This window comes from Schistocerca cancellata, chromosome 3, assembly GCF_023864275.1.
Source record: "Schistocerca cancellata isolate TAMUIC-IGC-003103 chromosome 3, iqSchCanc2.1, whole genome shotgun sequence".
Lineage (NCBI taxonomy): Eukaryota > Metazoa > Arthropoda > Insecta > Orthoptera > Acrididae > Schistocerca > Schistocerca cancellata.
This window is the reverse complement of record NC_064628.1, coordinates 944,920,941-944,993,029: the sequence shown is the minus strand read 5'-3', so window position 1 is coordinate 944,993,029 and position 72,089 is coordinate 944,920,941.

The following is a 72,089-nucleotide window of genomic DNA, read 5'->3' as shown; positions in this document are numbered from 1 at the left end:
GGGAAGACAGATTAGAGACCATAGGAGGAGGAGAGCTCTCTGCAGTTTGCAAAAATATTGTCTATACTGAAGTTGAAGTTGAGTGTGAAATTGGTCACATGTAACAGGTGTGTGGGTGAAACCAAGTTAATTGTTGGATGTTTTTACCGGCCACCCGATTCGTCTGTGGCAGTTCTAGAGTGTTTCAAAGAAAGCCTACTGTCAGTAGCGCAGAAATACCCAGTTAACGCAATACGAGTTGGAGGCAACTTTAATCTAATAAGTATAGTCTGGGATGTCTATGGATTCATTGCAGGGAGTACAGACAGACAATTATGCGACTTCTCATACCGGAACGTACCCGACCACTTGTGTTTTACTCTAGTCGTAACTCTGCAGTGCAGACGATGCGCCCGTAAGCTACGACCGTTAGCCGTAAATCAAATGTTTCATTGGAACGCTGCAGGGCGACGAGAGACTTCCGGTGCAGTACTAGTTTCATCTAACGAGAACTTGCTGCAGTCACTGATATCACCCTGGCACCTGTGTGGCCAATGGTATACGGTCACGGATGTCACCAGTACCGCCTGTTCTAGAGTGTTTCGAAGAAAGCCGACGGTCAGTAGCGCGGAAATACTCAGATCATGCAATACCAGTTGGGGGGCTACTTTTATGTAACAAGTATAGACTGGGATGCCTCTCGACGAGGCTGCATGGACATAATTTCTATCAGACAGTTACTTTCTGCGAATGGGCCGTGAATAATTTCAAACGGAACACCTTGCAAAGTGTGGAATCCTCACTACTTACAAGGTATCCTGGCAGTTGATATGTTTGGAGTTCCCGTCATCGATAAGTTAGGTGCTCCCCTTGACGTCAGAGACAGTACAAGATCTGAATTAGGAAAAACAATCATGTCCCTAACTACACAGAGAGAGAAGTTTCGTACTTTTTACCCTGAGAAGGAGACCTCACTGAACGTGAGGCCATTTTCTAGGATAGCCTACGGCTGTGTGTCTGAGAAGGACTGTGTGGAAAACTATTGAGGCTCTAATACGTGTACCATAGAGGCCTATAACGTCATTGCCTAAAGTCGTAATAACGATGAGCACACCTTATACCATTAGGCATGAAAACAAAGTCTCTGTATGCATCCCTAAATTGTGCGATAAGTTGTTGCAAATTAGGCTTGTAGTACCACAATTCTTCTAAAACAATTACCGCAGCTGAATAATTAATTTTGTTTCCATAAAATGTTAAAGCTAAATCGTCGATTCTTTGCTGTGAAGTAGGAACCAGGAAGGCCAGGCGCAGGTCGTCAGGATAGTTTCTGATATGGTCCTAGTTTCCATAAAAAAATTCCAACGCAGACATTAGCTGTAAACAATAATCTTTATTTAAAATGTAACCGTACCTTTTCGTTTACAAAACGTCATATACACTCTGTTCCTCACTACAAATGTTACATATTTTACTTCACTCTGAATAACATAATTCTTAGCAGGCTCATCTCCAGCTATCTCCAATCCCAAATAAAATGGATTGACACCTTGAAACAATTTGTTCTTACATTTACATTGATTCTCCAAATCAGTCCATGACTTTACTTTAGTTACATCAGCACTCGTCTCAGGCTTAGAATACGTAACAAATTTAGAACGAGTACGTCTACTGTATTTCCGCCAAAAAACGCCTGAAGAACGTTCAGGCCTTAAACTAAACGGACCTAACTTGTTACTACATGCAAGCCTTAGTTTCTCCAATGCACCTTGATCCTCAAATATTTTCTTATTTGCCCTGTCATCAAATGTTAGTCTCTCTACTCTTACATTAATCCTATACACATATGTTACTATTTTATTAATAATTACAGAAGCATATTTATTCGCAAAGAAATTAAACTCATCCGTAATGTCATAATGCTTAGGTGTGGTAAAGTTCAAAGCATTTTCATCATATTTCTCTGTAGCACCCATTTTCCCATATTCAAATCGAAGACCGTCCGACTGAGTATACTCCGTACGCCATTTACACATTCTTCCGAAATATGGCCTAGTCAGAATGTTCCGTCGGCGTATCCAACGCCTCGGACGTGCACGGCGATACCGGCTCATCGTCTTCATCCGACGATATGCAAATAGTCTCCGCTTCGGCCTCCACGTCCGACGTGTCCGACGCCATTTCCTCCTTAACATTTAAACAATGGATTATATGACAATCGGCATGTACAACATTCAGACGTGAAATGAGAGCTTCGTCACCGATAACAAAGTCATTGGACACAAATATGACAAGACCTCTATGTTTAATAACCATACCCGGCTTGTTTTTGACATTAACACTCACAGGTCGTCCTTCAACAATTCGTTTCAAAGTTGATGCAAAATGACGCCAACGAAGCCAGTCAAATTCCTCAAACAATATAACATTACTATGTTGTCGTGCGCATTCACAAGAAGTGTATCTGCTAATCAGCATTGCAACCACGCACGCCGGTAATGAAACAGACTTGATCAAGAGCTGTGCGGAAGAGATTAAGTACCTCTGCTAATGCTGTTTCTACACCTACAGGAACAACAACACTTGCAACAAGTAGGCGCTCGACAAGTAGCCGGCTCCCTGCGGCGGCAGTCAGCGGGCAAGCCCGCCCGCTGCTACGTGCCGCTTCGTGCCGCACGCTCGCGGCTTGCGGCTGCGCCGGGGGTTCCCCGCGCCCTGAATACCTAACTAGGCCGCGCCTAGGCTTCTAATTAGCTGCAGGGCGGCACGCGTCGCGCAGGGGTGCCAACTACCAGCGGGACTCGCTCGCACCTCGCGAGACACAAGGTCTGTTTGCCTCTGCGGCTCACGTGCGCCTCTCGACGAAGCAAACACTCTGTAAAGGAACTCACGTCTGAGGAAATATTGGTTCGTACAACAGCACTTGAATGTGCATTGCACCACGAGCAGCACGTATTGGGCCTTAACAGCTTCATAGGAAACAGTTCTCTGACATGGGTGTGTAAGAGGAATGTGGAACGCTCGTACCAGTTGTGTGAAATTGAATTTTGATGAGCGTGTGGCACGCGAGGCATACCAAAGATTAAAAGTGGAATTGATATCGTCGTCTAGTTAACAGGTTACAGCAAGACCGAAACACGCTAATCTTCGCCACAAGTTGGTGTCGCTCTTCGTCGATGGTGAGTAGTGTTAGCCCTTTATAACAAGCATGTAATGGTGGTTGTGGGGAAGGCGGATAGTCGTCTTCGGTTCATTGGTAGAATTTTGGGAAGATGTGGTTCATCTGTAAAACACTAATACGACCTATTCTTGAGTACTGCTCGAGCGTTTGGGAGCCCTATCAGGTTGGATTGAGGGAGGACATAGAAGCAATTCAGATGCGGGCTGCTAGATTTGTTACTGATAGGTTTGATCATCACGCGAGTGTTACGGAAATGCTTCAGGAACTCGGGTTGGAGTCTCTAAAGGATAGGAGGCGTTCTTTTCGTGATTCGCTACTGAGGAAATTTAGAGAACCAGCATTTGAGGCTGACTGCAGCACAATTTTACTGCCGCCAACTTACATTTCGCGAAAAGACTACAAAGAAAAGACAAGAAAGATTAGGGCTCGTACAGAGTCATATAGGGTGCCATTTTTCCCTCGTTCTGTTTGGGAGTGGAACAGGGAGAGAAGATGCTTGTTGTGGTACGAGGTACCCTCCGCCACGCACCGTATGGTGGATTGCGGAGTATGTAATGTAGATGTAGACGTGGAGGTACCACAGTCATAGGACACTGGACTCTAATTACGCCTATCCACATTTAGCTTTTCTACAAATTCTCTAAATCGTTTAAGGGATCTGAGTTTGAACGAAGAGAATTGTCGAACCATACTTTATTCATTACACGTAGGGAGTTGCAGTTTTATACCGACACTGAAACGCACTAGAGAAAGCAGTATTGGTATGTGTATTTATTTATGTCTGATAACTTAATTATTACAACAATTTGTCTATGAGATGGCTTTTGAGAGCAAGTTTAATTTCCCCTTCAGTTGCCTGGAGCAGCACGCACCTATTATAATTCACACTGTGGCAAGCTTCTGTCAACATCACGGAAGTAAGTTTTGCCTCAAACCTTGTAGTTCTAGTGTATCATCTGAGAAAAATAACTGAAATTTGTCTCACCTAATAACAACTGCTACCAACAATGATATATGGTACACCCACTTCAGCGCATATCTAATGCAGAATTGGGATAACACAAACACATCATCATAATCTTCATTTTCGAGAAATTTGGTGAATGTAAGTGAAAACGTTATGGAGTTGTAACTATGTTGATTACTGAAAATATTCTTTTAAAAAATGGAAAAGAATGTTCACTATAAATTTGCAAATCTTTAACATAATGCAGCGCGTCAGCAACCGTATATGTTTAGAAAATAAACAATTTTTTTCAGCCTTCAGTTGCAAGGTAATTTTTACTCGTTTACCTAGGTTTCGATTCCAGTAATGGAATCTTCTTCAGAACAAAAAACTAAATTATTTTGAGAGCCAAACACTGGCCATGTCAAAGATTAAATATTAAAACAATAAAGACGCATAATCATAAGATTATGTCTGTCAAAAGTAAAACCATTAAGGCGAACGTAGACGAAGCTACGCCGGCCAGAAATATTTCTGGCCGGCGTAGCTTCGTCTACGTTCGCCTTAATGGTTTTACTTTTGACAGACATAATCTTATGATTATGCGTCTTTATTGTTTTAATATTTAATCTTTGACATGGCCAGTGTTTGGCTCTCAAAATAATTTAGTTTTTTGTTCTGAAGAAGATTCCATTACTGGAATCGAAACCTAGTAAACGAGTAAAAATTACCTTGCAACTGAAGGCTGAAAAAAATTGTTTATTTACTATAAATTTGCATGTCACATAATTCTTTCAGCACCTTATAGCTGGATATACTTGTGGAGTAGTCATTTCTTTGTCCTCTGAACAGCCAGCCGAAGTGGCCGTGCGGTTAAAGGCGCTGCAGTCTGGAACCGCAAGACCGCTACGGTCGCAGGTTCGAATCCTGCCTCGGGCATGGATGTTTGTGATGTCCTTAGGTTAGTTAGGTTTAACTAGTTCTAAGTTCTAGGGGACTAGTGACCTCAGCAGTTGAGTCCCATAGTACTCAGAGCCATCTGACCCATTTTTGTCCTCTGAACACTCTTCCAGAGTATTTTCCTTACTCCTTGATAGCTCCTTCAGCAGAAGTCTCTACTTTGTCCGTCCATTCGAAGACGGTCAGGGCTATTATCGTGTTGCTCCGTGGCTGACTGCGTAAATTATCCGTTATTTCAGTGTTGATAACAAAAATAATAGTCAAACATATTACAGTATCCATCATATCTATTTACAGAACCCCAAATAACGAAGACGTTTTCGGTACTCGATCCCCTAAGCAGTTTTACAACTTCCACTATAGTTTTAAGTGAAGACATGTAAACATTCACCAAGCAATTTGTAATCTGCGGCATCGCTATATACTGGCGATATTGCTTCCACAGCACTGGTAGTCAAGAAATGTGTAAGCCTGTATCCCTCATCACTCATCCACCAGCCCCACGACGTCTCTCTTGTGTGCACAATCCATGTTGCGTGTTCTGGTCTGTGAGATATTGGGATAGCAAGTTGCCTAAGCAGCTTTTCTCACGTTTTGTAAACCCCGCCCACATTTTTTCATACTCCTGCCCCATAGTTCTGATTAATGTTCTTTATTTCACTCTACGTAGGGGGACCAGCGCTTCGCTATATATACATTTTCTGTCTGTACCTTTCTTTCCTTAAAGGTATTTGCATAGCTTCCTGAGAATGACCCCTGTCAGCTTCTACAAGTTTTCTAAACGGTCCAACTACTGTATTGGAACATTATCAAATGGTCTGTAAAAGAAACGTTGCGTTTGGATGATATGCCAGGCATTTCTCCTGTTTCCTGGCTAAGTGAGGCAATTTTAAATTGATTCCTATAAAATTCAGTTGTCAAAGGGGCGATCAAAGTGTTTCCGTTCGAAAGCTGCACTAACCCCTGGCCTATATGTCGGTTCTTATACATACCCATTGGAGTCGCGCTTTGTAGCATATACGCTGCAGGTACTCCTTCAAATGGAACATTTTTGATGGCCTCTTATGGTACCAGATTGCTCCTCTTTCACCATTCTGAATACATCAAAACCGGAAAAAAACTGCAGAGGTGAAATCACACTTTGCATACGTACTCAGTCCAAGTCACGACAACAGTGGAAAAAACGGCGAGTGTATGAGCTCTGAAATCCGTGATCGACTTCTTCAACACGTCTCTTGTAACGCTCTAAAAATGTGACTGCCAGAATTCGATAAAAATCAACTTTCCCGCTCGCCATACATCGTTACTGAAATGGAAGGGGGCTTGTCTCAGTTGTAGTGATTTATTCAGTCTGCCTTCATGATCAAAAGAAAACTACAAATGTTAGCAAGAAATACATTTTGGAAATCAGATGTAAGTGCTTACTCCCAAGCAACATAAAAGAACAGATAGCTTTTTTTAGCATTTTCAGGTCCATGTCACCCTAAGCTATGAAAGGGCATTGGAGATTTCCTCACGTACTGTTTCACAGTCCAGACTTGTCCACCGTCACTAGCGACGTGTTATCTCTTACTCTTCCTTCATTTGAGAGGTTAACGTGTGATGAGCAGGAGACATAGGTTTATAGGACAGATAAGGCCCAAGGTTTTTCATACTCTACGGTGGAAATTACTAGCTTGCAGGAGTCTTTGTATAATTTTAACGGTGCAAGTGGAAGGTAATTAAAATATTATTAGTGCGTACTGTATGACGAATACGAATGTATTTTATGCTAGAAACCAAGGGTAGTGTGCCATTGTGATTGAAATACTGTCATCGCCCTTCCAGTAGCGAGGTTCCACGTCCGACCCGCAGTTTTTCGAACTTACGTCAGACGTAGTCACGACTGACTCCTATCCAATTTTGTTAGTCATCTACCGCCAACAATAAAATATTAAGTGGCTATATATCATTCATCCCATCCCCAATGTAAAACAGTAACACGTTGGATCTTTTCGCGTCGTGAGATGGCACTCGCTTTCTCCCATTCGCCTCGTATAAGAGGCAAAAAATACTTGTTTACCAACAACATTTTTCATTTTTTTATCCTGGGTTTATGCGTACAAATTTTTCGAATTTCCTACTCGAGTGCAAGCTACGTGTCGTTGACCCTGAGTCAAGCAACAGTCTTTGACGTTGATACCAAAATATTTCAAAGTTTGTCCCTGCGCTTTGTTAATTGTGAAACTGTAGGCTAATTTGATTGGAAACTGCAGTCTTTTAAATTGGAATGGCTGTTCAGTAGAGATCAGTAGTGCTATGAGGAAATACAGCGCGTGTCCTCTGTCGTAAGTTCGTCTTTGATGATCCTATTCGATAGCTGTTTGACGATCATCCTTGTTCCATTACATAGTTGTAGTGGGTTGAGATTTCTGAGCAGTATGATTGGAGATCCAGTTTTAAGTCGAAGGCAGTGTAATGGTAGTCGTGCTGCCTGCAAAGAGTTTAGGAATTCTTTCAGGAAAGTTCACAGTTTCTTCAACGTTTACCATCGTGTCGATCGATTTTTATATTCTCTCTCCGCTGGGAATTTTCTTTTGAATATTACCATTAATATCGTCGACAATATTATTTTTAGTTGCCAAAATTGCACTTTCAAATAGTCAATCTGGATTAGTACAGTTGTGAACAATGTTTGGATAAATTTACCCGAAGAATACTTTTTCAGTGTGGCTATGTTGCAGGAACTACTGACGGCCATGGGAGAGCCAGTCCTGACAAAACTTTACCATCAGGTGAGCAAGATGTATGAGACAGGCGAAAAACCCTCAGACTTCAAGAAGAATATAATAATTCCAATCCCAAAGAAAGCAGGTGTTGACAGATGTGAAAGTTACGAAATATCAGTTTAATAAGTCACAGCTGCAAAATTCTAACGCGAATTCTTTACAGACGAATGGAAAAACTGGTAGAAGCCGACTTCGGCGAAGATCAGGTTGGATTCCGCAGAAATGTTGGAACACGTGAGGCAATACTGACCCTACGACTTATCTTAGAAAATAGATTAAGGAAAGGCAAACCTACATTTCTAGCATTTGTGGACTTAGAGAAAGCTTTTGACAATGCTGATTGGAATACTCTCTTTCAAATTCTAAATATGGCACGGGTAAAATACAGGGAGCGAAAGGCTATTTACAATTTGTACAGAAACCAGATGGCAGTTATAAGACTCGAGGGGCATGAAAGGGAAGCAGCGGTTGGGAAGGGAGTGAGACAGAGTTGTAGCCTGTCCCCGATGTTATTCAATCTCTATATTAAGCAAGCAGTAAAGGAAACAAAAGAAAAATTCGGAGTAGGTATTAAAGGCCATGGAGAAGAAATAAAAACGTTGAGGTTCGTCGATGACATTGTAATTCTGTCAGAGACAGAAAAGGACTTGGAAGAGCAGTTGAACGGAACGGACAGCGTCTTTAAAGGAGGATATAAGATGAACATCAACAAAAGCAAAACGAGGATAATGGAATGTAGTCGAATTAAGTCGGGTGATGCTGAGGGAATTAGATTAGGAAATGAGACACTTAAAGTAGTAAAGGATATTTGCTATTTGGGGAGCAAAATAACTGATGATGGTCGAAGAAGAGAGGATATAAAATGTAGACTGGCAATGGCAAGGAAAGCGTTTCTGAAGAAGAGAAATTTGTTAACTTCGAGTATAGATTTAAGTGTCAGGAAGTCGTTTCTGAAAGTATTTGTATGGAGTGTAGACATGTATGGAAGTGAAACATGGACGATAAATAGTTTGGACAAGAAGAGAATAGAAGCTTTAGAAATGTGGTGCTACAGAAGAATGCTGAAGATTAGATGGGTAGATCACATAACTAGTGAGGAGGTATTGAATAGAATTTGGGGGAAGAGGAGCCTGTGGGACAACTTGATTAGAAGAAGGGATCTGTTGGTAGGACATGTTCTGAGACATTGAGGGATCACCAATTTGGTACTGGAGGGGAGCGTGGAGGGTAAAAATCGTAGAGGGAGACCAAGAGATGAATACACTTAGCAGATTCAGAAGGATGTAGGTTGCAGTAAGTACTGGGAGATGAAGAAGCTTGCACAGGATAGAGTAGCATGGAGAGCTGTATCAAACCAGTCTCAGGACGGAAGACAACAACAACAACATTTTGCAAGAATCACTGTTAAGTTCAATGTTGCCGGTCGTCTGGTCAGTAGGATATGTGCCTCCGCCTGTTTGTAAAAGTGCTTGAGCAAAATATGCTATTGTTTCGTCTTTCGATAGTTTAATTCTCACGTTTCCTGTTAGTCGCAGTATTTGTATGTGTTGCCAGAGATGTGATTTTTTAAAGCAAGCTATGATCTCGTCTGCTGTTGTTGACTTGGGGATAACTGTTTGCTGAAAAACTCCTGAAAGTATGACTCGAGCTTCTCCCACCACTTCAGAGATTCCTCGCAAGTCTTGTGATGTCCTGTCGATAGCTTCGAGTGATTTTTAAGTCGCAGTGCGCATTCGTCCCAGAAGATAATTTCATTTTGCTTTACAAGTTCACCCCGTCGACATGCTCTTGAGATTTTACATACCGAGAATATTTATTCGCCTATATTCAGCGGTAGTTGTACGACGGAATGGGCGTTTCTGGTGCTGCCTGGTGCATCCAAGTACATAATTCCGCCTATAATGTTGTTGTCGATCAGGTCCAAGTTAACGCTGTAAATTTCCTTTTGATTGTTATCGAGGAGTGGCTTGTTGTGAGCATTGTACTGAAGTAGTTCGTTGGAGTTTTAACTTTTTTCTTCGTAATTTCGAAGCTTAGCACAGTGATGGCATCTTTTTGTGGTGCTTGCATCCCAAGCTGTACTAAGGTCTGGTTATTACTGCCAAACATTTATCTCCTGGTCGAATGAGTGTTTCATTGATGAGTCGTAGTTGAATTCGATCGTTAGTTCAGGATGAGCTTGTCGAATATGGTTAAGTATGCCATCACTCATGCTCTCTTTGAAGGAGTCCCATAGCTGCTGTTTCGGATTCGAAGGGTAACATGTTTTTAGAATTATGGTGAGCAAGTTTTCAAATGGCTCTGAGCACTATGGGACTTAACTGCTGAGGTCATCAGTCCCCTTGAGCTTAGAACTACTTAAACTAACCTATGGACATCACACACATCCATGCCCGAGGCAGGATTAGAACCTGTGACCGTAGCGGTCGCGCGGTTCCAGACTGTACCGCCTAGAATCGCTCTGCCACCCCGGCCGGCTAAGCAAGTTGTAAGTAGGCTGTTTATGTTTTTGTATCAATAAGTGTGTGCATTTGATTTCTTTGTTATTTTAATTATGAAAAATTTTATCAAATCATTATTGGCCACTGCCCAAAACAATTTGTAAAATTTTTTGTGGGGAGCATGGGGGCTATGTAAGTAGGCTGTTTGTGTTTTCATTATGTAAGTAGGCTGTTTATGTTTTCTTATTGGCAACGTTACGTAGCGCTCTATATGAAAATCACTCGCTGTGCTGTGTGCAGTCTGTGGCTGGTTTGCATTGTTGTCTGCCATTGTAGTGTTGGGCAGCGGCAGCTGGATGTGAACAGCGCGTAGCGTTGCGCAGTTGGAGGTGAGCCGCCAGCAGTGGTGGATGTCGGAAATGAGATGGCGGATTTTTGAGTACAGAATGGATATTATGAACTGCTATGTATATTATGCTTTTTCAACACTATTAAGGTAAATACATTGTTTGTTCTCTATTAAAATCTTTCATTTGCTAACTATGCCTATCAGTAGTTAGTGCCTTCCGTAGTTTGAATCTTTTATTTAGCTGGCAGTAGTGGCGCTCGCTGTATTGCAGTAGTTCGAGTAACGGAGATTTTTGGTGAGGTAAGTGATTTGTGAAAGGTATAGATTAATGTTAGTCAGGGCCATTCTTTTGTAGCGATTTTTTAAAGTCAGATTGCGTTGCGCTAAAAATATTGTATGTCAGTTTAAGCACAGTCGTGTATAATTGTTCTAAGGGGACGTTACAAAGTCTCTTATTCGTTCAGTTGAGGCTGTGAATGAGGCTTCTTGTAGTGTTATTTCATAATGGTGGTCGTTTTCCAGTAGTCCCAAGCGTTGGCGTGCTTCTCTGTACGTCTGGCATAGGTAACCGTCATCAGCCCAGAGATCTGTGAAAGTTGTTGGTAACTGTATTTCGTACACCATCTTCCGGAGATAGAAACATTGTCCGGATATACCATGTACGCTCGGTCTGGTGAGCCTGTTTTCATGATACCTGGATGATCTTTTACTGGAATTCCATTTTTTGTCTTTTGAAGTATTTTTCTTGTTGTGTTTCGCGTATAATAGGTAGAGCAGTCGACATACAGTAATGTTTTTGCTAATGAATCCTTCTGGCACTACTGTTAAAAAGTTGCTAATGCTGTGTTCTGTGATCTTCGGTTGCAGTTTTTCTGGCGGTGTCTTTTGTGAAGTAAAGTCTCTGCCCATTCTTCAAATGTACTGCTCGATGTTGCACAGTTGATTGCGTTCGTGTATGGGAAAACCGAAAATTTGCGACGCTGCTACGTTATTGTTGATGTACCCTCCCATAAGGTACATGACGAACCCATCGTTTCTGTTTCGTTGTCCGATGTCTTTGGCTATTTGAAATGTCTCCGGCTTTGTTCACATACTTACAGACAAATTTGATTGATTTCACTGAACTGCAGTATTATCGCGTATTTTTGCTGTGAAGCCACCGTTTTTGGGTGATCTTCTTCTGCAAATGGGATAGTCATCAACTCCGGTTTGCGTTTCGTCCAAGTGTGATTTTGGGTATTTTTGTGTAGATTTTCCATCACTCATATATGGTGAATTAATGTTTAATGGTTCGCATGGTCCGTGAATCATGTTTTTCACTACGATGTCGTACAGTTCCGCATCTTCTTGTGGGAAGTGAAATTCTGCTTGGATGATTTTGTCGATATCTGTAGGATGTCGTGTAGCCATAAGAGATTGTGTGAATGCGGTAGTCTTCGATTTGTCATTCTGTTGTGTACATCCAGCATCTAGAGGTTCAAGGGAGGTGGTATTTTGTGTGACTTCAACAAATCTCATTGTTTTTGTCGGAAAACTCGGGCTATTATGTCGTGTCGATGCTTGGGGGTTGTCAGTATTTTTGTTGTTCTTTGATTTCTGGCCACAACGAGTAGTTGCACGTGAATGGTATGAAGAGATCAGGTCGCCCATGTTTTCTTATGTTGTTGTAAAATCTTGTCTGTATTCGTGAATGTACTTCTGATTCAGTCTCATATAAAGCATTCGTTCCGCTTCTGTTTTTGCATACATATCTACCATGAAACGTTGGAATAAGGGGCGAATATTGAGAATGTGATCGTATATTTAATTGTCTCTGATCATTAAGCGGTAAGCATAGAACTCCTTGGAAGTGACTTTTCTGTTTTTTTCTATGTCTGCTTCAGATTGGATTTGTTTCACATTAAAATGTTATCCGTCCTCTCCGTGCAGAAATGTTAATGGATATTGGAGGGCATATATGAATGGTGCGTCTCTGCAATGCGTTGTAGAACATCTCTTCTTCGTTCTACAGTTATGTCACGGCTTGTGTTTCCACTATCCACATTTACAATGGTGATTTCGTCTATCGGAGATGCATTACATCGTTGTTCGTGTTTTCCACGTGGTTTATTATTGCCTCGAATTATAACATTATAGGAATCAGAAATCATTCTATCTAGTGCTGTTTTGGATATGTGAATCAATTGATGTATTTATGTAAGATCCTCTGTACATCTTGGACAACTTTTCGTCTCAATCCACTCCCATTTGCGCACCGTTGATCAATTTTTGTTTCTTCATTTCCGATGAAACATCTTCTTTGGGTAGTAATAGTAATACTCCCATGTTTTGATAGATATTTCCTTGGAATGGAAGAAAGATAATCGATTTCATCTCTGTTGATCGAAGTGATACCGAATGAAGTCATTTGAAGCAGGCGTTGTACCCTTTTATATTTTGAAGAAAGTGTTTTGATTCTGAAGTTTCCCCGGTCATGTAATGTAAAAATTCCTCTGGATGTGCTTCCAGTGGTGGTAATCGAATTTTTCCATGCATGCAACAGAATCCTGATGTTTCTCTACTGAATTTTTTCGCGTTGTAAAATTGGTGGATGTTATAAATTTTTCCGATTTATAGGTGTTTGTTTTTGCTATGTTCTTTCGTCGGGTCATAATGGACTGCTTCATTTGTCAATTTGTACTGTTTGCTTGTCTTCGCCCGCGCTTCTCGTAGGATGGTGTTTTCTTGGCCGGATTGAGTTCAGTCTTTTATTATAAGACTGTGTCACAATTCTTCATTCTTCAATCATTTCGTTTCGTCCTTCTTCGGTTTCTCTGCTTCTCACGGTGCTCATTGTCGTTCGTTGGGAACTTAAACGTGCTTCGCGCCCTTCGTCTCTTTCGTTTTCTCGCGTTTATTTTTATTTTATTTTTGTTTTCGCCGTTTTGCTTCACAAATAGCAATATCTCATATTCTTTTACGCTTGGGAATTGTATGAAACATAAATCAAATCAATTTTCTCTTAACAAGTACACTAATTACACTTTACACACTTTTCACGCTTTATTTTCGATTTATTATCGGTCACTGTATCACTTTGACTGCTCGCACTTCACTATTTGCTTTTATTCACTCATTGCACTACTGTGTCGGCTCCTCCCTTTATCACTGATAAGAAACTGACGTTCGAACCCACGATGGGTCTTGCTTTATATACCCCTACCAATGAGTAGCCCCACCAGTGGCGAATTCCACAACATACCAAAACGGCTTCGAATGGTCCACAATGTTTTAGAACATTCCATAACATTTGAGAGTGTTCTGGAATGTCCCAGAATGATCTGGGATGTTCCGGTATGTTCCTGGACATTCTGGAATGTTCCCGAATATTCTAGCTCATTCCCGAAGATTTCAGAATATCCCGTATCGTTGTGGAACATTCCGGGACATTCTGGAATGTTGTGGAATGCTCTAAAAATTTGTAGAGGGTGAAACGTCCCCGCCCTTATAACTTCAAAAGCACACCTGTCAGGTAAAAAAGTCGATAAAGGAAGGGATGATGTTCAAGAAGTTGTCATTCCTAACAACATTCGGAAGTATCAGAAATCCCAATAACGGTGGGAGAAATAAGAATGCTTCAAATAGAGCATTCATACATCTAAACGACAGCAGATGGGTGACATCAAATGTTCGGCTGTATAGTAATTTTATGCTATTGTGGACCTCAGCTGGGAATAGTAGCTTCACACGTGACAGGAAGAAACACAGATTGGGTAGTGAAGTGGAGCGGACTGGTTGTGCACTAAAATCGAACACTACTGATTGCAAAAGTTTATTAATTTCCAGCAGTCGAACGCCCTGTTTTACATTGGCTGAACAGTCAACACCGTCAACACCATTTCTTTTATATTGTACGGAAAGATACAGGTGTTCATTATTTCCGCGCGCTATACGAGATTGGAATAATAGAGAATTGTTAAGTTGGTTCGATGAACCCTCTGCCAGGCAATTAAATGTGATTTGCAGAGTATCCATGTAAATGTGTTACAGGCAAGTGTTAGTCTCTTCCTTTTTAAGATTGAACAATCTTTCGTTAATCAGCTTCATCTTACACTGAAATCTTTTTCTTTTTTTTTTTTTTCTAACATTGATTTATAAGAGCTTAAGCAAAGACAGTACCCAAAACATTTAAACAACAATATTAAAACAATTTTCTAAAACAACCCCTACTGAACAAAGTTGTATTTCAGTCCCTTAAGTTGAAATTAGAAATGGCTTAGACAATACCAGAAGCAAACACAACTCAGTGTACACAACGCACTTAATCACTTTTCACTATTAAGAATCAGGTCACATAACTATCAGTTATTCCCCAAAGTTGTAGCGCGTCGGCTACTTTAATGAAGACAGTTCTTTTACGGTAATCTATAAACAAAAAATTCCAGGGGACAGTTGCCATTAAATTTCTACAAGTTAAATCAGTCTTCCAAACACATTTACGAGAGAGCTTGGCAACAAATAATGTAGCCGAAGCTCACGTAGAAAATTATGTGCTTAATTTCTAAAGCGATCGTTCATAGTTAATTAACCAGAGGAAATGTAATTTATAAAATTCACTTTACGAAGAACAGTTACGAACATATTAGCCTGAGAGCTCTCCACAATTTCCGGTAATTACAACACTGTGCCAATACACGCTATCCTCAAACAAGAAAGATTCCAGTGTACAACTGGGTGATCAAAAAGTCAGTATAAATTTGAAAACTTAATAAACCACGGAATACTGTAGATAGAGTGGTAAAAATGACACACATGCTTGGAATGACATGGGGTTTTATTAGAAAAAAAAAAAGTATTGCTACGCGTGAAAGATCTCTTGCGCGCGTCGTTTGGTGATGATCGTGTGCTCAGCCGCCACTTTCGTCATGCTTGGTCTCCCAGGTCCCCAGACCTCAGTCCGTGCGATTATTGGCTTTCGGGTTACCTGAAGTCGCAAGTTTATCGTGATCGACCGACATCTCTAGGGATGCTGAAAGACAACATCCGACGCCAGTGCCTCAACACAACTCCGGACATGCTTTACAGTGCTGTTCACAATATTATTCCTCGACCACAGCTATTGTTGAGGAATGATGGTGGACATATTGAGCATTTCCTGTAAAGAACATCATATTTGCTTTGTCTTACTTTGTTATGCTAATTATTGCTATTCTGATCACATGAAGCGCCATCTGTCGGACATTTTTTCGGTTCTAATAAAACCTCATGTTATTCCATGCATGTGTATCAATTTGTACCTCTCTATCTACATTATTCCATGATTTATTCAGTTTTCAAATTTAGACTGACTTTTTGACCACCCAGTTTATAGCCGAACACAGTGAATTGTTACAATAACAGAAAAGGAAACCTTTTATGAAAGTATAATGTATAGACTAAACTTCTGTAAAATTACTTAACATCTGCCCACCACTTGGACCGGTCGTCCCTTTGTACTACTCTACCACACTTCTCAGGCTTGACCACCAGAACAAAAGATCCTTCTCTTCCAATACAGCAGCTTACAGTTCGTGCCTTCATCCTCCAAACCAGATCAACTTATTCGTTACCAGTGCTGTCCATATTTATCCTAATATTAGAAGATCAGCTTCAAAACGCAGTTCTACGAGGTTCAAGAACAAGATCACTTCATCGGTAGGAACCGAAACCAGTCCGCTCGTTTTGAATAAGCAAAAGTTTCAGAATTTCCAAAAGCGATGTACCATAATTCTACACAAGATGGCTACCAAGGCGCGCCGGCCTCTTCCTGCGAACTAGCGGAAGTCTTGTTCATGTGTCTTCCTTCGCTCGCCTGTTCCCAGCAGCCTCACAAAAGCACGTCCACTCGCCAGCCGTAACGCTCGCAAACTCCTCCCTCGCGCGGGAACCCACTTCTCCTTCCTCGCTCGCGAGCGCTCTGCCCTCTCCCTGGCCTCGCACGCCATTTCCACACCACCAAAGACATTCTGTCAAGACAAATGAGTCAATCGATCCCAGTGGAAGTCTCGACCAATCTAAAATGGTTCACCACGATAGCCTGCTGTCATAAGTCAGTTACAGGTATGGGATGCGGTGCCTCATTGTGGGACGTGTTAGTTGCGTAAACGTTGATACTTTTGCTCATGGGTTTTAGTAATGCGTATAAAAGCGTTTGCGATATAGAAAAGAATATAATTTTGCGTGGGTGGGGGTGAGAGGAAGTGGCAATGCTGTCGGCTAAGATGTTTATTGCGCACTTTTGTTAACAAATTTGAAATTTCTTGTCTACTGGAAAAACCAAATCATTTATGTACCGGGTGATCAAAAAGTCAGTATAAATTTGAAAACTTAATAAACCACGCAATAATGCAGATACAGAGGTAAAAAATTACACACATGCTTGGAATGACATGGGGTTTTATAAGGGAAAAAAAACAAAGTTCACAAAATGTCCGACAGATAGCGCTGGACAGCAAAACGTCAGTGACTGCGCGTGACAATCGGGTATGAAAGGAGCTGTAATGAGAGAGAGAATCAGATGCGCCAGCAGTTGCAACATGTTGACGTTACCTGAAAAGGCGCTTTTAGTGAAGCTGTATTATCAGAATGGGGAATGTGCTAGTTCAGCGTTACGATCCTATCGCCATAGGAAGGGGATGCGAACGGGTAAAGGTCCGTTGACAAATGCAGGTGTGGCGAGAATGATTTCGAAGTTCGAAGCCACGGGTTGTTTAGACGATAGATCCGGTAGTGGCCGACCGAGCACAAGGCATAATGCTGCTGAGACAGTAGCGGGTTTGTCTATGCACGGGGAAGTCAGCGCTCGTGCAGTCGCACGTCGCACCGGCATTCCATACACTACTGTTTGGTTGGCACTGAGGCGTACCCTCCGATGCTATCCGTACAAAATCCATCGTCATGATGAACTGTTATCTGACGATTTAGTGAAGCGGAGGGCATTTGAGGTGTGGGCGTTTCAAAAGATGGTGGAAGGTGACGATTGGTTGAGTAACGTGTTGTGGACCGACGAAGCTCATTTCACGCTCCGAGGATCTGTCAACTCCCACAACTGCAGAATTTGGACTACCGAAAATCCTAGAACTGTCGTGGAAACTCCATTGCACGACGAGAAAGTAACGGTATGGGTTGGATTTACCACATCTACCGTTATCGGGCCTTTTTTCTTCGAGTAAATGCGTGATTTTGCTTTTGTAACTGCTACCGTGACGGGTGAGAGGTACGCCGATATGTTACAGAATCGCATCATCCACAGCCTGGCTGATAAACACCTGCTGGAACGTATGATGTTTATGCAGGATGGCGCTCCACCCTATATTGCTAGACGCGTGAAAGATCTCTTGCGCGCGTCGTTTGGTGATGATCGTGTGCTCAGCCGCCACTTTCGTCATGCTCGGTCTCCCAGGTCCCCAGACCTCAGTCCGTGCGATTATTGGCTATGGGGTTACATGAAGTCGCAAGTGTATCGCGATCGACCGACATCTCTAGGGATGCTCAAAGACAACATCCGACGCCAATGCATCACTATAACTCCGGACATGCTTTACAGTGCTGTTCACAACATTGTTCCTCGACTACAGCTGTTGTTGAAGAATGATGGTGGATATATTGAGCATTTCCTGTGAAGAACATTTCGCCATCTGTCGGACATTTTTTGAACTTTTGTATTTTCTTTTGTTCCTAATAAAACCCCATGTCATTCCAAGCATGTGTGTCAATTTGTATCTCTCTATCTACATTATTCCGTGATTTATTCATTTTTCAAATTTATACTGACTTTTTGATCACCCAGTATATGTGTGCTTGTGTGTGTGTGAGGAGAGGGGGGGGGGGGGCGGTGTAGATGTAGAAAAGGTGCGAAAGATTTTTGTTTGAGATCGTTACTAAGTGGGGTGCTCGTAATAAAAATTTTGCAAAACAGATTCACGATATAAAAAGGATTTATGTCGGCAGGTAGGAGAGCCTAGTGGCGTCCTCTGGAAGCCTGCAGCAGAGAGGCTTTGCCCATACCGTCAACCGTTGCTTTTACCTTTGGAAAGTCCGTGCTGAGCCGTGATGCCACTGAGTACTGGACTGTTCTGCCAGGCGCCACAGGCTCAGGTGTAGTATCGACTATCCCTCTTGCGGCCCCATTGCCAATATCTATGAGAAAGAGATGGTATCTGTGGGTTATGCCCTTAGGTCTTTGCTACCCGATACGTACACGGGGTTCACTGGCCCGTGAGGGAGGCACGAAGTTTGGGGATTGGCGGTAGCGTCGCTACAAGATGTGGCCTCGAGGACCGAGCGACCGAAGCCACGAGCTGCGCAAGGAGGGCCTGCGCAGACCGAAGATACCGGAGTACTCCACCGGGGTCAGCGTCGACTGCAAGCACCAGGCCGACATCCCGTCGGTTGGCTGGCAACATTCTTGTCGGACGACCGCTCGTGGTCTGACTGCGCTCTTCTACCTGGCTTTCATCGGCACCACTGTCCACCCCCGGTAGCTGAGTGGATTGCCGGCACGTTAGCTAAGCGTGTTCGGTCAGAGGGTTAGCAGCCCTCTGTAGTAAAAGAACTGAGTTAATCGATCAACAACGAACTTAAACAAATCTCTTACGACGTCCGTCCCGAGCAGATGCAACGAACGAAATCGAACAAAATGAGATTAAAAAAAAAAAAGTAGTGAGCGCGACAGACTGTCAATCCTAAGGGCCCGGGTTCGATTCCCGGCTGGGTCGGAGATTTTCTCCGCTCAGGGAATGGGTGTTGTGTTGTCCTAATCATCATCATTTCATCCCCATTGACGCGCGAGTCGCCGAAGTGGCGTCAAATCGAAAGACTTGCACCCGGCGAGCGGTCTACCCGACGGTACGCCCTCGTCACACATTTGGCGGCTCCACTCACAAGGGAACCTCCCCATCGCACCCCCTCAGATTTAGTTTTAAGTTAGCACAGTGGGTAGGCCTTGAAAAACTGAACACAGATCAATCGAGAAAACAGGAAGAAGTTGTGTGGAACTATGAAAAAATAAGCAAAATATACAAACTGAGTAGTCTATGGGCAACATAGGTCACATTAAAGTACATGGTAACGTAGGAGCGCCGTGGCCTCGTGGTTAGCGCGAGCAGCTGTGGAACGAGAGGTCCTTGGTTCAAGTCTTCCCTCGAGTAAACAGTCTAATTTTTTTTCAGACAATTATCAGAGTTCAGTCACTCACACATAATCAACTTCGCTCTTCAAAATTCCAGGACATGTTCAGATTTGCTTGGACATATGCAGGATTTGACTGTCTACACACGGAAAAATTTGAAAACGTTGAAAACATATGTCTTGACAGAGCACAGAGAGAACTGTGCGACTGTGAAACTGTTGCATTCATTTGTTGGAGTTTATGTGACACACTTATCTTTTCATCACTTTTTGGGAGTGATTATCACATCCATAAGAAAACCTAAATCGGGCAAGGTAGAAGAATCTTTTTACCCATTCGCCAAGTGTGCAGGTTAGGTGGGTCAACAACATATTCCTGTCATGTGACGCACATGCCGTCACCAGTGTCGTATAGAATATATCAGACGTGTTTTCCTGGATCAAATGTTTTCGGTTCCCATTGGAGAGGCACGTCCTTTCGTCTACTAATCGCACGGTTTTGCGGTGCAGTCGCAAAACACAGACACTAAACTTATTACAGTGAACAGAGACGTCCATGAACGAACCGACAGATCATAACTTCACTTGAGGGAAGATTTGAACCAAGGACCTCTCGCTCCGCAGCTGCTCACGCTAACCACAGGACCGCGGCGTTACCGTACTCACACTCTCCTTGATGTTGCGTATGTTGCCCATGGACTACTCATTTTGTATATTTTGATTATTTTTTCATAGTTCCACACAACTTCTTCCTGTTTTCTCGATTGATCTGTGTTCAGTTTTTCAAGGCCTATCCACTGTGCCAAATTATAACTAAATCTGAGGGGGGTGCGATGGGGAGGTTCCCTTGTCAGTAACCGCTGCGGCGCACCGTGGACTCATGGAACTGCCTGCTAGTAAAGGGGAGTGGCATTCTGTAATCCTCGTGGTGATTTGTCTCCTTTCCTGTCTGCCCTCCTTATTACTTTCTGGTTTGTATCCGACCCTCAGAGTTTTACTCGATGGGCTCTTTGGTGGTAAATACAGACAGTAGTATTGCACTACGACACTAGGTGTCGTTTGAAAATTTGTCACGCTATTATATTGCCTTTCCCTTCTAGTTTGTACCCGATCATTAATGTTCTTATTAATTTGTTCCTGATGGTAAATACAGACGGAACAATTGTTCTGAGGCACAGATTGCCGTTAAAGAAAAGAGGGAACTTGTTGTTAGATTTAGCTGTTAACTGGTTCATTTCTTTGATTGTAATTGCATTTCTCACTCATTAGCTATAACCTGAACAACCTATTGTACTAAGCTGTTCGTTTCCGTGCTTGAAAGACCGGGTCATTATTGGTGTATTTTAGCTGGATCTTGTGGTTCCGTAGAGTGTATTATCTTCTAATAAGTGTTCACAAGTGATGTTTTAAGACGTTGCTTCAGAGCAATCTTAATAACTGGAAATCAGTTTAACCTTGAAAATATTAACGGCCACCTGTCACCAGGGCTTTAGTCAAAATAAAATTGTTAGAAGGGACGTGTTGGGATCCAGTCGCGCCTTGGTTGCCGATTGAAATTAAGAGGTTCGTTGCTTTGAAGTAAGCCTTATCATTATCATATTGTTTGCTAATCTGTTTAACCTTTAAGCATAGATGCGCATCTTAACCCCGTAACCTTTCTACATACAGCTTTCAAATTAAAAGTTGAGTCATTTGTTTTAAGTAAATGAATAACTCTTGTCATCAGTGGTGCTTATATAGTTTCCATCTGCTGCAGAAGGGCGTTCAATAAGACAAAATGTGTGAAGTAAACACGGCTGTTTCACCAGATAACGATCGGGCTGCAGGTCCGGCCGTCTTGTAGTCATTGGCATATTGTTTGCTGTTTCGCAATACAGCACTTCAGATTTCTTTTGCAAAGATTAAAAGCTTATTCAACTTAATGTTTAAGATCAAAAGAATTTTACTAATTTGTTCATTTTGTTTAAGAAAATGTTGTGGTTAAATGCTTCGATTATCTGTAAAAGTTGATATATTGTTAAATAAACAGGTTGTGTGTAAAGAAAGTTATATTGGTGGGTCCTCCCTTCCACGTTTTCCTTAATTCCAGTGAGTACCACGTAAGTTGCAGAAGGGAAGAGGAGGACAAGTCTGTGACAAGCTATAGCTCAGAGAGACAAAAGATATAACAACGTAAAAGAATTCAGATAATGCACGTTTATCGTGTCTCAGTTAGTCAGCGCCTGAGTTCAGTGTACGGAATGTAGCAATTCACTGTAAGCTGCTGGGTCCTTTCGGATAACACGTGACTATAGCTGACATTTAGCACAAACATTTTTTCAGAGTACTCTTAGCTGTTGACATCAAAACAGTAATCATAAGATCTCATAAAATTTAAAACAAAGAAATGTAAATACCGGAAACTCATTTCTTTTGGAAATTTTTGGACATGAATTTTCCAACGCTGTTGATTGTTTCTGTAATTTCTGTTACATGTCAAAGCTTTAAATTATAAACTGTGATTTAAAGATTTGTGCTATGACTGCTTTTCTCGACTGACATTTATGAAACTGAAGAGTTGGTACTGTACAGCAGATAGTATTGTCACGACTTCTGCACCACTTGTTAACAGCAGACACAGTGGCTGCGCCAAAGACTGAGACGGCGTGGAGTTTTGCAATTATTGATTGAACTTTCTTCACAATTTCTCCCTCGTCGTCGCTGCCCAGCCCTGTGGATCCCTCCACCTGCCTTCTGCTGTGTAGATTCTCCGACAATGCGCGCGCCACTGATCGCACTCGGGAGCCTCAGGCCACCAGTGCTCCACTGAAGCCCAGATGCCCTGTGCTTGAGATGAACTCGTCGCCGCTCGGCGCCCCAATACGGGCACGGCCACGGAGCTGCCGACGCCTGCTGCACCAGCGGCTGGGAAGCCATCAGTCGCGATGTCCGCGAGGTCCCGTCATGGACGGACCACGCGCTGTGGGGCCGGGTTGTCGTGAAGTCCGGGCGTCAGTCCCCTTTTTTTTAATAAAGGATGGGGCCCCTCCACGCCCACACCAACGTGGTGACCAAACCAAAAGTTCTACTGTCACCTCCGTAAACATGTTAGTTTTTTGAATCAGGCGTCACAGGATGCGGGCTGTGATGTTATCCATGCGTCTGGGTAAGATTACTCATTAACATGGTCCATCAGGAGATAGAAGTGGTCGAAAAACGATTGAAGGGTAGCGGTTGTAAGGGCAGAGGAAAAAAAGTGCCAAGGCAAGGGCCAAGGGAAAAAAACCTCTGCGACAGTAGGACGGGTAGTAAGGGCAGTAGCGGCTTGCTAGCTGCGACAGAGCATGCAAGGTGCGGTTATGTTAGTTCGAGGTATCGTGCATCGTTACCTTTGTCGTTGCTGGAGCTTGTTGCGGCGCTTGCAGCGGTTGCTGCGTCCCTGCAACAGTTCAAGGTCGTTGTAGGTTAGTGGGCGATCGGTCATAGATCGGCTCACGGACGGTGTAGGCGGTGTGTGTGGCTGGTTTGCGTGCTGTGTACAGTACGGCTTCCCTGCGGTTGCCTGTTTTCCGGTTGGTCGCACATCTGGGTTTCCAGTAGTAACTGTGTTGCAGGGGCTCGCCAGTACTGTCGTGTTAGCGTTCTATGGACCATAGATGTTTAGTTCCTAACCAGTAATGTCTTTGGTCTGTTATGCTTCCATCTATGGTTGCGGCGTCAGTCCCCGGCGGCGCCTGTGACCGAGACCGCGCTGCGGCCGGTCCTGCTGGAAGTTCTCGCTGTAGTTTGTCAGCCATGGTGACGACCGAACTCGGGACGACCTCCAGAGCTGAAGTTGACATCTGTCAGTGGGAGGACGTTTTTTACCCTCGTGGTAGCTTTTTGTTGTTAGTGCCGCAGTATATTGCAGTGTCACTTAGCGTGCTGGCCTCACTTCCCTTTACTGAGTACTCTCCAGGCTTCGCTCGGTGCTCGCCCTTGCGTTAGCCTGTTGGTAGGCTGCTGCCGTCAGCAAGGCTATCTGTGCTTACCTACTTCGCAACGCCTCACTCGCCGGCCTGCCTCTGTTTTGCCATTCTCCACTGAGTGAAGCAACGCTTACTACATGTGGCCGCAACAGTATGTAAAAGTAGGCGTTGTTATAGAGGACAACAGAGTGTATAAATGACCATCATGTCAAACATGATCTGCTCTTTGTTTGACGATGACTAAGGAGGCAGCACGGAAGCCCTATGCCGTTGATATGAATATCATCGACAAAAAGTGTGCGCTAAATTATTTTCTCGTCTCAAGGATGGCCTTCTTCACCCTGCACGTACATAAATACCTACAGTGTTTGATAAATACCGTTTTTCCTCAATCCATGGTGAGCCAAGTAACTCACTGTGTGACATTTTAACTCCTTGGCCGGGGTCCAAAAATTATGAGAGTACATCCGTTCTAAGCAGAGACAAGAAAGGTCAACGAGCGATGATACTCGCAACTTTGCTACCTCTACATCGATTGGCCTATGGAAAACACTGCTCATTCAACCAAGATAAGGCAAGAAATAGGTTGCAGTCATTCCAAGAAAAGTAGCACGATATATAAGTTACATGTTTTAATGAGAAAGCAGGAAATCTGGAACAGACTGACAGATGGACGCCCCTCTGGTATACGACGTCTGTTTGCGGCACCAACGACGCTGGAGCAGGAATAAATGTGTAACACACACTTGAATTCTTGTGTAAGTCGCATCTGCGAAAAGGGTGAAATCCAAAACTGTGAACGGCATCAAAATCATTTCATGAAAAATAGCTACAGTTTTGATGCACTTTTTTACTGTTGTTGAGGAAAAAAATTAAGTTTTCCGGATTTTATACATGCCGACATGGGAGGACCCACGAGACTCAAGTCCAGGAAACCCATCGTATGGAGCAGAACATTGGGCACAGAGGGTCTCGATGCTGAATGGAAGAATGCATGGCAGAGTCTGAAAGGAGGCGTCGTGGAAATCCACGACCTAGCCAAGAGGTTTGAAGGCTTCAATCTCAAGAGGAAACACTGGTCGGCTCTAAACAGGTTTCGCACGGGAGTTCGACGATGCAGAGAGCAAACAACCAAATGGGGCTATACAGACGTTGTGACTGTGGCGAGGTACAAACAATGCACCATCTTCTGGTTTGTAATGTTCATGGTTTCAGAGACGGCTCTCTGATGTCCCTCCACAAGTTAACAGACAATGCCAGGAAATGACTCCCAATCTTAATGTTACTGTGTAATTAATTGTCTTCAATTTATATGATTTTTGTTCCATTTAATGTAATAATGTAGTTTCCCTGATATAATTGTTATGAAATAACCGATAATTTGTTTCCACATTGTAAGTTCCAAACGTTTATTGTGATTTAATTAATCTTATCTGTTCTTTGTAAAATGTATCTGGCAGATTGAACGAGAAATAATAATTACGATGTTATTAAAACCACGTTCATTTGCGAAGTATATCGCAACGATTGTTCGTCAAAAGAACGTTTTCGTAGCTGTTGGCTATGTCATGCAGTACGCAGTGGGTGCACGATAATATGGAAATATCAAAAGCAAAATACATGACCATACCTAATACGGTGTACAAAACCATTTGTCATTAAAAACAGCTTCCATTGGTCTTGGAACGGGTAAATACAGGTCCTGTTTGGTTTGAATTGGAATATTACGCCATTATTCTTGGAAAATAGTGGTAAGTCCACGTAACGATGGTGGAGGTGGATAGCTATAAAACACTCTTCTCTCCACAGTGGGGAATAAATGCTCAGTAGTACTGAGTTGTGGTAGCTGTGATGGGCAGGGGAGATGCTACAGTTCATCGTCGACGTGTTCACAAAACCAGTCCCGGACGATGCCAGTTGTGTGAACAGGGACCCTGCCTTCTCGGAACACAGCTTCACCGTTGTGGAACAAGCTCTGTATCACAGGATGGAGCTGGCCAGCCAAAATGGTGACAAAATCGTAGGGTGTAATTTTACCTAGCAGAGTAACCGTGAGGCCCGTGGAAGACCGCGATATGGCAACCCAGCTTATCACCGGACCATTTTACGCTCTTGGGGACTTAGACTCGGCCAGAAGTTAGATATAGTATGAAACGAGAATAATCTGACAAATGAGTTGTCTCTATTGCTACATAGTGCATGTTTTATGGCTTCGACACCACGTTCTCCAGTTACGGGAATTTTCGTCAGCGATGCATGCTTGTGGAATTACAGCTCACGCTGCAGTTCCCCGGTTGTGGAGCTCCATCCTCATTGTTTTGGTTCTGGAAATCATTTCTGTATTGACTTTTCTAGCTGTCGTCACAATCCTCTTCAGTTTTCTTCTCAACACACACTTTCGTCCGCGATGTAACTTCGCGAATCATGTTTGTCCGCTTTCCCTGTATGTGGTATAGATCCTCGATATGGTGCCTCTTGAAACATCAAATATTTCCGGTACCTCGGTTACGGAACCATGCACAAGAGGAGCACCAACAATTTGCCCACTTGCTCCGCCGTAATGCACTCACAACTAGACTGGACACTGTTATGACCACGACGGACATTTCCAACGTGTTCAGGACTGTATCAGTACCGTTCGTGGTAAAATACAACAGCACGACCAATGGGTTCGGCTAGCATCTTGTATTTATGTTCAAGCATGCATTTTAACAGTGTTTCCGTAGGTTTGGCGGATCCCTATATATAATTAAAAGGATAAAGCAATAGCTCGGTCACCCAGTTTAAAGCGTTCATTACCTATCTAATGCCTTACAGGGGCAACAAAACTTGGTTTTTGTATTTCATATCATTATTGTCGAAGTTACAAATTGAAAATGCTGCCATAATATACTCAATATATACAGGGTGGTCCATTGATAGTCACCAAGCCAAATATATTACGAAATAAGCGTCAAACGAAAAAACTACAAAGAACGAAACTTGCAGGGGGAAACCAGATGGCGGTATGGTCGGCCGACTAGATGGCGCTGCCATAGGTCAAACGGATATCAACTGCGTTTTCTTAAATAGGAAACCCCATTTTTTATTACAAATTCGTGTGGTTCGTAAAGAAATACGAATGTTTTAGTTGCACCACTTTTTTCGCTTTGTGGCAGATGGCGCTGTAATAGTCACAAACGTATAAGTACGTGGCATCACGCAATATTCCGCCAGTGCGGACGGTACTTGCTTCGTGATACATCACCCATGTTAAAATGGACCGTTAACCAATTGCGGAAAAGGTCGATATCGTGTTGATGTATGGCTGTTGTGCTCAAAATGCTCAACGGGCGTGTGCTATGTATTCTGCTCGGTATCCTGGACGACATCATCCAAGTGTCCGGACCGTTCGCCGGATAGTTACGTTATTTAAGGAAACAGGAAGTGTTCAAATGGTTCAAATGGCTCTGAGCACTATGGGACTTAACACCTGAGGTCATCAGTCCGCTAGACTTAAACCTAACTAACCTAAGGACATCACACACGTCCATACCCGAGGCAGGATTCGAATCTGCGACCGTAGCGCTCACGCGGCTCCAGATTGAAGCGCCTAGAACCACTCGGCTACACCGGCCGGCAGCAAGTGTTCCGTCACAAGGGTAACGTCAACCACGACCTGCAACAAATGATGATGCCGCAGTAGGTGTTTTAGCTGCTTCCACGGCTAACCCACACATCAGTAGCAGACAAATTGCGCGAGAATCGAGAATCTCAAAAACATCGGTGTTGAGAATGCTACATCAACATCGATTGCGCCCGTACCATATTTCTATGCACCTGGAATTGCATGGCGACGACTCTGAACGTCGTGTACAGTTCTGCCACTGGGCACAAGAGAAATTACGGGACATACATTTTTTGCACGAGTTCCATTTAGCGACGAAGCGTCATTCACCGACACCGGTAACGTAAACCGGCGTAATATGCCTATTGGGCAACGGAAAATCCACGATAGCAGCTACAAGTGGAACATCAGCGACCTTGGCGGGTTAATGTATGGTGCGGCATTATGGGAGGAAGGATAATTGGTCCCCTTTTTGACGATGGGAATCTAAATTGTGCAATGTACGCTGATTTCCTACGTAATGTTCTACCGATGTTACTACAAGATGTTTCACTGCATGACAGAATGGCGATGTACTCCAACATGATGGATGTCCGGCACACAGCTCGCGTGCGGTTGAAGCGGTATTGAATAGCATGACCGGTGAATTGGTTGTCGAAGCACCAACCCATGGTCAGCAAGTTCATCGGATCTGACGTCCCCGGATTTCTTTCTGTGGGGAAAGTTGAAGGATATTTGCTATCGTGATCCACCGACAACGCCTGGCAATATGCGTCAGCGCATTCTCAATGCATGTGCGAACATCACGGAAGGCGAACTACTCGCTGTTGAGAGGAATGTCGTCACACGTATTGCCAAATGCACTGAGGTTGACATCATTTTGAGCACTTATTGCATTTATGTGGTATTTACAGGTAATCAAGCTGTAACAGCATGCGTTCTGAGAAATGATAAGTTCAAAGAGGTACATGTATCACATTGGAACAACCGAAATAAAATGTTCACACGTACCTAAGTTGCGTAGTTTAATTGAAAAAAAAACTACGTGTTACCAACTGCTCGTTTAAAATTGTGAGCCACATGTTTGTGACTATTATAGCACCATCTAACACAAACCTAAAAATGTGGCCCAACTAAAACATTCATATTTCTTTACGTACTGCACGAATATGTACTAAAAATGGGGTTCCTATTGAAAAAAACGCAGTTGGTATCCGTTTGACCTATGGCAGCGCCATTTATGGGCCAACCATAGCGCCATCTGGTTCCCCCTTCAAGCTAGACAAGATTCGTTCTTTGTAGTTTTTTCGTTTGAGTCTCGTTTCGTGAGATTTTTGGCCCGGTCACGATCAGTGGACCACCCTGTATACGCTGATCAGCCAGAACACTATGGCCACCGACCTACTATCGATACAGACGCCTCGAGGCGCCAGCAGCGACAACTGGTGAGGAGTGACTGCTAGCCAGACACATGGGAGACTACTTCAGCGAACCTGGGATGAGTGGCAGTGTGGGGAGCGTGGGGGAGGGGTTGTTGATAATCCTTTAATTACGTTAACCTCAAATGAACAAATTTATCAGTATATGTATCCTCACAGTAACTTCGTAGACGTGCAAGTAAACGCTGTCTCATCGCCAATTTGCAGGCGTTCACAGTGTCCCGTGGAAGAAGGTCACCTACGCTGTGCGAACTGTGGGCGGATCTCGTTCCGCCTTGTTGTTAGTTGGTCCTCGTGCCGGGAACTGCCACTGCTGATAACAATGGCGCCTAGCAAGAGAGAGAGAGAGAGGGGGGGGGGACTGGCACAGCAGTATTACAAGACACACGTTCTGCGAACGCCTCCCCAGCATCTGCAGCGAAACTTCGCTCCAGCGCAGCGCTACGCGAGGCCAAGTGGGTCGAAGGGATTATGCGCAGAGTCCGAGTTTAGGAGCGCGCGGCGCGGCCGCCGGCCTCCGCGCAGGGCGCCGCTCTGCCCCCACTGCGAGTGCAGACTCCGCCTGCTCTGCTCTCCTCAGCTGCGTGTCCCGGCAGCGGCGGGCCGACTCATCCCGTGACACTGGCAGCAGTTACTTCTGTAAAATATCTGGGAGTACGCGTGCGGAACGTTTTGAAGTGGAATGATCATATCAAATTAATTGTTGGTAAGGCGGGTACCAGGTTGAGATTCATTGGGAGAGTCCTTAGAAAATGTAGTCCATCAACAAAGGAAGTGGCTTACATGACACTTGTTCGACCTATACTTGAGTATTGCTCATCAGTGTGGGATCCGTACAAGGCCCGGTTGACGGAGGAGATAGAGAAGATCCAAAGAAGAGCGGCGCGTTTCGTCACAGGGTTATTTGGTAAGCGTGATAGCGTTACGGAGATGTTTAGCAAACTCAAGTGGCAGACTCTGCAAGAGAGGCACTCTGCATCGCGGTGTAGCTTGCTGTCCAGGTTTCGAGAGAGTGCGTTTCTGGATGAGGTATCGAATATATTGCTTCCGCCTAATTATACCTCCCGAGGAGATCACGAATGTAAAATTAGAGAGATTCGAACGCGCACGGAGGCTTTCCGGTAGTCGTTCTTCCCGCGAACCATACGCGACTGGAACAGGAAGGGGAGGTAATGACAGTGGCACGTAAAGTGCCCTCCGCCACACACCGTTGGGTGGCTTGCGGAGTATAAATGTAGATGTAGATGTAGATGTAGATGTAGACGTTCCGTTTGGATTCGAAGACTGCGCTACAAATCAGTACTGGCAGTCTCCTAAAGGCAATTAATCGGCGCTGTCCATTCAAAAGAAATGTACTGCAATATCCCTTAAACGGCTAATCTAAATTTTTAATTGCTACCATGTTCAATGTTTAGAATAAAGGACTGATACGTGTTACAAACCGGACACTTGCTTTTTTCTTTTATTACTCGTTTATTGTATAAGAGAAATACACATTTTAAGACAAAATTTAACTACATGAAATGTTGCTCCCAATAAAGTTTAGCGTAAGCAGTGACGAAACTTACTTCTCTTAAGGGTTTCTGCTGGCAACAAATTTTAAGGAGGCAATGTAACGTTTACATCAATTTAGCTCAACCATGTAGCTAGTGATTGAATCACGACACAGACAATTTAACAATTTCGGCAACAAATAAATAGCGTTAATTTGTACTCGCAGTAACCAACTAATCAACAGCCTTGCCATTGAATAAGTAGTAGACCATTTGGAACGAATTAGCAACACCCAGCAACTAGGGGAGGTAATACCAACAGTCTTTAAATGTCTTTCTCCCCATTAAATAAACAAACTTACACCAATTAAATGAATAACAAATCAAACACACTACGCTCCACTCAAACTCTTCAGAGGAAGCGAAGCCAAAATGAAGATTCCATTAACTTACTAGCAATGAAGTCGCACTAAAGCTCATCTCTGTGTTCCCAGACACACATGGTGCAAACTTATACAAGACAAGATTTTGAAGGGAGCACATCAGTAAAACCGGTAGTGGAGCTAACTCGTGCCACTGAAAATTACGGTACTAGGCCGGGGCGCCAGGTGCTAAACAATGAGGTTGCCTTAGTGCTACACTGCGCTCCAAAATATCAATTCAAATGGCCAGTTCAAAATTAAGTACACATAAACCAGCATTAATTAACGAGGAGTGACACCAGGTCGCTCGAAGGGATAACAACACTTGATTGAAAAGACGAATGCCGGAAGTGGCAGTAATATCAAACACCTTCTCCGAGTTTTAACCAGGAGTCACTTCTCTATACAAGTAAACATTTAACCAAGCACAAGGAAGGAGCCCCAAAGAGAAAATTCAAATAAAACCCCCAAAAGATTATAAAGGACAGGGAACCCCAACTATTTAAATTTAAAAGAATTAGGTCTCCCCAAAGGCAGTGTAAACGCTAAGGCCACACTTAAGAGCCCACCAAAATTGGTTACAAAAGTCTTATACATTTGCTCCTTTTCTTTAAAAGAAACACAAGGCTGCTTAACTTCTGCTGGATGTCCGGTATGGCTCGTGTGGGATACACCAGGCAGCAACCCAAGGTAGGCGGTCGCAAGGCACGGCGAGCAAAATCAGGAGAGCAGACAGGCAGGCAGCCAACACATATCCTCCATCCTGAACCGGCAGACGGCGAACAACCAACTCCACATATACGTGGTTGCTCCCACCTCGTACCTCGAGGCGTCTCAGCAGGTAGCCGGAGCAAACGTCAACTGCCACTCGCCCCGCGAATGCGAAAGCAACAAGGGAAGCAAAGATAAGAAACATCGAAGGATCGATAATGGACATCCAAGGGACTGGTGCGCCAGTAACGAGCGCCACGGCTCAAGGATGTTGCAGAAATAGCGTCACGGTGTGTAAATAAAGAAGAAGTCTAAATTTTGTGGCGGTCTATCAACAGTAGCACAGACCTCTTACGTACAAACCAAAACTAAAAGCGAAAAATCGTTTGATGAAACTAAGGCAGAAATATAAACGTAGGCTTCCGCGGCCATTGCAACAGTCAATAAATTTTGTCTGGGTTTGAGACCGCATTGTCAATATGTGAGACTACCGACGTTTCGGTCACCGTAGCCGGCGCTAGAAAGCAGGAATAACGCCACGTCACGAGCGCCTCCTAGTTTTCCACTCGCCGCTTTCCACGAATCACAAGTAGTAATACAAACACCAATCAAAACGTCGGGTCTGCACTGATGAAAATAAATAATAAAATAAATAATAAAAACTTCTAACATCCCTCCCCTTCACCCTCAACAGCCTGTTAGAATTACATAAAAGCCACGTCTGCATGTATACAAGAAACAAAGAATACTCATTCAGCAGTAAACAAAAACACCGGTAGTTTTAGATATTGACAGTGCGGTCGCAGAAAAAATTTATTGAATAAGGCAGAAATGTTGAATTCTGTTTTCACATACTGGGTATTACAGCAGATTAATTCTCATATCATTGGGAAGATTCGTGGTGTAGATATTAGTTACAGTGGAGATGAGAAATAGTTGCTTAAACTGAACGAAGGCCCAGGGTCTTATTCCATTAGTACAGGATTCATCATTTTCTTCACTTCACGGCACAGCCTGTTCCGGGAACCGTCTTGTGCTCGGACGTCCTGCACTTCACTCTTTCACTGTTCAGTGGGCTTTTAGTTCATCACAATATTCGATTTATGATTTTTCTCCACTCTTTCTAAACAGTTACACCAGTTGAATATATAGTTTTGGTTGCCAAAACGAAACTCAGTAGATATGTAAGGTGGAAAGATTTTGCCATCATACATGAATAACTTCGATAACTTCCATTTCATTTACTTAGTATGTGTCTCTACTGTATGTGGGGTTACTGACTTATGAATCATTTATTGGTTGATACTAGGTAGGCTCATACTGACATTTCTGTAGAGGCACGTAGTTTGACTGAGATTTTGCGCTGGCTCTGACAGCAGAGCGAACGTGGGCTTTTGCAGTGTCCGAAAGTGACAGGGAACTAGGGCTACAGCCAAGGCAGTTCATGACTCTGAAAAGAAGCAGGTGGCTAGGGGCTTCTCACAGCGGTCCTTTGGTTGCTAAAGAGGAGGATGCTGGAACCAAAAGGTAGTAGGGATATCATTTTACAAGCGCCGCCGCCAACCGTTTTAGTACAGAGGAACACGCTAGGAATGCCTCCAGCAGATGCGAGGTGATGGTATCACAAGTTCTCATGCCAAACACCAAGGCGCATCACCAAAAGACGCCGAAACGTATCTTCTTGGCTTAAGAGTAAACGAAGGAGGGATCACAATTTGTTCTAAAAATCTCTGCCGAAGGAAGGGGAAGATTATTGGGTAACAGCTTCGTGCTTCATGCTTTGTAACGGGCGCAATGAATGGCCGGAAGGAGACTTCACGATGACAAGGCCAGATTAGCTCTAAGTTAGCCACTGTGTGTTGAGAGGACTGTGGTGAGGGGACCCTATGGCGGCTTACAATATGACACAGCTCGCTGGATTGCGTTTTGAGACATTGCTGATAAGGCGTCAATGAACATTATCACCATTAGATTCGAAACTGCTGATTTCGCCAGTTGGAACGCCGTCATTCGTTTCTCTGTGAGCACAAAAACGAACGTGTACTTCTTTGTGGAGACATAGGCATTATGGCCACACACTTGAGTCAAGTCTCTGCTCCCAGCTTACGAACTAGCAAATTTCTTGATTCGTGCCCGGCAACGTACGGGAGTAGCTTCCCCGTTACGAGATCGCGAATTCTCTTTCGCGTGCTCTGTGTGATCAGAATTTTTAGCCGCGCAACGCACTTCGTCTGCACGACCACCGGGAGCAGCGAACAGATCGGCGCTGTAGAATTGCTCTTCCCACCACAAAATTCGATGAAATACGCACCACGGCTTGGCAGATAAGGAATCTATGTGTAAAGACCTATTTATTTGCTCGCAGAGCTCTTTACTGACGCTGCCAGTCAGGGTGGACGCTTTCTTTACTTTGATGCGAATCAGTATCAACCGCGTAGTGCTACTGTCTTATAAGAGGGGACACGACTTTAGATCAGTGAGGTAGGAGATAACGTTCTATGTCTACACTTGTTCAATTTACAAATTTTTCTTTGAGAGTTGTTCCACAATAAACATATCATTAGCGCCCAATTCTTCTACTTTGTCTAGGATTAGATCCAAAGTACTGATCAGGACGAAGTTCTAAAGAAGTGTTGTAACAACTTGTGGAACAAATACACACGTTATTCCCAGTTGCAGTTTGTCAATCCGTAATTTAATTCACTTTTCAGGCGGGGCAATATCAATGCAAATACAGCCAACACACATACACATGCATTTATAGGAGTATTGGAGCTGCCGTGTCATTTCTGTGTTTCGTATTTCGCCCATCAATGTACAGCCTCTTACTGTTCTGAGAAATTTCATCTTAGTTGACAAAAATTTCTGTCTTCTGTCCTCACATATCACTTCCGTTTAATGCTACCAGGACCACCAATGTACTATAAACTTACAGTTTTCTTTCTTTTTTCGTTTTATATATCAGTATTCTATGTACTTTTAGACACATATCTTTAAATTTCCGAAGTTTTGTATGTTGCGATCTGTTTTAGAGGATATTTCACATCCAAGACAAATTATGTTATTTATCTCAGGTTTGAAATTTGTCGTATTTCTTCACTGGAAGAAAAATGCAGACACTCTGGAAAGTAGGTTGGTTACAAACGAGTTGTGCGACGTATTGCAGTTTATTCTGGAAGTATGTCGGACCCATAAGAAATAGGACCAACAGTGGTTACTAGACGGATACAAAGAATGAGAGGTTGACCCCTGGATGTGTGTCACTGAACTTGTGGTGTCACCGCCAGACACCACACTTGCTAGGTGGTAGCTTTAAATCGGCCGCGGTCCATTAGTACATGTCGGACCCGCGTGTCGCCACTGTCAGTAATTGCAGACCGAGCGCCACCACACGGCAGGTCTAGAGAGACGTACTAGCACTCGCCCCAGTTGTACAGCCGACTTGCTAGCGACTACACTGACGATGCCTTTCTCTCATTTGCCGAGAGACAGTTAGAATAGCCTTCAGCTAAGTCCATGGCTACGACCTAGCAAGGCGCCATTAACCATTTCTAGAGAGAGTCTCACTTGTATCATCAAGAATGCTGTGTACAAACGATGGATTAAAGTTAAGTATTCCAGCAGTTACCTTCTTTTCTTTATAGCATTCATTACGTATCCTGTTTCAGACCTACCGCCCACCTGCGTGAGTTGACGCGTGCATTTCGGCCTCCTTCTCTAGCTATATAGCAGAACTGATGAAGGGAGTGAACTGTCAAACGCTAGACGAGAAGAGCTAATTATATGCGGAAAATTGAAGAATAGACTATAAACCCCTAGACATCACTCCTGTAAGAAGTGGGGTCTACACAGTTCTGGTGCACCTTTGATATCAAACTGATATGAAAATTAATTAAATTGAGACAGTCGATTTAGTTATGCCCTTAACCTATTGTTCTTCTAAGGGATTTATGTCCACCTCAGGGTCGATTTATGAGCACTGGGGATAATCTGTCCTTTCTAGAAAGCTCCCAATCTGATACTTTCCACTCCAACTCCCCCACCCGTCTGTAAACTTCCAACCCTCTCCCGTCTCCCTCGCCAATAAAAGCACACTTTCAAGCCTGACTTATTAGGATAGCGCCATCACATGCAATAAATTTGATACACTAATTAATTAAATCGATAAATTAAATAAGCTGGAATAGAATAGAATAGAATGGATAAAGTTATGGGTGAAGAATATAATATGAGAATTAATAAAGCAAAAACAAAAGTAATGGCATGCGACAAAGAAGATCAAGTGAAAGTCCAAGTTCATGTAGGCAATGAACTGCTTGAACAAGTTGATAAATTTACTTATCTGGGCAGTAATATTACCAGGGATGGAAGGAGCAAGGCAGAAGTGAGAAGTAGAATAGCTCAAGCAAAGGCTGCTTTTAACAAGAAGAAAAACATATTAACATCTAAGAGCATCAACCTTGAAATCAGGAAAAGATTTTTGAAATCATATGTGTGGAGTGTGGCATGCTATGGATGTGAAACATGGACTCTCGGGACAGAGGAAGATCAGAAGCTAAATTCTTTTGAAATGTGGTGCTATAGACGCATGCTCAAAATAAAATGGATCGACAAGGCCACAAACGAAGTGGTTCTGGAAAGAGCAGGTGAGAAGAGAAGCTTCTGGAGTTTCATTGTTAAAAGAAGAGTGCAATTTACAGGCCATCTATTAAGACATAAAGGACTCCTGAACACAATCATAGAGGGATATGTCGAGGGAAAAAGACCAAGAGGAAGACCACGACTGATGTACATGGATCAAATCGTGAAAGATGTGGGATGTAACACCTATAAAGAAATGAAGAGAAAAGCTGAAAGACGCACGGAATGGAGACAAGCTGCCATTGTAGCTGTTGCAAACCAATCCTTGGATTGACCACTACAGAAGAAGAAGCAGCTGCAGTCATGGATGCACGTGCCTGTCAGTGTGTACCATAGCAGCTATGGTGAGCATCTGGGGATGACTGGAGTGCTAGGAATTCCGATATTATCTATATGTCCAGCGTCAACACTTTGCTGCAATCTGTACTGAATTACTCAATTATCCGTGGAGAATACGTGAAACACACGCAATCACGGAGACTGTCCAATGCAGACTGGGCACTACACTACTCAACTACACAGAGTGCGTTGCCGCCAGGAGTTGTCATTGTGGCTGCGGGCAAGAACCACTAGCTACCTGACAGGAAATTTTCTTTGTGACCGACTCTCGCGACGGCTTTAGGCCTTAAATGTCATTTTGTTCCTCCCACCAACTACCTCTGCCATGCGGCCCGCTCACCAAATGGACTCGTCCTGGAAAACCAGCCTCATGTTTATCACTGCAATTGCAATTAAACATTACTTTTGCAGCCCCAATCTGATGAAATTCAACAGTGATCGAAGTATCGGAAATACTCCTCCTGATGGCTGTTTCTCTAGATATATCAATTCTATGTGTTGCTTATGATTGGACATAATAATTCACTTAAAATCTTTCATACCCCTCACAGCTACTGGTGCACTGAAATCACAATTTCCTATGTCAGTTCCATACCTCAGTTACGTCCTGATATAGTCATTTTCTTTGCAAATGTCGGAACATGAGAAACCACTTAAAAAGTGGAACGCTAGATTGAAGCTGTAAGAAGTGTACAAAGTCCATAACCAATTCACCGGCGTTTCATATCTATAGTGTTACGCTTACTGGTAGAAATTCTGTCTGCAATTTGGAATCGAGTCTGTCGATTCAACCACACACTTGCGCTGGATCCTATGGAGGCGTCTTTTAATAATTACAGCCACTGGTATATCATAGTCATGACACGAGTCACATTTTCCGAACCTGTCTGCTAAGGACGCCATACATCAAACCACCAGAGTGATTTTAGACAGTCCCTTTGCATCTTGTTACTGTTCCTCACTCTCTATCCCACTCTCTCTGCAGCTTTGTCCCTGTGATGGATCCAGTTTAAGTCGGAACTGAGCGGAAGTCAGTGAGCGCTATATGTATCATCTTTTGCATCCCATGGATCAACAGGGTGGGCTGAGTTAATGCGATAGGACCATGTTTTGACCAGTCGTCGGAAATGGGAACATGTTGTTGTAGCTTGGCCAACCTTGTACAGCGAGTAACGACAGTGCCAAACAAAGCTTTCTCGTTCAACTCCAGGTAATAGAAAAGAGATTGCGAACAGCTACGGTCGTTTTTGCTATCGGGAAAATTATGAAGGCTTCACTTCATACAGGAACTGGAACACGGACGAGGATTTTGCTATTGCATAGCGGCAGGTGTCCAAACAACATACATGTACTGCAGTCAGAAGGAGATCTATATCTCCTAGGGTGCATTCAGGTTTACCTCCCAAACATTTTCTCCTTCCTTGTTATTTTTTACCATCCAACAGAGAAAAATTACGACCTATGAAAACCTCCCTAACGTCACGCGTTAGGGAACTCGATCAGATACTGCTGCGTCGCTCTCTTCCAATACGTCGAAAACAAATACCTTCTGTGTGCTGACGTCAAGAAGATGTGGTGGTCCTATTAAATATATAGGCATTGGTCCTTTGGAGCAGGGGGCCAGTGACTGTAGTCGCTTGCATAGTCCAGTGTATGTTTCGCTCACCATGTAGGAGGACCACATCACAGTGACTATCAGTCACAAGGGAAGACCCCTGTGTTGTTCTTTCATAAGCCTTTTGGTACATTGTTTGTCTGCCGTAACACAGGGGACCTGTGTATGACTATAGATTTGCACAGTGCCATACATTTTGTTTTTCCACCATTACTTTGAGATCTGTGTCAATACTAATCCAATACTAACACGTTTCGATCCATTGGTTGTCACAGAAAGCTGAACATTGCATGAGGTAAAGTATGCTGTTCCCACAGAACACAGGACGGTTGAAATAAAACACAGAGGCGGTGTTTCTTATTAAGTTTGTGGCATTTTTTAGCATTTCCAGGCAGCAGTGTAAGATGATATTCTCTACATTTTATCTCATCTTCCACAGTGACAGAATAGCAGGTGTTAGCAGGTGTCTCAGTGTACACCTTTTCGAAGAGACCCTGATTCCTCATATCTTTGGTGCATATTTCACCCACATATATGATCGAAGTTCGGTGTCCTAGGTGGTATTCATCCTGAGCTCCAAATCTTTGGAGCGTCTTTCATTTTTATGACTTACAGTGATAACTACATTTGGAACAAGGGGCTCTTCTGCAGGGCTTAAACACATAGATCACAGATAGTATCCAACATCAGGTGGAATTTCCACTGGTGGAGGAATGTAGTGATTTTCATACACTCAAGTGTAAGTACCATCAACACTCCCCATTTTTTGTTGTATTTCATAAATTTTACGTGTTTTCCAATAATTTTCGTCATTTTAGCAGGTTTTCCATAATTTTAACGTATTCTACTCAATAACACGAGGTCCAAACCACCATTTGTTATGTAAACAAAATGACTCATCGTGTCGATCTCAAGATGCTATCTGCCAGTGACACTGCAGCACAGTTTTCAGTTTTTGTATCACTGATAAACCACCCCCTCCATTACTTTGCGAGTGCTATATACATGTGGAAATATAGCGAACCCTTTTACACAGCCTACATCACATGAAACAAATACTGTTTTTCAGTGTAGGAAATAACCATCAGCAGAGAGCAGCTGGAAAAACTATGTTCCTTAGCCGAAACATATTATAAATTCAGTAAGGTTTTATTGCGATTTGTCACCTCCCTCTCGCATTCGTGGGATAAAGTCGGAGATTCGAAGCTCTAGCACTCAGCGCTGTATTTCGAAACAAACTACCCCTTCGTTGAACCATAGGCTAAGGATCCTGAGTAAAACTCTATATGACTTGTCTCCATGCGTCTCATAACTCTTCCTCTGTTTTCACAAATACCCCCCACCCCTCCGCCTCTGAAACACCGTTGACGATTTAATGCGAAACTGACCAGAAGTTGGGAGGTACTATACACACCACCTTCTTGAAGCAACCGAACGAGCTGAATCCCACGTAATCAGTACACTTCGATATTTAGGTGTCGCAAAGAGTTTAATATCTGTTCCAAACATGTAGTGATATAGACCGGTTTTATGCCGTTCTGTGAAGACTGTTCCGTACTAATCTTACTCTCGTTCCCCAGCCAGTTACACACTACCTTTCAAAGGTGGTTGAATGCTGAAGAGTTTAGCAGTCTTTATTGGTGAATAGTAGATACAAGCCTGATACATTTGAGAGTGCTGTGCTGATGTAACAGACGAATAAGGAGAAGAAGAAACGTTTCAGATATGCATGATGGAGCTCCAGAAAGAAGGAGTTTGAAATATATTATGTAAGTCGCTTTGTGCTATCAGTTCTGTAGAATTGTTATAATGCCTACGTTCCATACCAAGAAGGTGCCGGGCGACAGAAATGATTAAGAACACAAACACAAACGCATAGCTGCAGTGTTTCATATGTGAAATTACACACCATGCCCCACTAATCACATGTGCTGACAGTGGTTTGGAGAGATTTGCTGTTAACAATCGCCTGTAGATAGCGCTCTGAGACACACACAAAACTCACATTTGTATATCAGTCGATTGCAAACTATACCACACAACTGGTGCGCCCCAAGAGAACAACAGAAGGGAAATGGTGAAATGTGTGATTAATCACGTGCCGCAACGTCTCCCTCTCCCTATAATCCATCATCAGTCTATCATTAAACCATTCCTCATTACAACCCCTCTCAACTGATCACTTCATCTACTTTGTATCAGATCCATGACAATTTAGAGGCAGATGGTTCTCTTTTCCAGGAAAGCATCAAAGAAGGCTGTCAATTTGTATGCATCCCTTTTACTTCAATAGACATATCACAGAGTGTTGTTAAACACGATGCAGCAACTATTCTGTCAGTTATTTGTTGCCTGAGACTGCATAGTTGTTATTGGTAAGGGGTACAGAGCAGCACATATTAAATACTGTTTGTTTGGATTGAAGATGTCCAAACAGTCTTGCACAGGGTCAAGCACTTGATCCATTCTGTAGTTGTATATTGCTGTCTGCCAGCTAGTAATACAACCCACTTTAGTTATGTACACTTTACAAAAAATCTATAAGTTGATGCTGATAACTTTTGGGTCAGACCTGGGCTTGTGATCTGGCATATATAAATGTGATATTCTGCATTTGGTGGTCATCCACACTAAATAATCTAATCTAGCTGTTTTATATCTGTCCAGGAAAAATGACTGTTACCTGATTCCCGGTGCCTCCACGTCAACTTTTTCTTGGAATCATATTGCTGTCACATACTTGATTTTGTGTACAAAAAATATTTTTACACAAGGAGAAGACATGCAAGCACTGCTTCATTACCCATCAATTTCCCGACACTGTGGCGTATTTTCAATCAATGTGCACGTATTTTCCGGAAATTACGGCAATTACATATATTTTAGATCATTTCTGCTCCTACGATCGACATCACATCTCGCCACATTTTCTACACTAGTCACCATTAAAATTGCTACACCAAGAAGAAATGCAGATGATAAACGGGTATTCATTGGACAAATGTATTTTACTAGAACTGACATATGATTACATTTTCACGCAATTTGGGTGCATAGATCCTGAGAAACCAGTTCCCAGAACAACCACATCTGGCCGTAATAGCGGCCTTGATACGCCTGGACATTGATTCAAACAGAGCTTGGATGGCGTGCACAGGTAGAGCTGTCCATGCAGCTTCAACACAATACCACAGCTCATCAAGAGTAGTGACTGGCGTATTGTGACGAGCCAGTTGCCAGGCCACCATTGACCAGACGTTTTCAATTGGTGAGAGATCTGGAGAATGTGCTGGCCAGTGCAGCAGTCGAACATTTTCCGTATCCAGAAAGTCCCGTGCAGGACCTGCAACGTGCGGTCGTGCATTATCCTGCTGAAATGTATGGTTTCTCAGGGATCAAAAGAAGGGTAGAGCCACGGGCCAAAACACATCTGAAACGTAACGTCCACTGCGTCCAATGCGAATAAGAGGTGACCGAGACCTGTAAACAATTGCTCCCCATACCATCACGCCGGGTGATACGCCAGTATGGCGATGACGAAGAGACGCTTCCAATGTGCGTTCACCGCGATGCCGCCAAACACTGATGCGACCATGATGATGCCGTAAACAGAACCTGGATTCATCTTAAAAAATTACGTTTTGCCATTCTTGCACCCAGGTTCGTCGTTGAGTACACCATCGCAGGCGCTCCTGTCTGTGATGCAGCGTCAGGGGTAACCGCAGTCATGGCCTCCGAGTTGATAGTCCGTGCTGCTGCAAACGTCGTCCAACTGTTCGTGCAGATGGTTATTGTCCTGCAAGCGTCCCCATCTGTTGACTCAGGGATCGAGACGTGGCTGCACGATCCGTTACAGCCATGCGGATAAGATGCCTGTCGTCTCGACTGCTAGTCATAAGAGGCCGTTGGGATCCAGCACGCCGTTCCCTATTACCCTTCTGAACCCACCGATTCCATATTCTGCTAACAGTCATTGGATGCCGACCAACGCGAGCAGCAATGTCGCGACAGGATAAACCGCAATCGCGATAGGCTACAATCCGACCTTTATCAAAGTCGGAAACGTGATGGTACGCATTTCTCCTACTTACATGAGGCATTACAACAACGTTTCACCAGGCAGCGCCGGTCAACTGCTGTTTGTGTATGAGAAATCGGTTGGAAACTTTCGTCATGTCAGCACGTTGTAGGTGTCTCCTCCGGCGCCAACCTTGTGTGAATGCTCTGAAACGGTATATCACAGCATCTTCTTCCTGTCGGTTAAATTTCACGCCTGTAGCACGTCACCTTCGTGGTGTAGCAGTTTTAAAGGCCAGTAGTGTATAATTGCTTGTAAATGTCGTACAGTTATCAACACCTAGTGAAATTGCACTATTTCTCTGTATGTATGTGTACCTTTATTGGTTTCACGTGGGGCCTCCATGGCAGAAGGTAGATTCAGGATAGTATTAAGCTAAAGCTCTCTGTGGGTGCATCAGTTGTGTGGTATAACTTGTGACAGACTCATATACAATTGTATGTTCTGTGTGTGACTTAGAGAGCTATCAACCGACAATCATTAACAGGAAACTCTCCATTCCATTGTCACCAGAGAACGTCCAGTGCATGTGTGATCAGTCATGTCTGTCGTTGGAAAACTTATTTCAACACCCTCCTCTAGACGAATGAAGACGTATGCGATGCATCCATTTCTATGCAACATCTTGGACACAAATTGAGTCGTCAGTTTCACAGCTGCAGTGATTTCGTGGGTTTGTGAGTAAATGTAATCAGTGTGTGCTAGAGAAATGTGGTATGTGGAAGAGTGCGTTTCGCTCACTGTGTTAGTGCAGCACAGCATGTTATTTCATATACCAAACACCGCAGCTATGCATCTGTGTTTATGTTATACCATCATTTCCCTCTTCCTAGTACATTCTTGGCCTGGAATCCAGACACTACAACAATCCAGAAGAATACCCCGTTGCTCCATAAGCAGTTATGCCCTGTTAGTCATAAAAATGAAAGATGCAAAGGATCTGGAGGTCAGGACGGTTACCACCCAGGACACCAAAACAGCAGTCATATTACATGGGTGCAGTGTGCACCAACAATATGAGGAATCAATACTCAGGGTCTCTTCATAAACTGAACACTGAGGTATTTGCTACCCCATCACTGTGGATGATGAGATTAAATGTAGAGATACCTTAGGACAACTGTTTGGAAATGCTCCAATGTGTCAAAAATTATTGTTTCCTTATTTTGCGATGTCCTCTACATTTTTGTCAATAAGAAACACCACCTCTATCTTTTATTTCCACCTGTCAACCATCCTTGCGATGTCCACCTTCCTATGACAGCCAATGGATCATATTATGTTAATGTCAGATTGGCACCTGACACAAACCTTGATGTTGTGGCAGAAAAAGAATATGTGCTGTTGTGTACAATGCATCAAACTGCTTATGAAACAATGACACAACGACCCTCTTTTAGTCTCTGGGAGAAGGTCCTCCTACAGGATGGACTACGAAACTATTCACTGGTCTGTGCAAGCGACTTCGATCACTGCCCACCTGCTTTGGGCCAAGACATGTATATTTAATAGGATCATCACATACACTCGATGTCTCCATGCAGGCAGTATTTATTCTCGATATATCGGAAGAAATGGATGCACTAATAACTTATCAAGTTCTCTAAGTTCTCTATTGGTGACGTTAGTGAAGATTTTATAGTTCATACTTTTTCTCTGTTGGATGGTATAAAATACTGAGGAGGGAGACAATGTTTGGGTGACAGACATGAATGCACCCTGAGAAATACAGATCTCTTTCAGACCGGAGTACGTTTATCCAGTTTGGGAATGCACTGTAACAAAATCCTCAACCTTCTTCCAGTTCCCATATCAAGTGAAGTCTTCCAAATTTTCTCAATACGAAACACAAAAATAACTGCTCATGCTGTCTTCCCTACTACCTTTGTGTTGTAGGAGAAAGCTTATTTTGGCATGGTCGTTACACAATTTACACAGTTGACCAATCTATGACAACAAGTTCCCATTTCCAACGAGTGGTCAAAACATGGTCCTGTTGCATTAACTCAGCCCACCATGTTTCTCCGAAGTAATGTGGCAGATATAGCGTTCTCCGACTTCTGCAGAGTCCCAAGTCCAATTGGCTCGATCATATGGACAAAACTACAGAGAGGGCGGGTCTCAGAGTGAGGAATAGTTACAAGATGCAGAGAGACTGTCTAAAGGCATGCTGGAGTTTTGCAGTACGGGGTCCTTTGCGGATCGGATCAGAACGTGGCTTGTTTTGAGATATGAGAGTTCATGAATATGATTCGCCAGTGGCAGTAATAATCAAAAACGACTCCATAGGATCCAACGCAAGTTGAATGGAGAGGGTTGATTCCAAATGGCAGACAGAATTCCTAGCAGCCTCACACAACACACCATCTACCCTATGTGATCATTCTCAATCTACCATTATTCTCTCTCGCCTGCAACCCTGTGAACACATCGCAGAACCTCTGTTTCACTTTCTAAATGGCGTGTTGTGGTCATCAGTCCAGAGACTTATTTGATGCAGCCCTCCATGCTACTCTATCCTGTGCAAGCTTCTTCATCTCCAAGCAACCTACATTCTTCTGAACCTGCTTAGTGTATTCATATCTTGGTCTCAGTCTACGATTTTTACCCTCCACGCTGCCCTCCAGTACTAAATTGGTGATCCCTTGATGCCTCAGAACATGTCCTACAAACTGATACGTTCTTCTAGTCAATTTGTACCACAAATTCCTCTTATGCCCAGTTCTGTTCCGTACCTCCTCATTAGTTGTGTGGTCTACCCATTTAATCTTCAGTATTCTTCTGTAGTATCACATTTCGAAAGGTTCTTCTTGTCTAAACTAGTTAGAGCCCATGTTTCACTTCCATGCACGGTTACACTCCATACAAATACTTTCAGAAAAGACTTCCTGACAAAACTATACCCGATGTTAACAATTTTCATTTCTTGTGAAACGCTTTCTTTGTCATTGCCTGTCTACAGTTTACATCCTCTCTACTTCGACCATCATCAGTTATTTTGCTCCCCAAATAGCAAAAGTCATCTACTACTTCGTCTCATTTGCTAATATAATTCCCTCAGAATCACCTGATTTAATTAGTCTTCATTCCATTATCCTCGTTTTGCGTTTGTTGATGTTCATCTTATATCCTGCTTTCAAGACACTGTCCATTCCGTTCAACTGCTCTACATGGTATCGAGATAGAATGCTTTAAAATATGGTTTTTTAGCGTGAGAAATATCTTGCAGCGGCATGAGGGATTTACAAATAACGACTTAACACGACGTTCCTTGGTCGAATCGCTTTCTAAATTTGGTGAGAAGGACGATTTTATTACGAGTTTAATACCACTGGCGTGTTAATACACACACACGCGATCGCCATCTACATTCAATGTTACAGTGTTTGTGTGGAAGACCACTTTATTCGGAAGCAATACCATAACCCTCCCCCCTCCATGAACCATGGACCTTGCCGTTGGTGGGGAGGCTTGCGTGCCTCAGCGATACAGATAGCCGTACCGTAGATGCAGCCACAGTGGAGGGGTATCTGTTGAGAGGCCAGACAAACGTATGGTTCCTGAAGAGGGGAAGCAGCCCTTTCAGTAGTTGCAGGGGCAAAAGTCTGGATGACTCGCTGATCTGGCCTTGTAACACTAACCAAAACGGCCTTGCTGTGCTGGTACTGCGAACGGCTGAAAACAAGCCGTAATTTTTCCCGAGGGCATGCAGCTTTACTGTAGTTGCATGGAGAGCTGCATCAAACCCGTCTCAGGACTGAAGATCTCAACAACAACAACAATCATAACACGATTTATAAAGCACATGTAGTTTTAATATAGATAGGGTTAGTGATACTTGCGTCTGGCTGTAGAACCAAGACAGCTTTTTATTCAGTGTGGCAGCAACATAGTCGTTGAGATAGTGTTTATAAGAATTCCTCTTCCTAAGGCACTGGAGCAACTCACAAGATAAACAAATGAGACAACTCTATCCATCGAGCACACATGTGGTTGTCAGGATTATAACATGTGTGTTGGTGTGTAAGGTTAATATGGTCAGTGTTCCGACATTTGCAAAAAGGAGACTATATGAAATCGTAAGTAAGGTATGGAACCGGGGCACGAAATTATGATTTCATTGCACCAGTAGCCATAAGAGTGATGAAAGATTTTATGTGGAAAATTATGTACAAATTTACAATCTTCCGCAGGTTATAGATATTGATATATCCAGAGTCACAGCCACCAGGAGGATGTACTCTGATACATCGCTCATTTTCAAATGTCATCAGATCGTATTATTTAACTGTAATTACAGTCATAATTATGTCTCTAGTCTTCTAGGACGACACCATTTGGCGTGTGGGGTGTATGGCGTAGGTAATCTATGGCGGAAACAAATTGGCATTTCCTGTATAAGGCTGTTGTGAACGGTTGATACAAAGAAATGTTCCAGCTTGCCACTTAGTTAGTTCTTGCCCTCATCTACAATTCCCGGTGGCAGCGCTCTCTGGATTGCTGCGCTCTCTGGATTGCTGTATAGTGAACTAATACTAGCGCTCTCTGGATTGCTGAATAGTGAACTAATACTCAGTATGCGGTGGGCTGTCTATGAGATCGTGTGTTGCATGCGCCGGCCACGGAAAATTGAGGGATTAAATATTAGTCGCTGCCAAGCGTTGGCACTGGACGTGTTGATAACGTCCGACCTCCTACCACTCCAGCCATCCACGGATGCCCTTCATTGTCTGGGTAGTGCACTCTGGCAGACACAGACGTCAAAAGCTGTGGCTGCAGTCACGCTGCAGTGTCCTTCAGCCTCTGAGGGTTAGCACTGGAGGTGTACGTTGGGATGGGCACGATGTGTGTGGACATCTGAGACGAAAATGGGCTGTATGTATGTGTGTTTTCAGTGGGCTAACCTCGTGGTTTAGTGCTTCGGAATACGTTGCAGTGCAATCTGTCTGGTAGTGGTATTCGTTGTTGTTACTATTCTATCACGTGGCAGACTCTCCTACTTTGTTCTGGGGTAGTTTAGAGAACAGAGTTAGGAACTCTACAGTGATTTATAAAATACACTTAGCAGACCGGTAGTGATTGGCGATTCCACAACCGTAATGGTATAAATTCATACCGAAATCTGAATTTAAAACTTTCACTTTCTACAGCACCGCTTCCAATCGAGGCGTTAGATTCCCGATTGAGAAATTTATTGTTTCCAATAGTGGTGCCGTGAGCACACACTGCAGTCCAAATGCTCCGCAGGTTGCCTAAGGACATAACATACAACTGAGCTGAAATCTGAAATTTTCAGCTAACTCTTATGTAATGGATTTCCTACCAAGTGATCTAGCTATGGCAGTAACCACCAACAGGAAGCAAGGGAATGAGTAGTGTTTGGAAACCGGGCAGTTGCAGGATCGAATCCCACCAAGTACATCAATCCTAGTGAACACCACTAGGATGGAAAGAAATACTGGCCGCTCACAAAGGATATCGATTTAATTAATTAGTCAATCAATCGGATAGAGTGAGGGAATATTTTCAAGACATCCACAGATGGGGTGTACCAGGTATCCAGTACATTGCCCAGCACCGAGGTGGAGTTGGCGTGCACACAACAGATGCTACTCACTTCTTCTTGAATGTCTTTGTTCGATGCACTACAGGTTTCCTTCACAGTCGTGGTGTCAGAAGAAAGGGGTCTGCCGACTACCAACGCTGGGCCTGAGTGAGTGGCGAAGGGGACAGGTGAGTGCGATGGAAAGTAGACGGGCTGTGAGGGATATCTTTGTGTATTTGCTTATGTTTTTTTTCACACAAACAAGAAGCAAACAGTTGAGACAGAGAGAGAGAGAGAGAGAGACAGAAAGAGAGGCAGGAACTGAGTCTGGTACCAAATCTGAAAGGGATTCCGCTACCTAATGGTTTGTTTTGCGTAGAACTAGCGCGGTGCTGCAGCTGCGGCAGTCCTGACTGGTGACGTGCTTGGTGTGGTGGGACTGAGCGGCCAGTCAGCGATGTGATCGGGTTTTTTTTTTTTTTCGTCAGATATGTTCAGCGCGATCTGTGACATTGTAATTAAGTATGGCGAGTGTTTCGTGACAGTATATCTTGCGCGATCGGAAAAAAGGGGCCTATATAATTGCTTCTTGATTCTTATGTCAAAGCGGAAGGTGGATCAAAACAATTGTCCAGACACTGTGTGACCAAAATGGTACTGAAACAGAGTATGACAACTAAAGGCCGAAATACTAAATCTCTTTTTCCAAAGCTTTTTCACAGAGGAAGATTGCGCTGTAGTTCCTTCTCTAGATTGTCGCACGGATGACAAAATGGTAGATATCGAAATAGACGATAGAGGGATAGAGAAACAATTAAAATCGCTCAAAAGAGGAAAGGCCACTGGACCTGATGGGATACCAGTTCGATTTTACACAGAGTACGCGAAGGAACTTGCCCCCTTCTTGCAGCGGTGTACCGTAGGTCTCTAGAAGAGCGTAGCGTTCCAAAGGATTGGAAAAGGGCACAGGTCTTCCCCGTTTTCAAGAAGGGACGTCGAACAGATGTGCAGAACTATAGACCTATATCTCTAACGTCGATCAGTTGTAGAATTTTGGAACACGTTTTGTGTTCGAGTATAATGACTTTTCTGGACATTAGAAATCTACTCTGTGGGAATCAGCATGGGTTTCGAAAAAGACGATCCTGTGAAACCCAGCTCGCGCTATTCGTCCACGAGACTCAAAGGGCCATAGACATGGGTTCACATGTAGATGCAGTGTTTCTTGACTTCCGCAAGGCGTTCGATACAGTTCCCCACAGCCGTTTAATGAACAAAGTAAGAGCATATGGACTATCAAACCAATTGTGTGATTGGATTGAAGAGTTTCTAGATAACAAAACGCAACATGTCATTCTCAATGGAGAGAAGTCTTTCGAAGTAAGAGTGATTTCAGGTGTGCCGCAGGGGAGTGTCATAGGACCGTTGCTATTCACAATATACATAAATGATCTTGTGGATAACATCAGAAGTTCACTGAGGCTTTTTGCGGATGATGCTGCGGTATATCGAGAGGTTGTGACAATGGAAAACTATACTGAAATGCTGAGGCTTTTTGTGGATGATGCTGCGGTATATCGAGAGGTTGTGCCAATGGAAAACTATACTGAAATGCAGGAGGATCTGCAGCGAATTGACGCATGCTGCAGGGAATGGCAATTGAATCTCAATGTAGACAAGTGTAATGTGCTGCGAATACATAGAAAGAAAGATCCTTAATCATTTATCTACAATATAGCAGGTCAGCAACTGGAAGCAGTTAATTCCGTAAATTATCTGGGAGTAGGCTTTAGGAGTGATTTAAAATGGAATGATCATATAAAGTTGATCGTCGGTAGAGCAGATGCCAGACTGAAATTCACTGTAAGAATCCTAAGGAAATGCAATCCGAAAACAAAGAAAGTAGGTTACAGTACACTTGTTCGCCCACTGCTTGAATACTGCTCACCAGTGTGGGATCCGTACCAGATAGGGTTGATAGAAGAGGTAGAGAAGATCCAACGGAGAGCAGCGCGCTTCGTTACAGGATCATTTAGTAATCGCGAAAGCTTTACGGAGATGATCGAGTGGAAGACTCCGCAGGAGAGACGCTCAATAGCTCGGTACAGGCTTTTGTTGAAGTTTCGAGAACGTACCTTCACCGAGGAGTCAAGCAGTATACTGCTCCCTCCTACTTATATCTCGCGAAGAGACCGTGAGGATAAAATCAGAGAGATTAGAGCCCACACAGAAGCATACCGACAATCTTTCTTTCCACGAACAATACGAGACTGTAATAGAAGGGAGAACCGATAGAGGTACTCAAGGTACCCTCCACCACACACCGTCAGGTGGCTTGCGGAGTATAGATGTAGATGTAGATCTCCTTATCGATGTTCGTGGGTTGCCGGTAAAGCAAGGTCACCAATGCTTTTCACATAGTAAACGTGATTTTATTGCAAAACAAATTACAGATTCTGAAAGTTTTGTCTTTTAGCTATATTTCAATGTAATGCCCGACACGATCAGCGCAGTTTTGGAGACGCTGCGGAAGCTTCACCATACCCGCTTCGTACTACTGCCCCGTCGACTCGTGCAGGAATGAATGGGCAGCTGTCTTCAGCTTTTCGTCGATTGCAAATGTCCTTCCCTCCAAGTGTTATTTCAAGTTGGGGAACAAATAGTAGTCACTGGGAGCCAAATCATGGCTATATGGGGGATGGTTGATGATTTCCTATCCGAATTTGGCGATGAGATCTGTCTAGGTGCGGCCGACGTAAAGGCGGGCGTTGTCATGTTGCGAACGGACTCCCTTTCTTAGCCAACCACTCCTTTAGTTCTGTATAGCCCAGCGTAGCTTTATTAGTGTCTTGCAGTACGTTGCCGCGTTGATGATTGTACGCCTTTCTAGGTAGCTGACCAGCAGAACGCCTTTTCTATCCCTTAATACCGCAGCCATCATCTTCCCAGCTGACGACGTTTCCTTGGATTTCTTGACATTTGGAGAAGCGGAATGCCGCTATTGTATTGGTTGTTCTTATTGTCTCGTGTGAAGCAATGGATCCAAGTCTCGTTCCTGATTACAATTGATCGCAGAAATTCCTCTCCCTCTTCCCGGTAGTGGCGCAGAAACTTGCGACCACTTTCGATCCGCTTCTTTTTGTGTTCATCAGCGACCATCATCGGCACCCATCTGACGCACCCCTTGTGATACATCAAATATCCGTCAGAATCTTGTGCACGTTAATCTTTGAGATATCCCTATCAGTTCGTGAATCTCTCGCACAGTCACACCTCGATCCAAAAGCAAAACTTCTTCGACTTTCGTCATTGTCTGGTCCAAAACTAGTGAATGTTTGTATGACCGTTGCGAACTCCCAATTTATACGTCCATACATTTTACTCCATATGCACATCGATTAACTGACGATTGATTTCAATAGCGGTTGGCCCCTTTGTACAAGACCTCCATCTTCCGGAACAGCAGAGGATGATAAGCTTTTCCTATCAAATAAAATTGAGATCCAAACCCTGTACATCAAATTTTATAAATAAACAGTATACCCTTTGCTACTTAATTGAATTTCTTGTCGTGGGATCCTTCCAGTGCAGCATCGCAGCGATTTTAGCCCACTCCCAGATTGGGGAGAGGAGTGTGGGATGGGAGAGTAGGCTAGAATGTGTCCCAGAGAGGTAGGGTTTAATTAATTTATCGATTTAATTAATTAGTCTATCAAACTGATATAGCAGGACTATTCGAATAAGTCAGGCTATAAAGTGTGCAGGTCTCGGCGAGGGGAGGGGGAATGGTTGGAGGTTTCTAGAGAGGCAGGGGATGGGGAGGTGGAGGGGGAGAGATGGTGGCCTTTCTTGAAACGATGGATTATCCCCACGGGGTCATACGTCAACGCTCATGGTGTCACAAACCCCTTAGCAGAACAATAGGTTGAGGTAATGAAACAATCAGCTGTCAAAATTTAATTAATTTTTATCTCAATTTGATATCAACAGTGCAAAAGGACTGGCTGCACCCTACTAGTCTCATAGATATCATTTGGACAAGATTACACTTTGTAATATTACCCCTTCACAAGTCACTATTAGAGTTCTCATCCTGTGCACAGATTTTTGTAAAATACGAGAGGAGTAAGATTACAAATGAAGAAATTTTTTACTTATTTTCATTATTTCGTTGTTGTTGTTGTCGATGACTCAAAGTCTTGTCTAGGAGTATATACTTGCAGCTGAAAATTTCGATTTAATGGTTCGGGTCTTGTTGCACTAAATAACTGATGAAGATTTGCCTGTTGCTATAAATATCTTTTTATCTTATCCCATTATTCTATACCAGACTGACTTCACAATCTCCATTTTTTTGTCACCCCACAAATTACATTATTAGAGACAAAGTTAGCAAAATACGTGCGCCTACATCTCATGCATGCCCACCACTACCTACTATATACGGGTCTCACATTATTCCAAAGAGCTTACAAAACAAAAGAGTATAAAAATAAAAGATGAACCATGGTTAAAATATATCATTATTTCACAAATTAATTCATAAATCAATTTAATAATTAGTGTTAGATGGTGCAATTAATAATGTGAAATTTAAGTATGTTACAAATTTTGTAATTTCAAATATTATTAAAAGAAGAATAATTTTAAGTGTTAGTAGATATCGATTGTAACACATTAATTTCTTTTTCATACATTTTAACCTGAAATATAATACATCATATACAAAATCATACGAATTCTTTTAATGAAACAGCTGAGATAATTTTAACGTATGCGAGATTCGAGAATATACATACATCGGTTATCTATATTTCATGCCAAAGGTCGTTACCAGTTTATCCATCCAGTTTCGTATTCTCGTCTCGGTTTCAGTAATCAGGTTATTTAAGAAGGGCGGGTGATTGGCCCACCGCTTCCGATTGCCTTCGTGGGGCTGCCACCTTATCGTCCAGGCATTTACTATTTGCCACATGTTCGGCATATGGACTTGGCATTTCCTCCGCACCCCTACACTTGCTTTAACCGCCAGAATCGGTTATGTGGGTGAAATGGGAAGGAAAAGAGAAAAGGATGGGCTATGGATGGGAAAAGGATAGGAGACAGGTTTTCGATAGGTCGTTGAGGGACACACTTGGTCTAGCTCCTCCCCTTCGTCCTATGCGGCAGGGGTGACCCTGCTGGCAGCTACTCTACCTCCGGCATAGCCCTCTGGATACAGAGCACGCAAACCTCCTCACCCGCGCAGACAGTGCTACGTTAAGGTGATGTCCCCTGAGGAGGGGTTATCTCTATAAGAAAAGGTAATGTTAGAGAAGAATCATTCATTACAACTTGTAGCATATGCACTAGCATTCAATAGTCGTTCTGCCATGCTCCATACGTGAACGTAACAGGAACTAACCGCAATATGTAATACAGTGGGAACTACCCTCTCCCATGCACATTGGAGTAGTTTGCTGAGAATACGTGTTGATGTAACTGCACGAATTGAGGCAACGTAAGGAGAGGGATGTAAGGATATAAGAATGTAGAGGCTTAGTTCACTAGGGGTAACACAGACACTGCCTAGAGGAAAATTATAGAGACCTTCGGAAATTGGAGAACCACATGCATGGATATCAAGAGCTTTTATGGAAATGCAGTTCTAAGCAAAGAAGGGAAAGCAGAAAGGTGGAAGGAGTAGATAGAGGATCTATACAACGGCGATGTGCTTGAGGACAATATCATGGAAATGGAAGAGGATGTAGATGAAGATGAAATGGGAGATATGATACTGCGTGAAGAGTTTGACAGAACACTGAAAGACCTGAGTCGAAACAAGGCCCCCGGAGTAGACAACATTCCATTGGAACTACTGACGGCCTTGGGAGAGCCAGTCCTGACAAAACTCTACCGTCTGGTGAGCAAGATGTATGAGACAGGTGAAATACCCTCAGACTTCAAGAAGAATATAATAAATCCAATTCCAAAAAAGCAGGTGTTGACAGATGTGAAAATTACCGAACTATTAGTTAAAAAAGTCACAGCTGTAAAATACTAACGCGAATTCTTTACAGACGAATGGAAAAACTGGTAGAAGCATACCTCGGGGAAGATCAGTTCGAATTCCGTAGAAATGTTGGAACACATGAGGCAATACTGACCCTAAGACTTATCTTAGAGAATAGATTAAGGAAAGGCAAGCGTACATTTCTAGCATTAGTAGACGTAGAGAAAGCTTTTGACAATTTCGACTGGAATACTCTCTTTCAAATTCTGAAGGTGGCAGGGGTAAAATTCTGGGAGCGAAAGGCTATTTACAATTTGTACAGAAACCAGATGGCAGTTATAAGAGTCGAGGGGCATGAAAGGGAAGCAGTGGTTGGTAAGGAAGTGAGACAGGGTTGTAGCCTCTTTCCGGTGCTATATAATCTGTATATTGAGCAAGCAATAAAGGAAACAAATGAAAAATTCGGAATAGGTATTAAAATCCATGGAGAAGAAATAAAAACTTTGAGGTTCGCCGATGACATTGTAATTCTGGCAGAGACAGCAAGGGACGTGGAAGAGCAGTTGAACGGAATGGACAGCGTCTTGAAAGGAGGATATAAGATGAACATCAACAAAAGGAAAACGAGGATAATGGAATGTAGTCGAATTAAGTCGGGTGATGCTGAAGGAATTAGATTAGGAAATGAGACACTTAAAGTAGTAAAGGAGCTTTGCTATTTGGGGGGCAAAATAACTGATGATGGTCGAAGTAGAGAGGATATAAAATGCGGACTGGCAATGGCAAGGAAAGCGTTTCTGAAGAAGAGAAATTTGTTAACATCCAGAATAGAGTTAAGTGTAAGGAAGTCTTTTCTAAAAGTATTCGTATGGAGTGTAGACATGTATGGAAGTGAAACGTAGACAATACATAGTTTAGACAAGAAAAGAATAGAAGCTTTCGAAATGTGGTGCTACAGAAGAATGCTGAAGATTAGATGGGTAGATCACATAACTAATGAGGAGGTATTAAAAAGAATTGGGGAGAAGAGGAGCCTGTGGGACAACTTGACTAGTAGAAAGGATCGGTTGGTAGGACATGTTCTGAGACATCGAGGGATCACCAATTTGGTACCTGAGGGGAGCGTGGAGGGTAAAAATCATAGAGGGAGACCAAGAGATGAATACACTAACCAGATTCAGAAGGATTTAGGCTGTAGTAGGTACTGGAAGATGAAGAAACATGCACAGGATAGAGTAGCATGGAGAGCTGCATAAAAACCAGTCTCAGGACCGAATACCACAACAACAACAACAACGAGATGGATCATTGTGCAGGATGTATTCTGTTTATCGCACCTGATTTTCACAGAGTGTACAAATTACGGTACGTCTGGTCACGGCACTTCCTCAGGGCTGGAGAACTTTGTGAGCCAATGCTGCTCGGCGCCTGTTTGGGTCTTCAGCAGCAGCCGGTGCCGCGGTCGCCGTAACTCCCGCCACCAGCGCAGCGGCGGCTGTGACTGAGCGAACAGCAGCTCTGCCCCATAAATAGCCGGCGCGCCGGCGTATGGCGGGGCTCGCTGTAGCTCTCTGCTAATAAACAGACCTCTAATTACCGAGGGGGCGGCTGCAGCGCGGGGGCCCGGCGAACGCCGGCACACCGCCTCCTGCCGGAGAGACGCACTCGCTGCCTCCTGTCCGGGGCGCTGTCGTGTAGACTGTGTGCAGCGTAACATGGCCGGTAGTTGTGCAGTCGGCAGGCCAGGCGCGGAGAGAGAGCTAGTGGTGGGGGTCGAGAACAGGCGGTCAGTGCGCTGTAGAGGATCTGCCGCTCTCAACTGTTATCTACGCTATGTTGCTTGAGGCTTTCCCGACGGACATGTTGTACAGTATATATGGGTCTCGGGCGAGACGTCGGATGTCATAGTGAAAACTCCACAATATTTCATCAGCGCAACTGTCCGACATCTTCAGGTGCGACGAACACACTGCTAAGGCAGGACCAGAGCCCCCTGTTTATGCCAGACTGACGGCGTCGCAATGGGTAGTCACTTTTCACCCATTGTGGCTAATCTTTTCATGGAAGACTTCGAGGAGAGAGCACTCCAGACGTCGGATCTGAAACCTACGTGTTTTTGGCGAAATGTGGACGACACCTTTGTTATCTGGCCTCACGGCATTGCATCGCTGAATCTTTTCTTGAGCATCTTAACTCGCTTCATCCCAACATCAAGCTCACTATGGAGATGGAGAAAATCGGCGAACTTCCGTTCCTGGACGTGTTGGTACGGAGAAAAGAAGACGGCACATTAGGTCACGCAGTATACCGTAAACCAACACACACGGACTTATACTTACAGGCCACCAGCTGTCACCATCCTTCGCAACGAAGTGGCGTACTGAGGACGTTGGTTCACAGAGCACGAGCCATTTCAGACTCTGACAGCTTATCCAATGAGCTACTCCATCTGCGTACCACTTTCCAACAAAATGGATACTCCGAACGGAAGATTCGGCGTGCCCCACAACCGAAGCGGGTTAACCAACGTGAGGAAGTGGAAGAAGGTGAAGAACAAAGGTGAATGGTCATCTTGCCATACATATTTATTATTTATTTATTTATTTATTTATTGTTCCGTGGGACCAAATTAAGGAGAAGTCTCCATGTTCATGGAACGAGTCAATACATGAAATTATAACACGATATTAGAAACAGATAAAATGAAATATAAAAAAACATATTCAGGTGACAAGTCGTAAGTTTTAATGAAGAAAATCAACAATGTATCACTGGAATTAGCTTAATTTTTTAGCTCTTCCAGGAGCTCCTCGACAGAATAGAAGGAGTGAGCCATGAGGAAACTCTTCAGTTTAGACTAAAAAGAGTTTGGGCTACTGCTATTATTTTTGAGTTCTTGTGGTAGCTTATTGAAAATGGATGCAGCAGAATACTGCACTCCTTTCTGCACAAGAGTCAAGGAAGTGCATTCTACATGCAGATTTCAGACTCAGACAGCTTATCCAATGAGCTACTCCATCTGCGTACCACTTTCCAACAAAATGGATACTCCGAACGGAAGATTCGGCGTGCCTTACACAATATACGCAGTAATATAAACACAAAATACGCAGCAATATTTTGTGGTCAACACAGTCAAAATCATCATCATCATCATCATCATTTAAGACTGATTATGCCTTTCAGCGTTCAGTCTGGAGCATAGCCCCCCTTATACAGTTCCTCCATGATACACAGTCAAAAGTCTTCGTTAAATCAAAGAAAACACCTAGCGTTCGCAACCTTTTATTTAATCCGTCTAAAACCAAACTGAACATTTGACAGCAAATTATGTGAATTTAAATGCTCCAGTAACCTTGTATATACAAACTTCTCGATAACTTTAGCAAACACCGATGGCATAGAAATAGGTCTAAAATTGTCAACATTATCAATGTCTTCCTTTTTATAAAGTGGCTTCACTACCGAGTACTTTAATCGGTCAGGAAACCGACCAGTCCTAAAGGAAAAGTTACGGATATGGCTGAGAACTGGGCTAACATACATAGAACAATAATTCAGTATTCAGTATACCCCGTCATATCCATGAGAGTTCTTGGTCTTTAGTGATTTAATTATTAACTGAATCGCCCTCTTGTCAGTATCATGGAGGAGCATTTCAGGTAACAGTCTCGGAACACTTTTTTCTAAGAGCGCTATATGATTCCCTGTTGGGACTAGGTTTCTATTTAGTTCACCTGCTATATTCAGAAAGTGATTATTAAATACTGCACTGATTATATATCCTCGACCTGTCTCTGCAGACCAGCAACTTCCTTTACGACTGACCATATGGTTTTAATTTTATCCTGAGACTTAGCTGTTCTATCTGCAAACCACATACTTTTTGTCTTCCTAATAACATTTTTAAGCACCTTACAATACTGTTTGTAATGGGCTGCTGCATTTAGATTTTGACTGTTTCTAACGTTTTGATACAATTGCCATTTTGTTCTACAAGATATTCTTATCCCTCTAGTCAGCCACCCAGGCTGCCTGTTTGTGCCAGTACCCTGTTTTAAACGTTCTAACGGAAAGAAACTTTCAAAGAGCATGAGAAAAGTCTTGAGATAAGCATTATATTTCTCGTCTACTGTATCAGCGCTATAAACATCTTGCCACTCTTGTTCCTTTATAAGGTTTACAAAGGTCTCTACAGCAACTGGATCAGCTTTCCTGAACAGCTGATGACTATATTTAACACGTGTTGCAGCACAAAAATCTCTTATAGTTAAAATTTGTGCATCATGATCTGAAAGGCCATTCACCATTTTGCTAACGGAATGCCCTTCTAGTAATGAGGAATGAATAAAAATGTTGTCTATGGTTGTTCTACTGTTCCCTTGCACTCTCGTTGGAAAGAATACGGTTTGCATAAGATTATAGGAATTAAAGAGGTCTACCAGCATCCTCTTCCTTGCACAATCACTTATACAATTAATATTGAAGTCACCACATGTAACTAAATTTTTGTATTTCCTATAAAGTGAACCAAGAACCTCCTCTAGCTTTAACAAAAATGTTGTGAAATCGGAGTCTGGGGATCTATAAATAACAACAGTTAGAAGTTTAGCTCCGTTAAATTTAACCACACCTGCACAACATTCAAACACCTTTTCAGTGCAGTACTTTTAAACATCAATTGACTCAAATGAGATGCCGTTTTTCACATACATGGCTACTCCCCCACACCGCAAAGAGCTCCTCGAAATGCTGCCAGCCAACCTGTATCAAGATAAATGAAGCCTCTGAATTATCTCCTTAGTTAAGAAGTGTTCAGATATACCAATAATTTCAGAGTCAACATCTATAAGCAGTTCACTAACTTTATCTCTAATACCTTGTATATTTTGATGAAATATACTAATTCCCTCATTACTCGGATACCTAAGCTTTGTCAAAAGTGATTCCCTTGTTAGAGAGACTTCCCTTAAGCAGGAATACCTATCAGCTGACTTCAATCTAAAGAAGGTGCAGCTCTAACACCCACTACTGCAGGAATTTTCCCATGAGTGATCCCACCAACCCCACCTATGCTGTCACCTATAAGCTTTGCCAACCTCCCTTTCCCATACCTGTTGAGGTGCAGGCCATGTCTAGTGAAACCCATCCTGCTGATAGACTCCACCGACACCACTGAAATGTGACCCATGCTTTCTGTCATCAGCGCACCCCCAAGTCTCATGTTATTACGCCTGACGGCTGTATTAAGATGAGGCAGATCGTGACGCTGAAACAGTTCCAAGAAATGCACATTCGTGTTGCCAGTCTGAGTGGCTATCTTTTCCAGGTCACCATCTATGTTATACTCCCTATCCCTACCAATACTATTACCAGCCCCACCCACAATCACTACCTGATCCTCTTTAGTAAAATCCCTACATAAGCCCCCTATGTTAACAGTCACCTGAGCCAACCCTGCACTAGGCTTCACAATGCTGGTGACCTGGTACTCACTACCCAGCACTTCCTGCAACTGCTGGCCTACACCTCTGCCATGAGAACTACCTAACAGCAGAACCTTCTTCTTCCTCTTCGACTTTGGAACTGTTCTAGGCACAGTAACTACTGAGGTCTGCTGCATACTTCCTACATCTACAGCTACTAGAGATTCCTCTCCACTAGACTCTGACAGTTGGTCATATCTATTGGAAACACCAATAGTAAAACTATCTGAAAATCTTCTTCTCCTAGCAGATCTCTTGCCAACAGCCAGCTCCCATTCCCCAACCCCTTCTCCCTCCTCATCCTATCTAGCTCCTCCTGTGCGTTTTTCAACTGCACCTGAGGGGCACAGATCTTACGCTCCTGCTCCTCTATCAGCTTACTCTTGCTAGATAACCTGCAGTTCGAGGAGAGGATCTCACCAGAATGTCCGCTGGCTTCCCCACTGCATTCCCCCCCAGTGAAAATGCTTCGAACAAGTCTCACACCGCAATCCACTACTCACGAACCTACGGCAAAGCCCACACTTCTCACTCATGGTAAAATTTTATTTTTTCTGAGTTCCGCTACTACAATAAGAAGATGTTAAAAACCTGACTACAATAATCACAAACCTACTCTACAAGGGAAGTAACGACTATTATTAACAGTATTAATAAACAACAAATGTGAATATAACAAAAGACTAATACAGAAAGAGAATCAAACGTCTAATGACACAGTAACGAAGCTGAAAACAGTTCCCAAAAGGTTCTTCTGAAATTATTTCACCAGAAAACACCAAGAACACCGGTTGAAGACTACTAAAGTTCCTAAATAAGCCACTATACACAAACAATTAATTAGTACCTAGCTTTCGATGCGCCGCTACAGCTGCAACTGGTCAGCGCGGAAAGTAAACACAGGCAAGAGGTTAAGTTGCTCGATACGAAACACTCACAAGTATTACACAAATATTACTTACAAATATTACTGCGGTGTCTCTTCAAAAATAGGAAGATTATTGAAGAGGCATAAAGTTAAATGTGTCTTTCGTCCACCGGCAAAACTCAGAGCTCTCTTGGGCTCATCTAAGGACAGCCTTGCCCTAAGAAGACCCGGTGTTTACGACATTCCTTGTAGCTGCGGCATGTCGTACATCGGACAAACTTGTCGCACTGTAGAAGAGAGACGTACTGAACACCGACGCTTCACTCGTCTGGAGCAACCAGAAAAGTCTGCAGTGGCCGAGCACTGTCTCAGTACACGCCATTCTATGAATTATCAACATACCAAAATTCTCGCATCGACGAGTTCGTCTTTTTTTTCCTTTATTGATTTTGAATTCCCCCCGAAGGGGGCGGGCTGGCAGCAGCTTAGTACTCTGCTCTACAGCCTACAGACTTTTTTAAAAAACGGAAGAAGAAAAGAAACAAGAAAAACAGGCGATAAAACGGTGACTTAAAGTGTAAAAATGGCGGAAAAATTCGGAAAGTTAAAACAGAAAGCAAAAGGGGTTGGCAACGTTAATCAAAGACACAGGAATCAGACAAGTAACATAGTAGACACACAATTAAAAAACATGGCGACAGTCTGGTTTCTGTTCGCAAGAAATAAAACAATCACACCCAGCGACAGTATGATGGTCGTTCGTAACACTTCCCAAAAGACACAACACAGAACACCCACTGTAAAGCACTCACTTTAAAACACTGCACGAAAATGGTGGCACAAACTTGACACTCCCGAGTCATGGCAGATGGGGGGGGGGGGTGGACCTGGAGGAGGGGGAAAAACAAGGAGGGAGGAGAGGAAAAAACGAAAAGGGGGGGGACCAAGGAGGGAGAGGACTCATAAGGCGGGAGAGGGGCAGGGCAGACACGAGAGGAAATGAGAAGAGGCAGAGGAGGGAAATGCAAAAGGACTCAGGGGAGAGAAGGGGCCAGAGGGGAGGTGGGGAAGAAAGAGGATGGAATGGGGGGAGAGGGAGCCCGGGAAAAGGACAGAGGAAAGGACGGGGAGTGAGGATCAGAGTGGATAGGAGGGATACATGGAGGGAGACAGGGCATCATCCGGGAGGGGGAGTTGATGGAAGCCACCTTGGGAAAGGAGATGAAGGGTGTAGAGATGGAGGGTAGGGGCGACACAACAGTGCAGACGTGGCAGGGGGCGGGGATGGGAGAGGAGAGGAGCAAGCAGGGGGTGAGGGGGTTCAAGGCGGCGGGACGTGTAGAGGCTGCGGATATGTTCTAGGAATAGGAGCAGATGGGGGAAAGGAATGAGATCATAGAGGATCCGCGTGGGGGACGGGAGGCGTATTACGGAAGGCGAGGCGGAGTGCATGACGCTCCAGGATCTGGAGGGACTTATAGAATTTGAGGGGGGGGGGGAAGATATCCAGACAGGACTGGCATAACAGAGGATGGGATGGATTAAGTTGTAAGTGTGGAGGATGGTAGAGGGATGCAACCCCCATGTCCGGCCAGAGAGGAGTTTGAGGAGTCGGAGGCGGTTGTGGGCTTTGGATTCGATGAAGCAGAGATGAGGGATCCAGGTGAGATGACGGTCAATGGTGAGGCCAAGGTAGGTGAGGGTGGGGGTGAGGCGGACAGGACGGGCACAGACAGTAAGGGAGAAATCCAGGAGCCAGAAGGAGCGAGTGGTACTACCTACGATGATTGCCTGGGTCTTGGAAGGATTGATTTTCAGGAGCCACTGGTTACACCATGCAGCAGAAAGGTCAAGTCTTTGGGACCGTTGGAGGGTAGGAACGAGGGCGAGGAATGCGGTGTCATCAGCATATTGCAAGAGGTGTACTGGATGGGGGGGGGGGGTTGGGGCATATCTGCAGTGTACAGGAGGTAGAGGAGAGGGGAGAGGACAGAGAACTGGGGCACACCTGCAGAGTGGTAGAAGGTGTGGGAATTGGCATTATGGATGGTAACATAGGAGGGGCAGTGGGAGAGGAAGGAGGCCATCAGACGAATGTAGTTGGTAGGAAGGGTGAAGGTTTGGAGTTTAAACATGAGACCGGGATGCCAGACACGGTCATAGGCCTTTTAGAAATCAAGGGAGACAAAAATGGCGGTGCGACGGGAGTTAAGCTGGAGGGAGAGGAGATGAGTGAGGCAGAGGAGTTGGTCATCAGCAGAAAAGGGACGTCGAAAGCCACATTGGGTGTTTGGGAGGAGGTGGTTTTGGCGGAGGTGGTGATGGATGCGCCAGGAAAGGATGGATTCCAAGAGCGTGCTGAACACCGATGTGAGACAGATAGGACGATAGGAAGAGGCATCATATGGAGGCTTGTTGGGTTTGGAGAACATCAGGATACGGGATGTTTTCCACAGGTCGGGATAGAAGCCAGTGGCAAGGATGACATTGTAGAGGGTGGCAAGGATTGAAAGGAAGGAGGGAGGGCAGTGTTTGAGGTGTTGGTAGGTAATGCAGTCGTGGCCGGGAGCAGTGTTGCGTTTAGTGCGGAGTGTGAGGCTGACGTCCTGTGTAGTGATGGGAGTGTTAAGTTCAGATGGTGATGTGTGGCCCAAGTACTGGAAGCTAGGAGGAAGGGGAGGAACAGAGGTATTCGTACGGTCCATGACGTCAGGGAAGAGGGAATAATCAAAGTGGGGATCATCTGGGATGGAAAAAACATCAGAGAGGTGAGAGGCAAAGTGGTTGGCCTTACTGAGGTTGTCAGGAAAGGGACGGTCATTATAGAGGAGAGGGTACCGGGGGGTGGGGCGGTCCCCTGTAAGGCGGTGAAAAGCAGACCAATACTTGGAAGAGTTTATGGGGAGCATGACGTTGTTGTGTACATGTCTGGCGACAGGCACAGCGTTTCTTCACAGTAAGCAGGTTGCGGATGTGTCGTTGTAAATGCCAGTGGCGGGTAAGTGTATCCAGGTCACGAGTGGGGGGAAAAGAGCGGTAGAGGCGGCGGGACTCTCGAAGGAGATGGACGGCCTGTGGAGGCAGGGCGGGGCGGTGAGGTTGGATGGCTTTGGTGGGGATATGGGTGGCGATGGCGTCAGACAAGGTCTGGTGCAGGAAGGCAGCAGTGCGAGAGTTGTCATCAGGAGATTGGAGGGTAAGGTCGTGGCCATCAACCTGGGTGTGAATGGAGTCCCAGTAGGCATCCCAGTTGGCATGGGAGTAATCATGGAGAAGTTTAGGAGGGATGTCAGGGCGAGGAGCGTTGTGGGGATGGCGACCATTAGAGATAGTGAGGAGAACAGGAGCATGGTCACTGCCAATGAGGTCAAGGACATCTGCGGTGATGCGCCCAAGGAGGTTGGGAGAGGCAAGGACCACATCAGGAGTGGTGTTGGATTCGGGTTGGGTGTGCTGAGGCAGGGGAACCAGGTCTCCCTGGAGGGTGGTGAGAAACTGATGCCATCGCTGGAGGTCAGCAGGATCACAGCTGTGGATATTGAGGTCGGCGGCAATCACGTAGGTGGAGAAGGTGCGGTCAATGTGGGCCAGGAAATCGTACGGGATGGGGGTGTGAGGGCGGACATAAATGGTGGCACAGGTAATGGTAAGGGTGGGGAAGCCTCTCAGCCTCTGAGGGTGAGATGCTCAGCAGGATTGTTAAGGAGAGGTTGGGGCCGGACAGGGAGGTGCTTGAGGTGGCCTATAGCAACTCCACAATGCGCCAGAGGGTACAGGTTATCGGTGCGGTGAAGGGTGTAAAGAGCCATGGAGATGGAGATACGGGGTTGAAGGAAGGTTTCATTTAGGACGAAGGCATCCACGTGGTGCTGATGTAGGGTGTGGAGGATGAGGAGTTAGTGTGTGGGCAGGGAGTGAATGTTGTGGTACAGGAGATGGTAGGGTTGTTGTACCATGGGAGGGGAGAGTTAGACGAGGGTGGTGAGGGGGGTGAAGGTAAAGTGGGCCTGGTTGTGGGAGTATGTGGCATAGGTGGTAAGATGGAAGATGGAAGGGCAGCGAGGGCGATTTGGAAAAGAGTGTGGGAGCGCTGGAAGGGGTGGATGTTTTGGAGCACAATGGTGATGGAACGGATGATGTCATCGGCAGTAGGTGGAGGGTGGAGCGAGTTGTTGGGGTGGATGGGTTCATTAACAGGATGGACAGGGACAGTGAGCTCAGGGGTGACTGGTGGAGGTTTCGCTTTACACTTCGAGGAGTAGGTAGGATGTGGTTCGTTGCAAGTGTTGCAGGGGGGGGGGGGAGAGGTGAGGTTGGGGCAATTCTTGAGGAAGTGTGAAGCTTTGCAGTGGGGACAAGTAGCGCGGTTCTTGCAGGCAGAGGTGACGTGGTCGTTGTATGTGAGACAGCATTGGCAGCGGTAGGATTGGACTGGGGAACGGGAGGGGTCCACCTTATGATGGCGATTGTAGATGAGGGCTCCCTCGGTGAGGAGGATGGAGGAAGAGGATTCGGTGAAAATCCGCATGAGAAAAGTCGGCCCGGCATCATTGAAGAAGCGACGGGCCGAGCGGATTTCAATGTCGGGCCGGGAGTTGAGTTCCGCCAACACCTCAGCCTCTGTGATCACGGGGCTAAGCATCGTGATCACAGCGGTGAAGGTTGGCGGACGTCAGGGAGGTTGAGGTTTGATGGGGAGAGGATGGGGTGTGGCAAGGGGTGAGGGTTGCACGTTACGAGTTCGTACTGGGGCAGTGTTATTAAGGAAGCAGTGGAAATCTGTAGCTCGACGAATCTTGTAAACAGAGACACGGGCTTTCAGCTTAGTACAGCTTGGGTTCCAGTACTGGCCATATTTGGCCGCTTCGAGAAGAGAGGAGTACTATTGGTCATACGACGGATGACGATTCGCCAGCAACATAAATATCCTGTTGACAACGGGAGGATAATCAAGGCGCCTAGGCAGACGCGCATTTTTCTTGCGGCTTCCGACAGGGGTCGCTGGGGCGGTCGATGGCAGCGCGGAGCAGCAGCGGCAGCCTCCACGCTTGCGCCGAAGTCTTTGGTTTTCCATCCTGTAGGTGGCGTTGCTGTCCTTCCAGCTATCGGTTCATATCGTCGCTATTGGCCATCGAATTTGGCGCCTCCACGCATGCGCGCTTCCTGCCTAAGACTGGCATAAGTAGGGGGCACTGGTCATGCCTTAGTCCGGCCGTACGTGGGGTCTGGACCGCTCCACAATCTTCCACACCTATAAATCCCTCATCCGCCCTATCCTTTGTTACGCCCATCCAGCCTGGATCTCCGCCCCCCCTACCTTTTATAAATCGCTCCAAATCCTTGAACGCCATGCTCTCCGCCTTGGCTATCGCATCCGTCTCCCCTCCCCCATGCAGATCCTGTATGATCTCATCCCCTTCCCCCACTTCCTCCTTTTCCTTGAAAGGATACGGATCCTGCACACCTCCAGTAAACTTGATCCTCCTCACCCGCTCGTCTCCTCGATCCTCTTCCACCCCCGCCCGCTGCCGCGCCTGTATTCCCACGTCCCACCCGGTCTCCATCTCTCCACCCTCCTTATCCTCTCCCAAGGTGGCTTCCGCCAGCTCCCTCTCCCTGATGATGTCCTCCTCCCCTCCATCTACCCCTCCTATCAACTTTGACCCTCGCCCCACTTCCTGTGTCCTTTCCTTTAGGCACCCTCCCTCCCTCCCTTCCCTTCACTTCTCTTTCCTCTCCCCCCTTCCTCCTCCCCTCTTCCCCCTGGGCTTCGCATCCCCCTTCCTCCCTCCCACTCTCTCCTCTGCCCATGGCATGTCTTCTCTCTTCTCTCCCCTCTCCCATTCCCCTCCTCCTCCTCCTCCTCCTCCACTCTTGGCAGGTCCCCGGACTCGTACACGCTCAGTGGACTTTCGCGCGCCGGAGATCATCGCCATCTGTGTGTTGTGTGTGCCTCGATTTGTGTTTAGTGTTCTGTCACCGTCACGCCTCAACTGTTCACATGTGCCGTCGCCGTCATCCGTGTTCTGTGCGCCGTGTCCCCAAGTGTTACTGTTTTTTTTTCGCGTCCAGCGTGAACGGCTTCTTGTTTATTGTTTTTTGTATCTCCTTTTTTTGCCCGCCGTTTTCACTGTCTTGTCTGTATCACCTATATGTCATGTTATTGTTCCACTTAAGGCTGAAGAGCAGTGTACCATGCTGCTGCCAGCCCGCCTGTATCAGGTGATTAAAATTACAATAAAGGAAAAAAAACCTGCCTTAGCAGTGTGTTCGTCGCGAGTCCGCAGCTCGTGGTCGTGCGGTAGCGTTCTCGCTTCCCACGCCCGGATTCCCGGGTTAGATTCCCGGCGGGGTCAGGGATTTTCTCTGCCTCGTGATGACTGGGTGTTGTGTGATGTCCTTAGGTTAGTTAGGTTTAAGTAGTTCTAAGTTCTAGGGGACTGATGACCATAGATGTTAAGTCCCATAGTGCTCAGAACCATTTGAACCATTTGTGTTCGTCACACCTGAAGATGTCGGCCAGTTGCGCTGATGAAATATTGTGGAGTTTTCACTATGACTTTCGACGTCTCGCCCGAGAACCATATAGACACAGTTATCTACGCTCTTACTTCCTGTGAACAATAAGTGGAGGCACTCCATGCCCACACTTGTGTGGTTATCATCCAGTAAAGTCTACTCATCTCTAATTTGGTAAGTACCTGAAAATAATTCCGCTGAGATTGCGACCAAAGCAGCGATTTAATTTCTCTTGACTTGTTACCCATTTGTAACTTTCTGATATGCCTCACGATTGGCGAATTTTGATTAAAACCAACAGTTCTTTTGTTACAATGTTAAAATTTGCTTCTCCTGGGAAAACACAGCGGAGTTTACACTATGTCGCATCACTGACATGTGCAGACGCAGTTGTCAGAGAATTGTGAAACACTGGTTTATTAAGTTTGTTAAGTGAGGAACTCAGAGAAAATACGGTCAACAGCTTATGAAGAAACACATCCTCGATTCATAAAGCAACATGTATTGACTTCACGTATGTTGCTCCACAGCATTTTTCGTTTCACCAGCTTTAGATGGCCCTTAAAAATTACATTATTACATATAAAAACACTGTAGTTAGTGGAATAACTTGGAGAATAATGAAATTTCCCATAATAGCCATATGGCAAACTATTCTCACCTTCGTATGTTATCATTTCCCAATATCTCACTTCGATATCTCAAACCATTTACGAAAGGTAAGGAATGTTATGGATTTTTATAATATTACTTGAAAATACAGCTCTTCGGTTGCACAGGTAAAAAATTTTCAACTTTACCTAGGTTTCAACTGCTCTAAAGCAGCCTTCATCAGAAGTAAAAAAAATTTACATTACCTATAACAGAGCTTTAGAATAATATAAAAATTATTAAATTAAACATATGTAACAAAATTACATCATAGCTAACTGCTACGGTACAGTAGGCAGAGAAAGCATACTTACATAGAGTAAATGGTTATGAAATGGTTTAGAGCAATAGTGCTCACGTTAAAGATAAAAATATATTTGTACATTATAAAATTTTCCTAGGAATGCACAACTTGATTAAGACGCGCCGCTAAGGGTCGCGTGTGCGGCCGGCACTGTAAGCAGCATCAGACTGACAGGCGCGCGCGCCGTTTACATCTACATCTACATCTACATCCATACTCCGCAAGCCACCTGACGGTGTGTGGCGGAGGGTACCTTGAGTACCTCTATCGGTTCTCCCTTCTATTCCAGTCTCGTATTGTTCGTGGAAAGAAGGATTGTCGGTATGCCTCTGTGTGGGCTCTAATCTCTCTGATTTTATCCTCATGGTCTCTTCGCGAGATATACGTAGGAGGGAGCAATCTACTGCTTGACTCTTCGGTGAAGATATGTTCTCCAAACTTTGACAAAAGCCCGTACCGAGCTACTGAGCGTCTCTCCTGCAGAGTCTTCCACTGGAGTTTATCTATCATCTCCGTAACGCTTTCGCGATTACTAAATGATCCTGTAACGAAGCGCGCTGCTCTCCGTTGGATCTTCTCTAGATCTTCTATCAACCCTATCTGGTACGGATCCCATACTGCTGAGCAGTATTCAAGCAGTGGACGAACAAGCGTACTGTAACCTACTTCCTTTGTTTTCGGATTGCATTTCCTTAAGATTCTTCCAATGAATCTCAGTCTGGCATCTGCTTTACCGACGATCAACATTATATGATCATTCCATTTTAAATCACTCCTAATGCGTACTCCCAGATAATTTATGGTATTAACTGCTTCCAGTTGCTGACCTGCTATTTTGTAGCTAAATGATAAAGGATCTATCTTTCTGTGTATTCGCAGCACATTACACTTGTCTACATTGAGATTCAATTGCCATTCCCTGCACCATGCGTCAATTCGCTGCAGATCCTCCTGCATTTCAGTACAATTTTCCATTGTTACAACCTCTCGATACACCACAGCATCATCTGCAAAAAGCCTCAGTGAACTTCCGATGTAATCCACCAGGTCATTTATGTATATTGTGAATAGCAACGGTCCTATGACACTCCCCTGCGGCACACATGAAATCACTCTTACTTCGGAAGACTTCTCTCCATTGAGAATGACATGCTGCGTCCTGTTATCTAGGAACTCCTCAATCCAATCACACAATTGGTCTGATAGTCCATATGCTCTTACTTTGTTCATTAAACGACTATGGGGAACTGTATCGAACGCCTTGCGGAAGTCAAGAAACACGGCATCTACCTGGGAACCCGTGTCTACGGCCCTCTGAGTCTCGTGGACGAATAGCGCGAGCTGGGTTTCACATGACCGTCTTTTTCGAAACCCATGCTGATTCCTACAGAGTAGATTTCTAATCTCCAGAAAAGTCATTATACTGGAACACAATACGTGTTCCAAGTTCTACAACTGATCGACTTTAGAGATATAGGTCTATAGTTCTGCACATCTGTTCGACGTCCCTTCTTGAAAACGGGGATGACCTGTGCCCTCTTCCAATCCTTTGGAACGCTACGCTCTTCTAGAGACCTACGGTACACCGCTGCAAGAAGGGGGGCAAGTTCATTCGCGTACTCTGTGTAAAATTGAACTGGTATCCCATCAGGTCCAGAGGCCTTTCCTCTTTTGAGCGATTTTAATTGTTTCTCTATCCCTCTGTCGTCTATTTCGATATCTACCATTTTGTCATCTGTGCGACAATCTAGAGAAGGAACTACAGTGCAATCTTCCTCTGTGAAACAACTTTGGAAAAAGACATTTAGTATTTCGGCCTTTAGTCTGTCATCCTCTGTTTCAGTACGTCGATGTTAGCAAGTCGGCACCTTCTATCGCGCCATCTAGTATTGAATGCTTGTAATTTACAGTGACAACAGCTGTCAGAAGCGTTGGAAACAGGAGTGCACGTAATGTGCTGAGTACATTATGTCAGATAGTGTGTAACAGATCCAAAGTTGAACAAAATATTATACTGTAAAACAGGGAGAGAGAGAACAATATTTTAAGGCTACAGCACGGGAAGCATAATAGCAATATTCCGCGTTAAGTGATTTTAAGCAAGGGCTTTACACCATCAAAGAAATTTTTATCACGTAAGTGTAATTGCTCATTGAGGATTAAATGGTCGTTACGGGAAAAATGTTTGAAAATTTCCAACTGTTCAAGAATATCAAGTCTGAAGCCTTTCTTTTCCGTATGTAAGATACTAATATTATGAACATCTTTAGGTTTGTGTCCTGTGATAAGAAAGTGGTCAGCGAATGTCGAATTACGTACGTTGGTACCTTTTTTTCCCTAGTAGATGCTCTTTATATCTAATCGAAAAAGCTCGTCCAGTCTGTCCTATATAATAAGCTGAGCAAGTGTCACAGGTGCTTTTATAAACGCCTGAGTTTTGCAGAGGCGACCGTCTTGGTTTTAAATTATGGATAAGATTATTTTTGAGAGAGTTGTTGGTAGAGAAAACTATGTTGCAGCCATATTTATTTTTAAGGAGACGTTGCAATCTGTTAGGGCCAATAACCTACAGATTGCAACGTCTCCTTAAAAATAAATATGGCAACACAATTTCTTTCCTGGATACTTATCTCAACATCTCCAGTTGTCTTAGGTTTGATTTGATGAAGTGTTTCGTTTATATGCTACCGAAGGTTTTCTGAATAACTGCTAAACATATTGGGGGCGTAGCTATTCTATTATGTGCAGTGATAGCTGCATTAGAAGTTTTGACTAACTTGGTTATGCAATGTGGCTCTAGTATGGAAGATAATTGGCTTCCCTGTGTCAGCCTATGGGTACAGGAAGCTGAAAGATTCACTTTTCAAGTCACTGCATAAGCAAGGAGTGCTACAAACAATACCAAGAGGAAGCTAGAAGATGAAGAAATGCTGCAGAAAGATCACTATATTTCAGTAATTTGCTAAGGGACAATTTGATGTAACTCATGTAAGTACAGAATCACTAAAAGTTCAGACCTCTCATCAACATTAACATTCTTGAAACTGATGACAGCACCATCAACATCCACAGAATTGTTGACACCATCATGTCATTGCCATGTGAAAGGCACCCTCCTCCACCCTCACCCACCTGCCTTCTACCTGTGGCTTTTGGCACTGCATATGTGAATCGACGTCATCAAGCTCTCATCAGTTGCGTCATGGCCTCACAGCACTGATGTTTTAGCCATTGGTGTGCAAGTCAAGCCTCCCCACGCCCGCCCAGTTAGCCTGGCGGTATAACGAACGGCCTTCTTGAGTGGGAAGGAGCGCCTGGTCCCCAGCATGAATCCGCGCGGCGGACTTGTTTCCAGGTCTGGTGAGCCGGCCAGTCTGTGGACGGTTTTTAGGCGGTTTTCCATCTGCCTCAGCGAATGCGGTTTGGTTCCCCTTATTCCGCCTCAGCTACACTATGTTGAACAAAGAAGAAATTTCTGAGAATATAGTTTGGAACAGCATTGTATGGTAGTGAAACATGGGCTACGGGAAACAGCAATAGAAGAGAATCGAAGTGTTTGAGATGTGGTTCTACAGACGAATGTTGAAAATTAGAGGGACTTATAAGGTAAGTAACGAAGAGGTTCTGCGTAGAATGGGAGGGGAAAGGAATATGTGGAAAACACTGAGAAAGAGAAGGGGCAGGGTGATAGGACATCTGTTAAGACATCAGGGACTGACTTCCGTGATATTAGAGAGAGCTGTAAAGGGCAAAATCTGTGAAGAGAGATTGGAATTCATCCAACAAATAATGGAGGACGTAGATTGCAAGTGCTACTTGACAGAAGAAAATTTCGTGGTGGGCTGCATACAGTCTTCCCTGTCAATAAGGCTACATGACGTAGGGAGCCCGTTCTTCTTGCTACGGTATATTCTCGTGATCACCGCTGTCAACTATCATATACATTGGCTGCATTCAAGCCAAGTTTCTCGGCAGTTTCGTGGATGGAACATTCAGATTCTCATAGCCCTATTACACCACCTCGTTCAAACTCAGTGAGGTGCTGACGATGGCGTCTTTGTCGCCTGGAAGGCATTCTTGAATAAGATCAACTCACCACACTTAAATTTAATTTAAATTTGATTTGCATCATCATATTGGCGCTACTGAAAATATATCATTTTTTAGATGTAGAAACATGTATACCAACTTTAGTTTATGTCGTACAACTCCCTCTCGGAGTTGTTATGTAGCTTTCCACTACAGTATCTGGGTGCTATGGATATGCGTTAACGATCTCGTACGTTAGAGTATTTATCGTTGTTAGGCGGCTTGCATTTCTTGCCGTCCCTACATACATGTGTGTCTACTGAGTCAGCGACTGCTAAAAGTAGTGAAAAAATACTTTAGCAAGTCCCAGCTTGGCAGGACGGACAGTCTGTGTACTGTCGTGTGTAACCCTTCACCTATGCAACTGTTGTATTAATGAAGCAGAAGATATATACTTTGTTCACTACAATATCATCAAGCAACTATATTGTGTAGGTCTTAAGAAAAAAGAACCAGGTTATCAACTACAACTGTTAATACATGTCTGTAATCTCAATTAATTAATGATGAAATAGATACATTTTTGAATCATGTCTTTCACCATATGGCGATCTACATCGTGTGTTAAGCTT